Source organism: Juglans regia, chromosome 4 (assembly GCF_001411555.2).
Source record: "Juglans regia cultivar Chandler chromosome 4, Walnut 2.0, whole genome shotgun sequence".
NCBI lineage: Eukaryota > Viridiplantae > Streptophyta > Magnoliopsida > Fagales > Juglandaceae > Juglans > Juglans regia.
The window spans coordinates 23,980,943-24,053,031 of record NC_049904.1 but is presented as its reverse complement, the minus strand read 5'-3'; the positions used below and the strand labels follow the sequence as shown (position 1 = coordinate 24,053,031).

At 36.2% G+C, this 72,089-nt stretch overlaps 5 protein-coding genes and 1 pseudogene across 6 annotated transcripts; 5 read left to right on the top strand and 1 right to left on the bottom strand.

Annotated features, from left to right (window-relative positions):
- The first annotated feature begins 652 nt into the window (after window positions 1-652).
- LOC108990270 lies at window positions 653-6,373 on the top strand. Of its 2 annotated transcripts, none has more exons than XM_018964184.2 (2): window positions 653-5,724; window positions 5,839-6,373. In XM_018964184.2, the coding sequence occupies exons 1-2, from the start codon at window positions 5,397-5,399 to the stop codon at window positions 6,261-6,263; spliced, it is 753 nt and encodes a 250-aa protein (XP_018819729.1). In that variant the 5' UTR covers window positions 653-5,396; the 3' UTR covers window positions 6,264-6,373. The 2 variants fall into 2 exon arrangements, with proteins under 2 accessions (XP_018819729.1, XP_035545636.1); XM_035689743.1 differs by having other exon boundaries at window positions 656-802; window positions 5,481-6,373.
- Window positions 6,374-10,077: 3,704 nt separating this feature from the next.
- On the top strand, window positions 10,078-12,353 carry LOC108990184 (F-box/kelch-repeat protein At1g30090-like). The gene has a single exon (XM_018964065.2). The coding sequence runs from the start codon at window positions 10,949-10,951 to the stop codon at window positions 12,164-12,166; it is 1,218 nt and encodes a 405-aa protein (XP_018819610.1). The 5' UTR covers window positions 10,078-10,948; the 3' UTR covers window positions 12,167-12,353.
- Window positions 12,354-33,438: 21,085 nt separating this feature from the next.
- LOC108990185 lies at window positions 33,439-34,173 on the top strand. Its single transcript, XM_018964066.2, has one exon. It carries the CDS (start codon window positions 33,561-33,563, stop codon window positions 33,825-33,827), a length of 267 nt encoding a protein of 88 aa, XP_018819611.1. The 5' UTR covers window positions 33,439-33,560; the 3' UTR covers window positions 33,828-34,173.
- LOC108990209 lies at window positions 34,013-35,505 on the top strand (annotated as a pseudogene).
- Window positions 35,506-37,377: 1,872 nt separating this feature from the next.
- LOC108990252 (cullin-4-like) lies at window positions 37,378-59,212 on the bottom strand. The gene is made up of 17 exons (XM_018964150.2): window positions 58,810-59,212; window positions 54,734-54,849; window positions 54,278-54,624; window positions 53,766-53,946; window positions 53,456-53,578; window positions 53,009-53,296; window positions 51,013-51,138; window positions 50,802-50,903; window positions 50,639-50,692; window positions 39,260-39,366; window positions 39,101-39,161; window positions 38,872-39,003; window positions 38,601-38,738; window positions 38,404-38,484; window positions 38,120-38,200; window positions 37,928-38,008; window positions 37,378-37,711 (listed from the first exon to the last, which is right to left on the bottom strand). The coding sequence occupies exons 1-17, from the start codon at window positions 59,120-59,122 to the stop codon at window positions 37,598-37,600; spliced, it is 2,445 nt and encodes an 814-aa protein (XP_018819695.1). The 5' UTR covers window positions 59,123-59,212; the 3' UTR covers window positions 37,378-37,597.
- Window positions 59,213-67,836: 8,624 nt separating this feature from the next.
- Window positions 67,837-68,547, top strand: LOC108990236 (VQ motif-containing protein 10-like). Its single transcript, XM_018964127.2, has one exon. It carries the CDS (start codon window positions 67,973-67,975, stop codon window positions 68,318-68,320), a length of 348 nt encoding a protein of 115 aa, XP_018819672.1. The 5' UTR covers window positions 67,837-67,972; the 3' UTR covers window positions 68,321-68,547.
- The last annotated feature ends 3,542 nt before the right edge of the window (window positions 68,548-72,089 follow it).

Genomic DNA, 72,089 nt, shown 5'->3' with positions numbered 1-72,089 from the left:
TTTTATTTCATCTCATAATTATAATTTTTTTAAATTTTTATATAAAATATAATAAACAATTCAATTTTTTCAAATTTCAATTCAATTTTTTTAAATTTTAAAACAATAATAATATTAAAAAATAAATATTATAAACTTTCATTTAAAATTAAAAATTCTCATCATACTATCTAAACCTTATTTTTCGAAAATGATTTTGATTTCACTTTTTTCAGAAAAATTGATGTAATGATTTTTTTTTGGATAGGATGTAATGATTAGATACTTTTGTTTAAGACAATATGATATATATATATTATATCTATATATGATATTATAATATGTCAAGTACATAAGTATATATTTGGGTGCAAGTTTAATTTCTTTTTGTCAATACAATTATTCTCAAATATAGATATTTTGAGATATTTTATTTTTAAATATCATTAAAAAATAAAACTGTTTTTAATTTTAATTTTTTAATCTTTTATCTAATAATTACAAGTTACAATTTTTAAATAAAATATAAAAAATAAAAAAATTCAAAATTTAATATAATATTTTAATATTTTTCTAATTTTTTAAAATTTATTAAAACACCTTAATTCAAATTATTTCGATATTATTTACCGATGATATATTAAAATTTCTAGCTATCCACACATCCCTGAAACTTTGTCATAGGAAGGAAAAGGTTTCGTGGAAAACTTGTCCGTTTAGATTTTGAAATCGAGCAGAAGAGGAAACAAAGCAGGGAAAAGAAAGGGTCTAAGGACCGAAGGTTATAATCTCTAGACGTGCCCCGTTGCTTGCAGAGTTGATGGTCTCTCTCGCACGCTCAAAACCTATAATCTCTCTGACCCATTTCATATATTTGCCGAGATTGTTTGGTTTCATATTCTATGTAAATTCTTCTGGTACTCTGCCTTTTCCTTAAAGACTCTTTTTCTGAGATCATTGTATCATTTGCTGAAGATAATAGGGGGTTTTGTTCGTCTTTCATGGAATCTTAGACTTCTGTTATGGTAGTTCTATGTTTTAATTTTTCGAGGGTTATTATTTTGCTCATTCTCGTTGACAAAAACAGAAAAAATTAGCTCAATCCTATTGATTATTTCTTTGTAGTACTTGATTTGGTTTTAAAAGTAAAACAAATGCATATTTGGCTAGTTTGTAAACTCAATTGCGATACTTTGTTTTAGCTTAACCCAAGAGTTGAACTCAAAATCCAACCTTTTCCCTATACTTGCTGCTTGTCCTTTGGCAGTATGCTAGGATCCCATTGACATGCTTTTGTACGTCTACATTATACTCGATGTTGGTAGCACAGACATGCACATATATGCTAGACGGAACCCAGGCTGTGACCTCACACTTTATGGTTTGTTTATGAGGAGGGGAGATATTATTACGCCTGATGACCATTAGCAAAGTATCTGTTTCTTTTGTGATGAATCATGAAATTCTTTTCATGTATGGCTTAAGAGTCTGTCCTTGATCTCTTTTACCAGCTAAGGATGTTTTAAGCCAACTTTGGTCAATGTGGGGGTTCTTTCAAGAACTTTACAACTTTAATTAATCACTAATAGGGAACTGCATGGGCTGTTGGTTGTCTTTGTACCTGCAATTAAAGGGAATAGAATCAATTTTTTTTACTTAAAAAACTAAAGGGAATAGTATACTTTACATTGTAAAACTATAAATTGTTTTGCAATTTGTTCCCAAACTATGAAAATGATGTATTCCACTTTCAATCTATGAAAACCTTTACACTTTGCACCCTTATCTCAGCATCAGCCAGCTTATACAGGTCTGTTGAAAGAAACTTTCTTTCTTTTCCCATTTCTTGAATTACTCTTGTTTGTAATCATACTTTATGCATACCATGCAATGCACAAGAGGTAGTGGCTTCTGATCTTATATATATCTCACACTGAAATTAAGGCTTATTTGTGTTGGTAGTTGATCCTTTTTACTAGCTAAAGATGTTTAATATTGTAAGTCAAATTTGAGTATTTGAGCCTTGGTTGTTGCAGCAACAAAGGCAATTAAGATACTCTCCAATTGTTTGACCGTATTGGATGGTCCAATACAGTGAGAGATAGATATAGTATTAATTGTTTATGTGCTGTCCACACTACCTGATAATTCTATACCTATGGCATTAAATGCTATAAGGCCCCTCTCTCCAGAGGAAGCCATCCAATTTGGTCAGGCAATTGGAGAGGATCTATATTCCAAATAAGGTTGTATATATTTGTTGTATACATTTAAAATTACTGATATGGAAGGTTTATGAGACTGTAGTTTACAATCCTTAAACCACATCAGTTTATCCTAAATAGCTGTAATGCAATTGGTCCAACCTCAGATAATATAAACGGTAATTTTTCCTTCAAGGAATGGCAGAAAATATCTTGCATGACATCCGTAAAGTATATCATTAACAATTAATGTTTTGTTTGATTAGTTTTAGTATCTAGCTACAGCGGGATAGGAAAGTCAAAACCAGCAATTTAGATTCCATGTAGCATATCACCATTGCAAAACAGAAAGAGAGCTTAACATCATCTACAAGCACAGGGTTTAATTTTGTTCAGGCCGTTGGTAGGCCCTTTACGGTATAGGTTGCTATTATATGGTGTGCTAAACCATGTATAATGGGTGCAAAGTAATGAAGAAAAGAAGCTCAAACACACGGCTTAACATATAGCATATCACCATCACAAAATGTGAAGAGAGCTTAACATTATCTACAAGCACATGGCCTCTGCATGCTAATGCCTTAATTGTCATCCTCAATCAGGTAGTTGTTTGGCACTATACGTGTACTGTTTGAGTTGTATACTGTGATTTGTTAAACTTGACTATTTGAGCCTACAAAAGAAATTAAGATATTCTCCAATTGTTTGACCATATTGGATGGTCCAATACAGTGAGAGATAGATATAGTATTAAATGTTTATGTGGTGTCCACACTACCCAAGAATCCTATACCAGCAGCATTAAATGCTATAGGGCCCACTTGATGTGTTTATCTCTCTCTAGAGTTAGACCATCCAATCCGGTTAGGTAATTGGAGAGGATCTCTATTCCAAAGAAGGTTGTATATATTTATTGTATACATTTAAAATTACTGATAAGTAAGGTTTATGAGACTGTAGTTTACAATCCTTAAACCACATCAGTGTATCCTGAATAGCTGTGATGCGATTGGTCCAACCTCAGATAAAACTTCTCCCCCAGGTAATGTTGGATCTCATTCATGACCTTTTATATGCTCATTTGAGGATATTACAATCTGCCACAACCAAACTCCTGGTTGGGGACCTTAATTTTACTTGTAAAGAAAAATCCTGGTTGGAGATGAGCACCAATACCATTTGTAATGACCCAAGAGCGATTCAAGTTATATTTGGGCTTACACTCCAAAAGAACTAGTCAATTTTATATTGGAGCTCTTAAGAATCATTAAAAAAAAAAAAAATCAAATTTTACTAAGCAAGGAACCAATTTGAGACTTGACAGTTGACACTCAATAGCCCTTATCTTACTACTTTTCCCTCTGTTATATATCGCACACCCAATGTGGGACTTAGTGGTGTGTTACAATCTCCCTCCCACTCAAAGCTTTGGCTTTCTAGTCAAGGTTCACATTCCACTAAGTCCCCAGTCCCACATGGGTTGACTTCTGATGCCATTTGTAATGATCCAAGGAAATCCCAATTCACATATGGGCTTCTACTCTAAAAAGAATAGTCAAGGTTACACATGGAGCTCCTTAGAATAATTATAAACTACAGGAACTGCTCCCCCAAGCAATTTGAGATCTTATTCGACACCCTTCATATACTTAATTCAAGGTATAACAACCTTCCTCACTCAAATCCTTGGCATCCATACTAGACCATTCAGTAAGGTGGCACAGCTCAAGTCCCACACTTTTGGCTTGGAATAGGCTTTGATGCCATTTGTAGTGAGCCTAGAAAAACTGAAGTCATCTTTGTGCATATACTCCAAAAGGATGAGTCTACAATAAGAGGAGGTGAAAGCAAGCTACTTTGGGCTTCTTTGAAGAAAGAGATGTTCAATGTCCATACTTTCTATAATGTCTGCATTCCTTCGAAAAACCATTCATTTCCTTGGAAAAGAAAAGGGCAAACTGAGCTACCTCTAAGAACTGCATTTTTTACTTGGACAGCCTCTTTAGGATAGATTCTCACCATGGATAATATGAGAAATAGACACATCATTCTGATTGAATGGTGATGCATGTGCAAAACGGGTGGAGAGTCTTTAGATCACCTTTTACTACAGTACAATGTGGCTAGTGCTCTATGGAATGATTTTTTCATCTGAGTTGGTTTTGCTTAGGTCATGCCCCGAATAGAGGAACCTTTTTACCCTTAGAGTGAGGATTAGGTGGTAGGCCACAAATCTGAGCAGTGTAAAAAATGCTTCGTACATATCTCATATGGTGTATTCAGAGAAAAATGAACTGATAGAAATTTTGAGTACTGCGAACGGATGATGTAGGATCTCAGAACTTTCTTTTTCAACACTATTCTCCTTTGGATAGCTTCTATAGACTTTAATGTGCTTTTTTCCCATTATTTTATTGTATCTTTTTCTATTTCTAGCTAGATGAGTTTCTTATAGACATCTCATTGTACTTGGATTGCTTTTAAGTATTTTAGAAGGACAATAAGAGGTGCGTAGCTGTTTGACACACACACACACACACACACACACATATATGTAAGAAGGGGTTGGAATTGGATTCACATATTACACCTCACCGTTAAGTCGAATGATTGAACTACTAATATCCCTTGCCGTTCTCCTCCATCACATGGATTTTTTTTTTTTTAAGAATTAAAATGAACCAAGTATGTAGTCAGAAGGTTTCAAATTATTGAGCAATCAACTAGTTTTTATGGTATACGCAGTGGGCATCGAGAACAAAAGTCATATGGGTACACACTAAGAAGAAATCAACTTCCAGAACTACCCCTTAACGGATGTCAGAAATTAGGGAGAGGTTGTTACATGACTTTGTACTGTTTACACGTGTGAAATGTTGCATGGTGCTTTTTATGAGCATTTATGTCTATCCTTGTGTAGATTATTGCAGATACGGTTCCTTTATTACTGTTTCTGCATGCATGTTTATTCTGCCAAGTTGCCAACTTTCTTCCATTTGTGCTTCCTGTGTTTCTCCTTTCAATTGATTCTCATTAGACGTGTCGTTTACATTAATGGTTAAGACTATGACCTGTCTTTCCCTCAAACGGCTATAAAAGGGGGGGTAAGAACTGAAGCGTTCTTCATCACCTCGAGATTGTTCTTGCACTTGCTAGTTTCTGTCTTGTAGTCTTGATAGTAGCCTTGTTGAGTTCTCATTTTCAACTTAAGCAATGAATCGCCTTTTGGCCTCCAATAAAGAAAAGGCTGAGAAGGTTTCATGCTACTTTTGTAAAAAAGTGTTCAATAATTACCAGGATCTTGAGGCCCATCTTAGGGCTCATCAAGAGGAGATTAGTGGAAGGAAGAGCTCGAATTATCCTGCTCATTTCAGTAATTTCATGGACATTGTTAGCACTATCCCTAATTCCATCTCCATAGTCCTGCCTGGAAGTTCCTTTCACCGTTCTGGGACTAAGCCAAGTAAACTTTTCCTTAGGACAACCTCTCCTTTGGAATTCTCTAAGTTCTGCTTGAATGAACTCAGCAGGGTACATGCAAGTAAGTGCTCTGAAAATGATGTTCAAAATGATTCATCTCTGTCTGCCATATCTCCATATCTTTCATCCGACAGTAGCCATGCTGAAATTCATCATTCCAATCCTTTATTGTCAGCTGTTTCCATGCCTTCTGCTCCATCTTCCTTTGGAGATGCCTTGATGAACTTTCAGCATCACAGCTTCAGTAATTTTTCAGATCCTGCCTGTGTTACAAGTCTTCCTGATTCAGGGCTTGGCTCAAATCCATTGCATGGCTTGAAAGAGTATACTGCTGTTGGTTCCTTTCCTCCTGGCCATGGTCCATGCTCAGGCCAAACTGGAGTTGGTAAGTATGATAAGAGTAGTGTGAATCCTGATATGATGAATTCACCAAAAGTGCCTCAGATCAGCTCCAGCCTGCCTGCAGAAACAGAGGAGCCTCAGAAGAGCGAGCCACTTCTTCCCTTTATTGAGAAGGAAGAGATAGAAAGGTTGGGCATCCTTAAGGATGTGGAGGACTCGTTTTCTGAGTTGGGGATTTCTTTTTATGACAAAGAGTGAGGTGGAGCAGATCTGGATCTCTCTCTGCAACCTTGTACTTTTTTTCTATATGCTTAAATAAATATGTATGGATGGGTTTGCTGTACTGAATATATTATCGATTCGGTTGATGGAATCTTTCTCTCTCTCTCCACGGCACAAATGTGCATGCATACACTGACCTTTTTTGATCTGGCTCATCATCTCTTAAAACATACCTTATGAATTAAAAAAGCAAGGAATTCCTTTGCTAGATGCGGAATTTACATGGATGGTGGAGTGGAAAGATATAATCTCTCCTCCTCGACTCTCTCTCTCTCTCTCTCTCTCTCTTCAAAATATTATTAGAGTGCAATGGGGCGAAACCTGAGTAACTAGGAAGTATACAAGAGATAGAACCAGCGAAAGGTGAAACAACGTTATGTCTCTTTGGGCATGTTATTGTACTAGAGAATGGTTCTTCCATAATGAGGTGAATGAATTGTTTCTGACACGCGAATCAAATATATATGCTTTGTTGGGTACGCTATTGGTAATAGTCTCCAGTTTTTGCAGGGATGTTGTTTTTGGTATATCTTTAGCAGGGAGTTTATAAAAGAGAGAATTCCATACTTGTATACAGTTCTTGCTTTTAAATTGCATATGCCTATTATACGCTTCTTTAGGCCCTTAATCCTTTTGTTTCCCACTTTTGGGTGGGAATTGGTTATATTATTTCATTAAATGACTTCTGTATTTTTAGTTGTCTTTTTTGTTTCTTTGGTTGTTGGTCACAAGTAAGGAATAATCATTATGAGCGACCCACCCTGGTTTCCTTTACTGCCATTCCATTTTAATATTGGGATATTCCGTCTTGTGTTATGTTTTATGGTGGTTAATATAGATCCAACTGCTTGGGCAGAGTTATTACTGTATTATTAGAGAATAATAATCAGCGAATAAGTGCACTAAGATAGATAAATGCACTTTGTTAAATATGTCAGGTTCTGAGATAAACAGATCTGTTTTGGTTATAAATCCTTTTGGTTGTATATATGATTTGCTGGCATCAGATTCTTTGGTCATACTGGATTCTTACATGTTTTGGTTATACATAATGTAGTAATTCAAATAGTTTGCCCTTATATATTTTTGCCTGTAGAGACCTCTTATCATCTATCATCCTCTGTTTCTAGAATACCAACATCTGAATATGTTGATTTTTGAAATTCACAGTTTTCTCAAAAGTTAAACCTATGAAGGCATGTGATATTAAATGTATTGCAAAAACTAGTCATGGCAACGGGATAATAATATCAATTTCAGAAAGGTGACCTCCTCACTTTTAACACAGCGTCATTGTAAAATAGAGTACTTGCTCAGAATCCATGGTAAACAAAGTGCTGCAAGTCAATGTTCCACATTTGAGTTTTCTTTTAATAGCAAGTGGCAACTTTGTTATTGCTGAAACCTCCCCAAGATTTTTTTTAGTTGTTGGAAGCTTATTTTTGTGGCAAGAATTTGATCAAGCTGCTTCTGGCTGTGTTATTGCTTTGAGTATTTTTCAGGAGTTGCCTGCCAATTTGGAGGTTCTTGTTGATAAACTTGTGGCTTTTAAAGATGTGGAGCAAACCTGTTTTTCAGAATCTATTGCATTGCTTCAGCTTGGAGACACTGCAGACAGATCATAGTTCCATGGATGGTGTAAATACTGAAAGAAACATATGAAACCAGAAGATGGTCTTTCTTTGCATCTGGTAATCTGATTGGTGAACATCCAAGCAGAAGTCGAAAAGACTGGTGAGATGAGATGTCTTGGGCAGCTGGCTTCTGTGTTATATGAGAAATCAAAAAATTCTACTGGTAGAGCAGCACACCCGAATGCTACTCATCATCCAGAATATTACTAACTGCTTATCAATTTTTGCCTTTCCTTAAAAATATGTACCTTTATATAAAACAGTAAGTTTATTGAGCTAAATACCTAGCAGTTTCCTGCTCAGCTGATTTTGCTAGGCATGACAAGAACATCTCGTATTTTTCTGCATAACATATGGCACATTTGTTAACATTGTGATATTCTGGTGATATGATTGTTATTCAAAGGCAAAACCCTGATTATTTTGGATCAAACTTGGTGCCCATGTGCCAAGTAAAAATAGGTTCCTTTGTAAGGGTTGGTGGAGAATAAAAGGAGGCAAGTATAGTTATGAGATGAAAGCATGTAACAAAGTTTATAGGCATAACAGTTCAGATATGTACAAATTATAATTCAGTAATGTTAAATACAGTCTTAAAATGTGTAAGTTTCGTACACTTGGAAAGAGTGTTTTACCATTAAAAAATTAATATTTTTTTAATTTGGATCTCATATTTATTCAATTTTTTTTTAAAGAGTGAAATTTATATACCTTAAAACTGTAAATGTCATTTTTCATGATTATGATTCTTTCTATTTTTTAACATAATTTAACCTAATAAGTAATGGTTTTTAAAATGATACGTCGTATTTGGAGCCAATTAGTTATGTCTTATTATTTGACCATATAATTAAGTGAATGCATTATAAGAGACTTAATTTGAAAATAACGAATTGGGCATTTTTAACCTCCCTCTTAAAATTATCCTAAGAAGTTTAGATGATTGTATTCTCCTTAATGGATAGATAAACCAATCGCCAAGTTTATCATCTAACATTCTTGGTCTTTATTTTCTCATTTTGATCCAAATTACATAACACTCTTAATAGGTATACACACACAGAGGCTCCGTTTGAATACATAAACGATTTCATTTTATCTCATCTCATCATTACAATTTTTTTAAATTTTCACACAAAATATAATAAAAAATTTAACATTTTCAAATCTCAAAACAATAATAATATTAAAACATAATAATCTAATAATATTTTATTCAATTTTTAAATTTCATTTAAAACCGTTTTATCTCATTTCACTATCTAAGAGATAAAACATTTGTATCTCAAAAAATGAATTCAATCACACGAGTAAGGTATTAGAAAGTGACATGGCCCAAACACCTTCGTTTACTATTACTTTCCTCCTCCCTCTCAAAATGCACAAAAAAAAAAAAAAAAAAATACTGCATGCCAATTCTCAAACGAAAAAGTCTTTTTTATTTTTTTTTTATTTTTCATTTTATAATATTAAGGCACACTGGTTGGTGTCTCACAATCTAGGTGGATTTTCATTTATGTAGTTGATCTTATGAAACTGCTTAAAATTTACACACCATTAATTTAATTAGGATGCATACATGCACGTGTATTGATTAGGGTGTGTTTGGCAAGTGAGAGTACTATTCATTACTTTTCATCTACTTTTTACTATTATTTATTTTATTATTATTTTTTACTATTTTTCTACTATTCATTACTTTTCATCTACTTTTTACTAATATTTAATATTTTATTATTACTTTTTCATTACTATTTACAAACATTCTCAACACTTCTCAACACTTCTCACTAATTGGTCTTATAATAAGTGGATCAATAAATATCCTATTATGATTTCAATATAATTAGTTAATTTTAAATATTAAATTTGTCATATGTTCAATAATTTTACATTTTTTGTTTTCTTTATTTTTTTAAAAATACATTTATAATAATTTTACATTTTTTTTTTGCATAGATTTAAGATTATCTTTACATTTATCGCGTGTTGTTTTAATTGATATACATCTTAAAATTCATATCTACCATGTTAAAAATGCACTTTCACATAATATATATATATATACACGCGCGATAAGAGCTTACGTGCAAGGCACGTATTCCTTATTAGTGAAAGTGCTTTTTTAACATGGTAGATATGAATTTTAAGATGATCGGCGTGCTTTCTAGCATTTTTCTAATACAAGATATCATACAGATTTTCTCCATCACGATCTCTCTTCGAGAAAAAACTAGTCTTGGCATAGGTCATCACTCTCTAGTCCAAAACCGGAGCTGTCTAGATCTCATCATAGTCACCATCTTTGTAACGATATTCCAGCAGTGTCTCCCTTGTAAGTTGTTATATTAGCTTTCTCATGTATTCTCGTTGCTTCTGCTATGTCGATTGTTAGTTTCCAAGTTATGTTGCAATATGTATTCTGGGTTTGGTTGGTTTCCTGAATGATCAGTCTGTGAAGACCGTAAAAATGGGCATTTCTTTCTGATCTGAAAACTGAATTGTTGTGAGTCTTCGGTTCTATATCGCTAAAGAAGAAATAACCGAGAATTTTGCTGTTCTGGATCACTGTTTTCTGGTTTTGGTTGCCTTTGTAGTTCCTTGCAAATAGAACACTCGGTCGGTATATTGATAAGCGATAGTGATCCTAAGAGCAGTGGGTGAACATAATCCCATGGAAACTTGACTCTTTTGTGCATATGGATTTGAATTCGGGTATAGAATGGGTTTTCTGTGAATTTTATATTCTGCACTAATTGTCATGAAGATATTTTGGACAATCCATTGGTGCTTCAATTTAGCGTACTTCTTGATTTGGGAATACCTATTTTGTACTGAAGTTGTTGAAGAGCGAGTAATGACTAATTTGGAATGGTAGCATTAGTCTGGATTGAGATGTGGATCTTTTAGATGTGGTTTGTAAATAACAATCATCTGGTGGGATGACATAGACAAGGAGCTGTGTATTGGAACAAGAGCCGCTTCATTTTTTTTCAAGGGTGTAGATATTTTGCATGAGAGACGAAGATGCAACATGTCCGATTGTCTTCCCAGCAGGCACCTGTACACAAACTAGGGGATTCCCAAATAACATTATCACCAAAATTTAGGTTAGCAGTAATCCATTCTTCCTTGTTAAGTCCTTCAACAGATATAGAGTTAATGCTCAAGGGAGAACCCCTCATTCCAGGCCTCCCTGATGATCTTGCCTTCAACTGTCTTCTCCGTCTTCCAGTCCAGAGCCATGCAGCCTGCAAAGTTGTCTGCAAGCGATGGCATCTATTGCTTGGTAGTAAAGAACGGTTTTTCACCCGAAGAAATGAACTAGGCTTCAAAGACCCTTGGCTCTTTGTCTTTGCTTTCCACAGGTGCACTGGGAAGATTCAGTGGCAAGTTCTTGATCTTACTCATTTCTCTTGGCACTCTATCCCAGCAATGCCCTGCAAGGACAAGGTTTATCCCCATGGATTTAGGTGTGTTTCCATCCCCCATGAGGGTGTCTTCTTTGTGTGTGGGGGTATGGTTTCTGATGTTGATTGCCCCCTTGACTTGGTTCTGAAATATGAGATGCAGAAGAACCGTTGGACTGTGATGAATCAGATGATGACTGCTAGATCATTTTTTGCAAGCGGACTGATTGATGGAATGATTTATGTGGCTGGAGGAAACAGCACAGATCTTTCTGAGCTTGACTCAGCTGAGGTTATGGATCCCGTTAAGGGAATTTGGCATCCCATTGCAAGCATGGGAACCAATATGGCCTCTTATGATGCAGCAGTTCTAAACGGGAAACTTCTTGTGACAGAAGGCTGGTTATGGCCTTTCTATGTCTCTCCCAGGGGTCAGGTTTATGACCCTAGAACAAATAACTGGGAGAGTATGGCTGTTGGGCTGAGAGAAGGCTGGACTGGTTCAAGTGTGGTTGTTTTTGGGCACTTGTTTGTGGTTTCAGATCTTGAAAGGATGAAACTGAAGGTTTATGATGCGGATACTGATTCATGGGAAACAATAGAAGGGCCTCCTTTACCAGAGCAAATATGCAAACCTTTTGCTGTGAATGTGAATGATTGCAGAATCTATGTTGTGGGTCGGAACCTTTATGTTGCTGTGGGTAGTATCTCAAGGCTCAACCAAAAAGGCACTCACAATAAAAAGTGGAGGTTTTTTGTTCAATGGAAGGTTGTGGAGGCACCTGAAAGTTTCTCTGACTTGACACCTTCAAGCTCTCAGGTTCTGTTTGCCTAGCTTTCAATTTTCTGTGATATTGTGTTTTATATGTTGCTCAGTAAATTGTAATTTATATGCGAGTATAAAAGATGTAGAATGGAAATGGCTGTTCTCTAAAGTCTCCCAAATTGTTTCTGTCATGAATGTATCAACTATGTGATTTGATTGTGTTTATCTATTTAACTAGTGTTTGCTTTGATTTAAATGGCTTGAAATCATTGTATTTATTAATTTAAGATTGGATGAGAGTGGTGATATTACTATTTTGATCGAGCCAGTACTGGACCAGTATTGGGTCTGCTTAATAATACAAATGAAGTGGAACTCAGAGCTGTATTTTCTGGTGCGTTCAAATGCAAAGGACAGCATTTCATACCTTTTCTTCACCATTCCAATTGATTGAACGAGTTGAACAATAATCAGTGCTGTCAGTGCTCTTAAGTCAAGAGGGTTGATAGCACTCTCTGTTCGGAGAGAAGTGGGTTTGCCCCGGGTGGGGGGAGAGACAAAAATAATTGCATGAAAGAGTAGAAATGGTTAACGATTTAAATAAGGTGTTGATAATCCTATTAATCCAAAGCATACGCAATCAGGTGTTTTCTATCAACTACCTGAGGTCTACAAATCTCTTTTTCTTCAGCTTCCAATGTACTTGAATTGTGCTGCTCATCTTAAATATTAGTACTGGAGTGCAAGTCCTTAGTGTTTTACTTGTAAAGTCCAACGTTCTTTTGATTTCGGTGTAAACAGCTATCCCCTCGAGTACTCGCATCCTGCAGATCAAGATTTGGTGTTATATGGTGATGTAGAATCATACGTTTTTGCCATGGGGACATAAGGCTCCCCTAATTGAGTTAGTCCTGAAGTCGGTGAATATTAAGTGCACGTTTGGGTTTGATCTAGAGATTTAAAAGGTGCTTTTAATTGAAAAGATGAGCCCATCATGGAAAAACGCCGTCTGGAGTAACCAATCCACAGGAGCTTCCCGGACGGCAAAAAACCTAAATAGAGTACCCGGCCTAAAAGCTCTTTTAAAGAAAAAAATAATATGTTTAGTAAATTTATAAAAAGTGCTTTAAGCACCTAAAAAAAAAGCTAAAAACTCACTTTTAACAAAAAACCAAATTGAAGCTTTTATTGAAAAGTTCTTATAGATAATGCTACATTTATAAAAACCCACCATAAGTAACTTTAAAAGTGCTTTAAATGCATGTTATTATGAACGTGTTTTGCATCTTTGCCAACGACTTTCAGTAACTTGCAATTAGAAGGTAGTTGGGGCTCAGTGTGTTGGGGGACACCTTCGATGCCTAAGTCAGTATAAGGTTTTAGAGTGTTTCGAGTTTTAGGACATTCAAAAGTTACCTCAGGCATGCTCTTTGACCTCTATTTATATGAGTTAGGCATGTGAGGAGAGGGCTTGCCTTGTGGCTTAGTCTTCTCTAATTCTCGTTGGACTGCGGATTGTTATGGCTCTGAATTAGCTATTATACAGGGAAAATTAATATCTTGGGCAGATATCGCGATGGGCATTATCTATCCGTTATGTAATTAATTCGTGTTTAATGATATTGATGCATTGTGGTAGTCTTGCCCTTTGACTTGTGCTTCGCGGGCCTTTGTGGTCATTGATTTGGTCAACTCTTTGCAAGGGACTATTTGGCCCTGTAGTTGACTTGCAAATTCCTACTGTAAAAGTGTGATGAAAATTTTTAATTTTTGGCCTTTATTAATTACCCTTTACAGTTTGGGTGTGGCGCTTTAGTTTTTGGGCGCGTTCTGTACTTGTTTCATAAGTGGTCATTTTGATGATACGCCTTCCCACATATGGGGTGGTGTGTGTCGGTCCATTCCTCACGTCTTTTTGAGTAGTGCAAATCACGGGATTTGTCCATTCCGTATTCATTTTAGTGACACTTGTCAATCTTGTTAGGGTTTCTTAACTGTCACTTCCCTTATTTAAACATCCTTTCATACTTTTTCATTTTTCTGCCGTTGCACCTTCTTTTCGAAAAACCCTAATTGCTTCCTATTGTAGTATTCTTTTCGAAACCCTACTCCATCGTTTCTTAACACTTCTTTCTCAACATTCGCCATTGCCAATGGATCATCGTAACACTTCTTGCCTTGGTCCTTGCAGTTTGAAATCTTCACGCCCTCAAGCGTCTCTGAACAAGGCTAGGGGGTGCTAGTTCATGTCGTACGGATGATTTCAAAGGTCATCATTGGTAAGTCAACACTTCATAGGTGGACCTAGATTTTGTAAGGAACTTGTATGGAGTTCCTCACTCCGTTGTGCTGGAGGTGCCTGGGCCTCATTGTGGGGCTATCGACTTAGAAGGGTTCACCGTTCACTGGGTAGGTGGCCCTTTTCATGAGTGTTTCTGATGGGGTTACGTCTCCCTTTTTGCCGTCCTATTCGGGATGTTTTGGATTGTTTGGGTTTAGCCACATCCTAGCTTCATGCCAATGCATTGAGAGTGTATTGTCATGCTGTGTTGTATGGCATTGAGTCTTGGAACCTGTCGGCGAGGAATAGCCCGACCTTACCGCTCGAGAGCTCCTCTATACCCATGGTGTCTAAAGTCTTGACGGGAATTTGTACAGTTTCCATTCGTGGACCAAGTGCAGGATGACACGCCTAGAGAATCGCTATTTTGATGTCAAAGATTGGCACAAGAAATTTTTCTTTGTGTTAGGCATAGGCTGGGAGTACCCTACGAGAGATTCTTGTCACCAAGAGTTTCCCATTCGGGCATGGTGGGGTTTAGTTCCCGAAGATTGCAAGTTTGATGTGGTGCTTTTCGTTCGAGAGGAGGCTCACCTTCAATAAGTTTACTCTTGGATTGGACAGAATCCCGAGACAGTTTGCACATATGCTCTTCTTACCTGGGACATTGATCACTTCCTGGTTATTCCCAACCATTCCCACGTCATGGGACGCAACTTTTTGAGGGGTCTAACCAATCCTCATGGGCCAAAAAAGGCCCCTTCAATTCCATTGGAACAGAAGGGGAAGAAGCCTCGCTTGGATAGTGATTTAATCCAGGGCGAGGGTGAAACATCCAGTGAATCGAGCTCTGAGGGTGCTCCCATAACTTTGGGAGTTGCTAGCTAGGGGGAGGCTTCGTCACTCCCTAGGGGTAGTGATTCATTACTGCTAGTTGATCCACGACATCACGTTTCATCACTCTTAGGAGATGGTGGATCAGTTTGCCCAGTTTGACTCATGATGCTCACTAGGAGGAGTTTTGAGGCAGGCAGAAGCTGACTGGGCCCTAATTTTGGAGGCTAAGTTTTCTAAGTCAAGCAGCAGGTTGGTCAGGTCCTATCTACCCATAATTGCTCTGCTGAAATCCTTGATCATGGGGAGGAGGACGATATCGATGTGGAGTTGCACTTTATGTTTCGAGAGCCTGTGCCAGAGGGCTCTGCAGGTCCCCTTCCTAAGGCACCCTTTGAGACTATGGAAGGCACATCTTTGGCCCCTAGGAATTCGGCTGAGATACAAGATGTTGGCGATGAGATTATCCCTTAACGTGATTGAGATGTTTCCATGCCATTTATTCCTTTGACAACCTCTAGTGGGGAAACTCCTAACCTTTCATCTGCTCCTTGAGGGTTATCCTGTGATGATCCCTCGAGTGTGGAACTCAATGGTGGTTCGGTTTCGATTCCTTCCCGGCCTTTTAGCATTTTTCCTCCTAGCGGGGTGTCCTTTTGTCTTCCAGTCCTACCTTGCCTGTTAATGTTTTACCTCTTGGCAGAGTTCCTTCACCTGCAATCTAGTAGGCGCTTCGAACCAGGTTCTCCCTCTAGGAGGGGATGAACCTTTTGGGGCAGGTGAGTCAACAATCCTAGCCAGCTCTACCTTCGTATCTTGATCACCCATGGCCTTACCACCTTGCTACTCTAATCAGGCAGGTGGTTCCAAGCCTTCATTTGCTGGTGGGGAGCTCAATGTTTTAGGGCTACTTGGTCCCTCTAGGTCTTAATCTTCGAGGCCTACCCCGTTGGCCAACAACAGTGTGGAGGAGTCGGTTCAGGACACAACACGTCAACTAAGAGGCTTTTTGTCTTCAGTAAGCTTATTCGACTTAGTTGTTGTGTACTCTGTTTTTCCATTTTCCTAACATAGACTTGTTTAGTGCCCTAGGGGGTCGACTGACTCATTGGTTGGATTGTCGATCGCCAGTTCTACCTAGAAAATGAGGTTTGCACTATTTGCTCCTATGCTGAAAAGGCTCAATAGGTTAACTCCAAGGCAAGGGCAGAAAGGGATAATTTAGCGGATGCATGCTCTTATTGGGAGTCTTACTCCTATATGTTAAAAGAGGACGAACTGGTCTTCAGGATGAGGTGGTTGATCTCCAAAAGGACTTGCAGAAGTCCAAAGAAAAGGTGTCGAGTTGCTATTTCTAGGCCAAAGTTTTGAAGGATGAACATTGCGAGGGATAGGCTTGTACGCCTGAAGAAAGAGTTGGAGGAATCCAAACAACGCTCGTTAGATTATACTGGTAAGGCTGCCGAGTCACAGATCGCTCGGTTGGAACTCAATGTGACCCTTCACTCTATTCGTGGCAAGATAGTTTAGCCAAAAACTCGGTTTGTAGCGGCCAACAAGGACCTTAAGGAGTGTAACGACAAATTCCTTAAGCTTAGCCAGTTGCGCCGTCTTCCATGCAAAATTGAGATCTATGAATTTGGACTTTATTCAACCCAGTTGCGCCGTCTTCCATTTTATCAACTTTGTGGGTCGAGATGTGATGCTTGACACCTTCCTCCTTCTGTTTAGAATCCTTGAATTGGATTCATTTTCCTTATATTCTGATTGTTATTTGAACTGCTACATGGCCATTTTTCAATTGTGATTCAGACCGTTTGGTCTTTGGATTGGACTTTTATTGTGCATGTTTGGACTTTGATGCTTGTTCATGCTTTTAGTTTGATACCTTTCATAGAACTAGCGTGTTTGTGTGAATGTCAGGATACTTTCTATTGCGACACGTGCTTGGGATTTCCTTGTGCTAATGGTTGAGGGATGATGTACTCAAGGGAGTGTCATCATCCCTTAGTCGCCAGGTGCGAGTGCAAGGAACTCGGCTTAAGGGGCGGTTGATGCACTCAAGGGAGTGTCATCACTCATTAGCCACTAGGGGCGAATGCAAGGGCATTCGGTTTGAGAGGCAAGGGTCGAAGCACTCAAGGGAGTGCTATCGCCCTTTAATCGACGGGTGCGAATGCAAGGGCATTCAACTTCAAGGGCCATGGTCGAAGCACTCAAGGGAGGGTCATCACCCTTTAGTCACTGGATGTGAATGCAAGGACATTTAGCTTGAGGGGCAAGGATCGAAGCACTCAAGGGAGTGTCATCGCCCTTTAATCGCTGGGTACGAATGCAAGGGAATTCAGTTTTTGCGAATTGGGAGAGGAGCATCTTGAAACAATAGAAATGCCATTTGGGAAGGAGACAATTTTTTTGATAATTTTTTATTTACATGAATACACTTAAGCAAAGTATTTCCTTAGGTGCTTAGCGTTCTATGGATGGGGTAGCTCATTTCCTTCCGCATTTTTTAGGCGATATGATCTCGATCGGTGGATGGCGATAGCTACAAATGGGCCTTCCCATCAGAGGCCAAGCTTATCTTCTCCTTGTGTCGTCATTCCTACTTGCTTTAGGACTAAGTCGCTAACCTTGAATGATCTGGACTTAACCCTCATGTTGAAGTAGTGTTCCACTTTCCTTTTATTAGCTGTCGTTTGCTCTTCAGCTTCTTCCATTCTTTCCCCTAGTAGGTCAAGATGCTTGGAGTTTTTGTTAAAGTGTTGGACTCTATAGCTTAGCATCCCGATTTCCACTTGTACAATCGCCTCGCTCCCATAGGTCAGGGCAAAGGGTTTTCTCACATGGGAGTCCTAGTGGTGGTTAGATATGCCCACAAGACTTCTAGAAGCTGTTCAGCCCAATTTCCTTTCTTGTTTGCCAAGCTCTTTTTCAGCATCCTGAGCAGGGTCTTGTTGGTTGCTTCTACTTGCCCGTTGACTTGTTGGTGACTTGGGGAGGAATACTTGAACTTGATTCCTAATTTAGCGCACCGATCACAGTAACGATCAAAGTCAAATTGCCACTTGTTATCTGAAATTATACTCTTGGGCATGGCAAATCAACATACGATGGCTTTCCGCAGGAACTTAGTGATACTGTTTGTCGTGATTGTGGCCAAAGCTTCCGCCTCCACCCACTTGGTAAAGTAATCCACAACAACAACTACAAACCTTACTCCTTTGCTAGGGCGTAGGGCCGACTATGTCGACTCCCCATTGTGCAAATGACCAAGGCGACATGATCGATGTTAATTCCTCTCATGAGAAATGAGGTATGAGTGCAAACAGTTGACATTGTGCATTTTCTAATAAATTCTCTAGCGTCTATGAGGGAGCGCAACCAGTAATAGTTTGCCATAAAGAGGGCTCTCCTGCCATAGTGATTCTAGCACACTCCTTCATGTATTTCAGCCAGTAAGTATTGTGCCTCTTTGAATGAGACGCATCTTAAGAGGGGGCTGAGAAGCCTAGTTTGTACAATATTCCGTCTATCAAGGTGAAACACGTTGCTTTGTTCTTTACCTTTCTCCCCTTCTATTTTTCATCGGGGAGCTCTTCTGCATCTAGATACTTGATCATGCCCAGTGCCCATTCCAGTGCTTCCGGTCTTACTTCTGATACATCAATCCCAATGGTAGGCATTTCTAGCGTCTTGGCTGCCGCTTCTCACGGTAGAAGACTCTTCCTTGCTTGAGGTTGTTCACGCTAACTTTTTACCTTTCAGTTTTCCTCCCATGGTATTTGCTTAATGTTGAAGTACTGGAAATGGTCGTGCTTCTCTCATACCAGCTGCAAATATTTTTTTAGTTTATTGCCTTTTGCCATGTATTCTCCTATTACTTGGTTGACGAATACTTGGAAGTCAGCTTTTATGTCAACCTCGTTTGCTCCTAATGCTTCAACCATGGCCAGTCTTGCCAGCAAAACTTCATACTTTGCTTTGTTATTGGTGGCTTTGAACGTGAGCTTTATTGCATAGTAGAATTCTTCCCCCGAATTAGTTGTGATATGCACTTCTACTCCACTGGTAGTGTAACAGGACGAGCCATCGACAAGAATTTGCCAAGGTCTTCCTATCAATGTAGCTTGATTTTTTCAAGGAAGTTGGTAAATTCGGCTATGAAGTTCAGCTGCATCTGTCCTTTCATGGTGTTACGGGGAAGATACTCGATGTCGAATTCACTCAGCTTGACTGACCAATTCATGAGGCATTTGGTTTTTGCAGCACTTTCTTCACGGAAGCTTCTAAGATTTTGATCGGGTGAGCTTGGAAGTAAGCTCTTAACAGTGGGAGGCTGTCACTAATGCAAAAGCTAACATATCCATCCCAGGGTAACGAGCCTAAACTCCCCTGAAGGCTCAACTTGTATAGTACACCGATTTTTGGTTGCCATTATATTCTTTCACCGAAGTCGTGAGACTGCATTTGGGGAGACCAATATATATGTACAGGGTCTCTCCCTGCTCGGCTTGACTTATGAGTAGCGGGTTGTACATGTATTCTATGGCGCCCCCAACCCCCACATATGGAAACTCAGAAATCGAAATGCTCGGATGATGACAACACGGTCACGCATCCCGACAATAAGTGCTAAGTGTGTGTACATGCAATAGTGTACAACAAAAACAAAGCAGCGAATAATTTAAATAAGTCGAGTAAGTACCAGAATTTTTTAATACAAATTCACTTAAAACAAAACGTTTTAAAGAGTAATACAGTTATCCCATAAAACATAATAATTCCAAAAAAAATAATAACTCAACAAACGGGAAACAAATCCCAAATACGAGCGAGGGATCCCAAATCACTCATTTGGCAGAGCCAAATCCTCATGCTCAACATCAGCATCATTTGTATCAAAATCTGCGATACCATAAAACGGTACCGCATGTAAGTAATAATCCAAACAACTCACGAGATAAAAAAAATGCATTAATACAACCAACAATTATGCATGCATATGATGAAATATGCATTAGATCTAAAACATCATTTTCCTTAAAAATGAATATTTTTCAATGTAAGCCAAAATCCAATTTTGCCCCTAAACATATCCATAAAAACATTTCTTGCCATTTTCCCTAAAAATGCCCCAAATTAATAATCCATCATTTTCCTAGAAAATGATTTCACATAAAATCTTTTAATCCAATACACGCCATTTTTCCAGAAAATAGTCCATTAATCCATTTTTACGGTATGCATCATGATCTCCCCTAGGGACCATTTGCACACCCTGGCTCCATTCGTCACATCACGGGTAACGATCGTGCGAGTGACTTCGTAATAAGCGATGCCCAGTTTCGCGCTCAGCGCGTTCGTGGCAAGCATCCTCTAACCCCCGCCAGCAGAGGGGCCACGAAGTCGGCACAAGAGCGTTAACATCTCGTCCGATCCCGTTGTCATCCAGCGACAACCCAGGGGACGTCACTCAGTATATTCCGCTCCCGAATGACTAGAGGAGCTCCACCGAGATAATGCCTCATCTCGACTTGGGGTCGTGATACACACGCACCCAAAGACCATTTCTCACATGAAAACTCAATTTTTAAATATGCACATGAACATGTATGCAATTATGCGAAAACCTAGTTTTCATTTACAAACATGAACATGCGTGCAAATATGCAATGTATGTGACACGATACAAATATCCAACAACCAACAAATCTCTGCATAACCCAATCACACAACAACTCCATCCTCCAATCTAACCGACCCTCTTACTCCTCGGACTCAGTCCAGCATAACCAACCAGTTCATAGTAAATATGAGTTAGTGCAAAAATACATTTAAATCTCAAAAGTTATTTAGGAAAATACTTATAGTGCTATAATATACTTTTCGAAGGATCACGGAGATGCTAGAATTAGCAGCACAACAATGAAACAGTGTATTTTGGATTATGGCCGTGGGTCTAAAAAACTCAACTTTTGAACGGGAACAAACGAAGATTTAGGATGGCTAGGGAAGAGCTTAAGGGTGTTGTTGAAGCTATTGGTAGTGGTGGTTGGCCGTGGGTGGCGGCAGTTGGAGGACAAAAAACTCAAATCGAAAATGGAGATGGATGGACTTCACCGGTGGCAGATCGGGGCTGAGGTTGGGTGGGTTAGGAAGCTGGGGGGTCACCGGTGATGTGGTGAAGAGATAGTGGCCAATGGTGGCGTGACGGCGGAGCATGAGCTCAATGGGTGCCGCAGATTGAAGCCGTGCATGGAGGCTCACGGCGGCGCGAAAGGGGCTTAAAATGGAGGGGTGAGGTCGCCGGTCAGTGGGGAGAAGAATGGGAGGGGCAGTGATAGTAATAGGCAGCGCACGTCGGCGCTGTGGAGGACGATGCACGGACGGGGAGAGAGGGAGGGTGTCGCGGGCAGGAAGAGAGATGCAGGGGAAATGAGAAAAAGAAAATGAAGGAAAAAGAAAAAGAAGAGAAGAAGAAAAAAGGAAATAAGAAAAGTGAGGAAAAGAAATGAGGTCCAATCCTCACAACTTGAGTCACAAATTTGATCCAACGAAATGATTTCAAAACAGTAAGTTAAATAAAATAATTTAAACACGGTGACGATTTAAAATAAAATAATAATAATAAACAAACAACAATAATTTTAAAGCCCAGAAACAAACTAATTTAAATTAAAGAGCTGTTTAGATGCGAAACAATAATTAATATTAAGAAAGCATATCAAAATAATTTTCACAAATTAAAAATCATAAAAATAAACCAACGAGAAATCTGATAAATTTAAAATAAGAGAACCATTATTTAAATTAATTAAAATACTCCTTCAATTAAAATACACTAAATTGCGTGATGTCACGTATTCCTTCAACTTCTCAAATGTTTGGTCGCATTCGTCGTTCCAGGACTAGAATTTCCACAATACCTTAAACAAAGGTAAACATTTTTCCATAAACATGGAAACAAACATGCTGAGAGTTGCTACCTAACTAGTCAACCTCTGCACCTAGTTTATGTTTTGGGACAACTTATGTCTATTATGACTCTAATTTTTAATGGATTGGTCACTATACCCCTTTCTAAGACCATGAAGCCTAGGAATTTTTTTGGATTTACTCCGAAGGCACATTTTGCCGGGTTAAGCTTGATCTTGTATTGTCATAGGACGGCGAAAGCTTTTCTTAGGTAAGCTAAGTGATGCTCGGCTTCCTTGCTTTTGAAAATCAGGTCGTCTACGTAAACCTCCATCTTGCGACCTATCTATTTTTTGAATATGACGTTTACCAATCTTTGGTATGTAGCTCCAGCGTTCTTTAGCCCAAAGGGCATCAGTAGGTAACAATACAACCCCCGATTCGTTATGAATGACGTCTTCTCCTAATCGTCTAGGCTCAGACTGATTTGGTTGTATCCATGAAACTTAGAATGCGGTGTCCCGCCATGGAGTCTACTATCAAATCAATGCAAGGTAGAGAGAAGCTATCCTTTGGGAATGCCTCATTTAGGTCGGTGAAGTCTACACACATTCTCCATTTTCCATTCGACTTATTCATCAATACCACATTAGATAGCCATTCGGGGTAATGAGCTTCTCTGATAAACGTCGCAGCTAGGAGCTGTTCCACTTCTTTAGCTATTGCAACGTATTTCTCCATATTGAAACCCTTCCGCCTCTGCTCGATCTTTATAGTTTATGGCCTTTGGGTTTATGTAGAGACGATGCTCGATGATCTCATTGTCCATCTCGGGCATGTCTTCATGGCTTTAGGCGATCACGTCTTTGTTTCAATCAGGTGTTGTTTTAACTGCCGACTTATCTCTGACTCCATTTTAGTTCCAATCCTCATTGTGGCTTCAGGATGGCTTGGGTCCAGGACTACAAGTTTTAGAGATTCATTTGCTTCTGCTTTTTTTTTTTTTTAGATTATGCTAATCCCTTGTTTCGACTCTTGGTCAATAAGTTTGGGTGGTGGCGATGGTGGTGCTTCACTATATTCTGAATCTTCTGCCGTCTATATGTCTTTTCCTCTAATTTTGAGTTCTTGTACATAGCATTCTTGTAATAGTACTTGCTTGCCATGCACATTTTTCATGCCTACTTTTGTCGAGAACTTCATCTTCAGGTAGTAGGTGGAGGTTACAATCTTTAAGCTATTTAGGGTTGGGCTCCCAAGAATAGCGTTGTACTATGAAGGGGCTTTAACCACCAGGAAATCAGACATGATAGTGTCAGTGTAAGGTCTTTTGCTAGCAGACACAGGTGGTGTTATAGCACCCATAGGTTGAACTGCATTTTTTGAGAACCCTTTCAGCGATGTAGGTGAAGGGCGTAATCGGCCTGGGTTGATCTCCATTTTTGTAGAAACATCCCATAAAAGGATATCCCCTGAGTTGCCATTATCAACTAGAATTCTTCGCATAGTATAGTTGGCTACCAACAATGTTACTACCAAGGCATCGTCATATGGATACTAGACTCTCTCGCAATCCTCCTCGCCAAAAGATATGGTGACCGCCTTTTGGTTCTTTGCTTGCTTTTGAGACATTTCTATCAAATATACTTCTTCGTATCTAGCCCTCCGTGCATACTCTTTTCTACTGGAGGATGTGGGGCCACTCTTAGTGAATCCTCCCATTATCCTCTCGATTTTGCTCAAGTGTGTCTTGTTCCTAGATGGGCTTTGGCGAGGAGCATCTTCAGGATTTCCCTACATTGTCCTTCGTCATTACAAGCTTTCACTTCTATGTGGCCTTCGAGTTTGCTTCATCCTCTAGCTTGAAGCTTGCCCTCTAGGCGTTGAGTGTTGGGCGGCCATCCGTTCCAACTTTCTGTTTTCCCTTATCTTTTCTATCTTCTTTTTTTGGGAATAACAATCTTCTGTCCTATGCCCTCCCACTTGGAGGTAATTGAGGAAACTGTTGTTTCTCCTACTTCGGTTATCATCGCCTCATGCATGTCCCTTGCTTTCTGCTTGCACGTTCAGATTCGTGTGTGCAAGCTTGGAGTTTGAGTTTCTGGAAGACATGCCTCTGTCCTGTCTCCTGTCATACTGATCTCTCTTGGCTTTTTCCTGTGCTTTCCCGCCACTTAGTTTCTTGGAGCTTTTTTCTGCCTGCTCCAACTCGGACCTCTTTGGCGCAGCTTGGGCTTTGAGGGTGTCTTCAACGTTCACAAAGTCATCCATCATATCCATGAACTTATCCAGTGTTGGGGGATTTCTTCTTGCCAACTCCGTTATGAACAAGTTCTTGGGCCATACACCTCCAAAGAGCACTACTAACGTGATCTTCTCGTCTTGGTCGTCAACAGTCATGCATTCCTTATTGAACCTTACGAGGTAAGCCTTTAAATTCTCGTCCTCCCATTGTTTAACAATCAAAAGGAATGCCGGAGGTTGTCTCCTCCTTTTGCTAGCCATAAATTGTGTCAAGAACTGCCCGGTGAGTTACTTGAAGCTTTCAATGGAGCTTGGCTGCAAGGCTCCAAACCATCCTCTTGCCACCCGTTTTAAAGTAAAGGGGAAAGCTTGAAAATTGATCTCTCTAGGAAAGCTGTGGAGAGTCATGTGAGCTTTGAATATCTCTAGATGCTTGACTGGATCTTTAGATCAATCATACAATTGCATTTGTGAAACTTTGAACTTTGGTGGCGACACTCTTATTATTTCGGTGTTGTAAGGCAAGTCGATGTTGTTGAGAAGATTGTTGACGGAGGAGGATGTGCTTATCTTCCTAGCCATCTCCTCATATTTTTCCATGAGGTGATGCAAATCTTGGTGCATCTTCCTCTTCTCTTCTTCGTCGACATTCATTCTACCTGTGTTTTGTGATTTTGCCTCTTTCCTTTTAATATGGCTTGGTGTAGCATTCTCTGCACTTTTCTGCCTAAAAGCCTCATTCTCTTGTTGCAAGCTCTCCATCTCCAAAGTCATCTTCTTCAATCTATCTTCTATCTCCGCAAATCTTCCCTCCTTTCTGTTGTTTGCGTGATCACTTCTTATTGTTATATCTTTATCGTGGATGAGTTAAGAGCGCATTGTTGGAGGCATATGAAAGGCACATTGAGATGTAGGAAAAGGATCCCACATATGGCACCTACTGTTACGAATGTGTTTCATATCTCTGCCAAGGACTTTCGGTAACTTGCAATCAGAAGGTAGGTGAGGCTCGGTGTGTTGAGGGACACCTTCGATGCCTAAGCCAATATAAGGTTTTAGAGTGTTGTGAGTTTCAAGACGTTCAGAAGTTACCTCAGGTGTGCTCTTTGACCTCTATTTATTTGAGTCGAGGGTGTGAGGAGAGCTTGCCTTGTGGCTTAGTCTTGTCTAATCCTCGCGATATTGTGGATTGTTAGGGCTCTGAATCAACCGTTTTATAGGGGAGATTAATACCTTGGGAGAGTATCCCAGGCGGATGCCGCGCTGGGCTCTATCCGTTACCTCATTAATTCATATTTAATGATAGTTGGATTCGAGTTTCATACTGATGCATTGTGGTAGTCTAGCCTTTTGACTTGTGCTTTGCGGACCTTTGACCTTTGGTTTGTGAGCCTCTATGGTCACTAGTTCATAGTTCAGTCCACTCTTTGTGAGGGGCTATCTGGTCCTCCACATGTTTACCAAACAATAAACAACTTTTTACTGGTATAACTTTTTAGTGAAGTTCTACAATTAAAAGCGCTAGTGTAAAACGCTCTATTTCTTATCGTAATTTCAAAGAGGCACTCAATGACAACTGGAAATCTCAAATAAGGCTAGAAGATAAACTACAGGAAAAAAAAATTATTTGCAAGTCTGCTTATTAACAAACTTGATACACCCTTAGTATGTAAGACTTTCACATCAATTAATATAAAAAACATTGTGATTTAATTTTTATTATATCCAACTTGTGTCCTATGACTACAACAAGGGGTGTGTTTACAAATTTAGCAAGGAATAATTTTTCATGAAATTGAGTTTACAATTAATATGCTTACGATTATATATTATAGCAATGCTATTAGAGTCTCCATAGAAACTCTTGTCGGTAGTTTTTGGGCCCTCTAGCGGTGTCCAGTCATCTAACTTTGATCCTATAGGCGTAGATACTATATTGTCATTACAGGCTTACAACCGAGTGATGTCGGTGATGGTGCTTTGTTTCTTGAGATATTTTCATCCCATTCCTCACATCGGAAGGAAGTCCTGAGTAGGGAAAGTGCTGGAAAATGAAAACAGAGGTGGAAGTGGATGTGTTGGCTGTCTTGTCTTCTGAAAAGGAAGGTGGTGAGCTAGTATAGGCTATGGTGATTCCTTCTTGTCTACAAGGAGTGGTGGAATAGGGGGGACTAGTGGAGGTACAATGCTTGGAGATGGAGATTGTACATAATTTTAGGAACAACAACAAAGTGAGATATTGATATAGTGCCTTTAAGCACCTTACCCCCGAATTTCGATATGGGGTTTACATCTTCTAAATGGTTGTTAAATAAGGTAAAGGAAATACAAGATTGTGTGAGTATTTCATATGAGGGTTTTGAAGAACAATTTCAAGCTTTCCTTAATGTTGTTGAGTCGAGTCACTCTTCGACTACAAAATCATCTTTTAAACGTCACTGGGAGTTAAAGTGATTAATTTATTCCGTTAATTATGATGTGAAGGAAGGAAGTGTTAATCGTGGTAAATCCAAGGGTAGGGGGACAAATTTGTGTTTACAAAGCCTAAAATCCTATCTTTAAATGTTCGGGGCTGAACGATCTTAGCAAATATCTTTGTATTAAGAATTTATTAAGGTTGTGCAAGGTTGATATTATATGTTTGCAAGAAACCAATTTGTGTTGGGTTGATAGTGGTCTTATTAAAAGCTTTTGGGGTTGTTCGTACGTGGGATGGGCTTTTCTCACCTATAATGGGGCATCGGGAAGTGTGTTGGTAATGTGGGATAGAAGGATAGTAGAGAATTTGGAAGAATGTATGGGGGAGTTTTCTGTGGCCTATCATTTTAGAATCGTAGTTGATGATTTTGAATGGACTTTTGCTGGAATTTAGGGTCCAAATGTTGATAGTAGCAGAAGATTGTTATAGGAAAAGCTCTTTAGTTTAATTAGTTGGTGGGACATGCCATGGTATGTTAGAGGGGATTTCAATGTTACTCACTTTTCTAGCGAGAAATCAACTGACTCTAGTTTTACTTTAGGGATGAGAGAGTTTTTTTAGTATATTTTCAAGGTTGATTTTGTTGATTTGCCTCTTGTGGGGGGTGCTTTTAAGTGGTCCAATACTAGGACTTTGTCATGTTTGGATAGGTTCTTGGTATCTCCTTCATGAGAGGCTCACTTTCCTGAGGTGTACTAGAAGCGATTATCTTGAATTTGTTCAAATCATTTTTCCATTCTCTTGGATTGTGGTGGTACTCATGGGAGCCGAAAATATTTCAAGTTTGGAAATATATGGTTTAAGACTAATGATTTCAAAGATATGGTGCAACAATGGTGGTCTTCTAATCAATTGATGGGGTACCCCTAGTTTTGTATTGGTTGGAAAGTTAAAGGCTTTAAAAAAGGATTTGAAGGATTGGAATGAGCAAGTCTTTGGGAACGTGGATAGACATAAGGAATTTATCCTTGAGGAAATGCAAGGTTTAGAGAGTATAGCGATGGATAGTATTCTTTTGGAAGAAGAGATAACGAGGAAAATGACTATTGGGTTTGAACTTGAGAAGGTGATTTTGATGCAGAGATTTCGTAGTGGCAAAAGTCAAAGGCGCTTTGGTTAAAAGAAGGAGATGAATGTACAAAACTTTTCACAGGGTCTCCAACTCTCATCGAAGAAACAATGCTATTGAGTTGATTGTGGTTGATGGTGCTGTTTTTTCTTATCAGTCTGACATTAGGGAGCACATTTGTCATTTCTATGAGAATCTCCTTACGGAGCAGCATGATTGGAGGCCAAAACTGGATGGTTTATGTGCTCAATGGCTTCAACGACCTTTTGAGGAGAATGAGGTTCTTCCTATTGTAAAAGGGATGTCAAAGATAAGGCTCCTGGCCCAGATCATTTTACCATGACTTCAGGATTGTTGGACATTGTGAGGGAGGATGTTATAAAGGTGTATCATGAACTGCACTCTTTTGGTGAGTTTGAAAAGAGTTTTAAATGAAACTTTCATTGCACTTATCCTAAAGAGGGTGGGAGCTTTTTATGTGAAGGGTTTTCTCCCCATTAGTCTAGTTAATGGGGTTTATAAAATCATCTTTAAAGCTCTGGCCAACCATTTGAGCAATGTTATGAAGAAGACTGTTTCGAAATCTCAAAATGCGTACATTAAAAGGAGAAAAATTTTGGATTCCGTTTTAATTGCAAAGGAATGTTTGGATAGTGGAATTAAATTAGGTGAGCCGGGTATTTTGTGTAAGCTTGATATGGACAAGGGTTATGTCATGTCAATTGGAATTTTCTGTTTTATCTTCTAAGGAGATGCGATTTTGGGGGGGAGGTGGTGTAATTGGATTAAACATTGTATCGACTGCCCGTTTCTCATTAATAGTGAACGGTTCTCCTGAAGCTTTTTGTTTAATAGTTCTCGTGGTTTGAGAAGAGGGGATCTATTGTCTCTCTTTCTTTTTTTCATCATGATGAATGCTCTTAGCCATATGTTGGAGGCTGCAGTTGCTGGTGGTTGTCAAGTTTCTCAATGGGAGAGCCTCATGATGGTTTGATTATTGTTTCTCATCTTTTGTTCGCAGATAATACATTGTTGTTTTGTGACGTGTGTTCTGGCCATGTGCAAACTCTGTGAGCGCTTCTGCTTTGTTTTGAGGTTGTGTCTGGCCTTAAGGTAAATCTTGGTAAGCCCTCAATGGTACCGATGGATCATGTGAGAAATATGAGAAGTTTGGCAAGTATTCTTGGATTGTCAGGTTTCCTCTTTCTCGATAAGATATCTTGGACTTCATTTGGGGGCTACGTTCAAGTCTAGCAAGGTTGGGGATGGAGTGTTGGAAAAGGTAGAGAGAAGGTTGGCCGGATAGAAGATGTTGTATTTGTCAAAAGGAAGAAAAATCAACCTTATCAAAAGTACTTTGTCTAACATTCCTATCTATTTTCTATCTTTGTTTCCCATTCCAACTGGCGCAGCAAATTGATTGGAGAAGTTATTTTGAGACTTCTTGTGGGGACATATTGGGGAGGAAGCCAAGTTGCACTTGGTTTGTTGGGATAAGATTTGTACTCATTTGTCGTGTGGTGGGTTGGGAGTTCGAAAGTTGAGTATTTTTAACAAAGCTCTTCTTGGGAAGTGGTTATAAAGGTATCACCAAGATTGTGAATCCATGTAGATGGTTGTGATTAATTCTAAATGTGGGAGTGCCTGGGGATGGAGTTCTATTGAGGTAAGAGGTACTTGCAGTGTGGGGGTATAGAAAAATATTAGGAGTGGTTGGGATGCTTTTGCAAAACATGTTAATTTTGTGGTTGGTGATGGCTACAGCATTCGTTCTTGGCATGATCCAATCCATGGTGTGGTGATAGGGTTTTCAGTGCTATTTTTCCAAACCTCTTTTGTATTTCTCAAAATCTAGAAGCTTCTATGGTTGAGATTTTGGATTGTTCTAGTGATTCACCCCCATTGGAATGTTCAATTTATTAGAGCTATGAATGATTGAGAAATGGATGTAGTTTCTTATTTGTTTGGCTTATTGTGAGCTACACGACTTAGGCAAGATGAAAGGGATAAGATGGTCTGGATTCATACCGGAAATAAGAAGTTTTCAATTCATTCTTTGTACATTATGCTGTCTAGACTGAATGTGGTACACTATTTTCCTTAGAAGAGCAATGTGCCTTCTAAGGTTGCATTCTTTGGCTAGTCCACTTCTTTAGGAAATTCTGACACTGGCCAATCTTATAAAGTGTTGATTAATTGTTATGGACTGATGTTTCTTATGTAAAAAAATTGGTGAATTGGTGGATCATTTGTTACTACATTGTAAGGTGGCTAGGGTATTATGGTTTGAAGTGTTTAATATGAGTGGAATGGATTGGGTGATGTCTAGGAGGGTGGTGGGTCTTTTTACTTGTTAGAGAGGTTTAAGGGGTGATTTGCAAATTGTCGTTGTTTGGAATATGATCACTTTATGCCTTGTGTAGTGTATTTAGGTTGAGAGGAATGGTCAATGCTTTGAAGATAAAGAATGCTCAATGGACAAACTTAGACATTTTTTCTTTAATACCTTATTTCAGTGGGCTTCAGCTACTGTATTTAATGGAACTAGTGTCCATGATTTTCTTGTTTCGTTTTCTAGTTCTTGACTTGTAACTAGGTTCAGTATTTGTATACTTCTTGTGTACTTGGATTTGCCTTGTTACTTGTCTCAATAAAAATTTTCTTATTCGTAAAAGAAAAATGTTATTCACCATCATTTTTACCATCATCCTCCTCCTACCATTTTATAACGTGTCATTAAATTATTGGAGATTATTTATTATGTTCCACTTGTAAACGAATCATTTGATACTAAATTTAAGAATATTGAGATAATAATGATAATAAGGATGAGAAATAGATTTTTCCCTATATATTATTGGTACAATTATATTGTTGATGGATATACATCTAGTTTTACTAATAAATGAGATAGTATAATTTCATATATGATATTTGCAGTTATAGAATGTGCAAGCTCCACGTACTATCTTTTTAAAAAGTAGGTAAATATAAAACCCACAAAAAAATTATTTTTTATTGGTGGACTTTTTTTTTTTTTTTTTTTCATAAGGAGTGTGGTGTAGGGCTTGCACACTATATGATTATATCTAGCATTACTCTTTGTTTAATCTAAATTTCAAATTTTAAACAACTGTCATGCATTTGTAACAAGATTATAAAAAGATGAAAAGTGGTACGGCAACAAATAACCATAAAAGTAAACTAAAAAATTGATATGACTTTATATGATACGTTAAGGTGCCGTTTGGATAGTGAGTGAAGATGATATTAGTTGAGATGAAAGTTGAATAGAATATTATTATTATTTTAAAATTTTGAAAAAGTTGAATTGTTTATTGTATTTTGTGTGAAGATTTATGAAAGTTATAATAATGAGATGAGAAGGGATTGAGAGCCCCTCTCAATCCAAACCAAGCTCATCTACTTTATAATAAAAATAACTTTATAATCTAACGACACATCAAACCGTGTTAGTTTGTGGCTAAAACATTTATCTAAAAAGATTTTATTCCCAAATTTCAAAACTCTTTTTATTAAAATATATATATATTTACAAGTTTACGAGAATAATAAATCTAGCAAAACATTTAAAAAAATAAAATTTGAACTATATAAATCACAAATTCAAATTTCAAATAGGTAAGTCTTGCATAAACACTTTATAAAAAAAATCACTAAAATAAATAATCTTTTCATATTTTTTCAATGATACACATTTGTACAAAATCTTGAGCGAACCTTTATCAAATTATTTCTCATCAATCAAATTAAATTTTAAAAGGATGGTGCTACTCCCAGAAGGAGTCCACCTAAACAACCACTGAATAGGTAAAAAAAAAAAATTTAAATATTTTTTTAAACTCATTAAATATATTTTTGAAAAAAATAAAAAATAAAATTCATTTTAAAATAATTACTTAACAACTAAATAAAAAATAAAAAAAAATGCAATTGGTGACCACCTCTGTGGGAGAAGCATTTCCAATTTTAGAATTTTAAGTAGTGTTAGGCTGCCGCCCAGCATTGACCGCTTAGTGTGCCGCCTAACACAAATTCATCTTTTTATTTTTTTTCTAATTTTTTTTATTATTTTTAAACATTTTTAAAAAATATAAAAATATATCAATAAATTAATAATTACTTTTTTAATTATTAAGTAAAAAAAATTTTAAAAAATAAAATATCCATGATGTCAAAGTAACATTTTATTAAAATTTTATATTCTAATAGAGTTGCTGGCTTTGTCGGTCCTCTGTCAGGTACTCGGGACTTGGGAGAGATATGTTGAGTCCTTGTACTAAAATATTTTATTTTGATTAAAAAAAGAATCTTTTATTTAAAATAAGGAAAAAGCTTCAGGCCGGATGGGTGCCAAACGTGTCTTCCCACCGGCCAATAAGAATATGCCATGTAGGCATTTCATGGAAGAGTGATATGAAGTGAAATGCACTAGATCTTATCTTATAGTCAGAAGAATTTCCTCTCTCTCCTCTCTCCCTCCCGAATCTGAGTTCATTTCGAGTTCTATGTCAAATACAAAATCACCTCTCATTCTCTCTCCCTCTCCCTCTTCCTCCCGAATTTGGGACACCAAACACAAAATCACCTCTCTCATTGGAACCCATCTGCGCGACGGAGCAAACCCATTTTCCTGATGCCATTGAACATCCCACCCCTCTTTCAAAATCCTCTAGATCTTTCATAATACTTCTATAGATGATAATCTTCCGTAAAATGATAGAAAAACACACTCACACGCATACCAATAAAACCAAGTTCGTATGATTAGAATAACATGAGATTTTAAAAGTAAAGAATTTTACTTTTCTGCCCAGAAATGAAGATCTTGAATCTTAACATCTTGCAATAAAATCTTCATAAACTACAAAGATTTTACGAACTATAGCACATCCAGCTGAATTGCTCAAGAACCATATTGGGGCCACCAGCTTTCAGGTTCTCCACCAATCAAGAACCATATTATTGCCTCTTTTTATGCAATTAGTAGATAATCGCTCTTTGAGTCCATGAGAGAGGAGAATCAGGAAGGGTTGGGAGGGGAGAGACAGAGTAGATAATTGAGAGGAGAGGGATAGAGGATGAGAGGAGTAATTCTTCTGACAATAAGATAAGATCCAATTCATTTTACATCAATTTATTTTATTTTACTCTTTCATAGAATGCCTATATGGCATATTCTTATTGGCAGGTGGGAAACACGTTTGGCACCCATTTGGCCTGGCACCCATCTGGCCCGAGGTGGATTGAGGTTATCAGAAAATTAAGAGTTATTTTGGGCATCAGCCCATAGCCACAGCACACCCGTGCTGTAGTTTTTTTTTTTCACCCAATACTCTTAGTGTGCAGCGACTGTTATGCACAGTAAAGTACTATTTATATTTTCTCGAAAATTAATATGTTTTTTCTGGACGTGGGTCCTACTTGAAAAAATAAATAAATAAAAAATGGGTAAAGCCCATTTCCTGGATAGCAACAAATTTTCCCGAGAAAATCGAAATACATGGTTTTTATCCATCCAGAGCTCGTTCTCGAAGAGAAAAGAAGACCCAGTGACGCAGCAAGAATTCCAATTCCCACCTAGAGATTGAGAGAGAGAGAGAGGAGAGAGTGAGTGATGGGAGCGATAACAAGCGCAGTGATAGCAATAGCGGGGGTGGTGCTGGGGTGGATCGCCATAGAGATCGCCTGCAAGCCATGCCTGGAACAGGGCCGTGACGCCATTGACCGCTCCCTCAATCCCGACTACGACCCTGACGATGCCGACAACATTCGTGCCCCTCTCAACCCTAACCCCACCTCAGATCTCGAAGAACCATCTCGCGATCCACGGCCCGCTATTGTTGCTCCTTCTTCTTGCTCCGATCCTATCAAGGCTGTCTGATAACATGCACCTCCGATTCATCACATCTTTCATTCCCCCCCTGCTTTTCTCTGGTATTTCCCAAAACCGCGATCGTACAAGTTTATATCGACTTTTCGGGCTTCTCTCTGTCGCTGTCTCTCTCTCTCTTTTTTTTTTTTCTCCCCAATTTTTCGGTGGAAAAAAGGAAATGGAAAAGGAATGAAATGACCGAGGTTTTCTTGGATTCTTCTGTGTATCTGTGTCTTTCTAAAGGTTTTTTTGGGGTGAGATTGGAATGTTGGTTTGACTGACACGGATCTGTGTGTTTGATTATTGTAATTTGAATCGCGGATTATTAATATACAGATTTGCATTGTTCTGGAAACTGTTTGATAAATGGTAGAAAAAAAAACATTTGAAAGAGGTTTTCACAAGCCAGTTCTGTGTGCGTGTTCATATTCGTGGAGATTAATTAATCCACATTAGCAGGAATTTGATCCAGGATACCGGTGCCAATAAAATAAAAAAGAATCAGCCAAGCAAAACTTATGGAAGGGCACTGAGCCACTGAGGTAGGGTTACGGGTAAGCTCACCTGCAACAGCAGCTGCTGCTGCAGCTATAGAAAGCTGTAATCCAAGTAAGCGTGCTGTCGTCTTTGTTTAAGCTCAACTCTGGCACCCAACTTCCTACTCTGAAAACTCCTACCACAGGTCGGAATGTGATATTTTATTTGGGAAAATGCTAGTCCTCCCGTTGGAATTTATTTTTTAATTTTTTTATTTAATTAATAAGAAAGTATTTTTTTAATAATATTATGAATTTATTTAAAAATATTAAAAAATACATATAAAAATATATATATATATATATATATAGATAAAATGTAATAGAGGGAGCTAACTGTGGCTGTAGAGCCACCTTTTATTTGGGATAAAATCAAGATATTTGGAATAAGAGAACCGCTGCGAAACGATCGGTCTAGTTTTCAAGGAAAAACAGCCCTCTACTTAGAACTTGTCGCCTTAGAAATCATACTATACTCACGCTACACTCATGCGCATGGGATAGGAATTGCAAAAGACCATCACTGAGAGGAGAATTGTGTTTGCACTAAGCAACTTAGCCCGATCACATTCACTCTGGAATGAACATTGAATCGAAAGGGTGGGTTTTCGGAGGTGGTTGTGTCTCTCTCCCCATCTATCATCTATCAACGCCAACTCGTTATCGTCTCGCTCCTCATCTCTGAATGGAAAGGCCCAGGTCGCGAAGATGGAGCAGATTTTCAAGAAGCTCGACGTCAATGATGACGGCAAGATCTTGTCCTCCGAGCTCGAATCCATGATGAATAGTCTGGGACAAACGACTATCGAGGAGGAGCTCCAGAAAATGATCTGAGAGGTAGACGGCTACAACAACGGCTTCATCAACTTCAAGGAGTTCATCGAGCTGAACACCGAGGGCATTGATTCGGAGGAGGTGTTGGATAATCTGAAGGACGCGTTCTCGATCTATGATATCGACAAGAACGGGTTGATATTGGTGGAAGAGCTCTATAAGGTCATGAAATGAAGAGCCTGAATGACAAGTGCTCGCTTGCCGAGTGCAGGAAGATGATCAGCGGGGTCGATCGTAACGGCGATGGAATGATCAGTTTTGATGAGTTTAAGGCCATAATAATGAACGGCTCGTGCAGGGATTTGATGGACAGATGATTTTCATCCTCAACATTCGTTTCAGAATTCAAATTTAAATAAACAAAAGTTTTTCTCTGAACTAGATTTAAGAAATTTCTTCAAAAATTTCTCATTTTCCTTTCTTTATAACATCTAGAATTTCTTATTTCTTAAAAACATGCACCTCTCAAATGCCCAAAGATAATGTAAGATCAATTCAAATAAAAATTGTTTGGATCGGGAAGGGGAACATGGTATGATGAGAAAGTCTAAGGGTTGGTTTTTGGAGGGGGCTGTGCCTCTCACGATGGGGAAGAGGCTACGTAGGGATTGTCTCTTTTGCAGTAGTTTCTAATTTCATGTAGTGCTGGTTCACACTAAACTGTGGTGAAAGTCTAGGTGTCAGTATACTATTGTCAAGCTGTTATATGAGGAATGTTGGACGGACCGGCTCTTAGGAATTGTCTTGGGGAGAGATAAAACGAATAAAAATTATATTTAGCCTTCGCCTCATTGACACGGTAATACATATTAATTAGAGAAATCTAAAATTAAAATCTCTTGTAAATTTAAAATCAATAACTCTTTCTAGATTAGACTTTTGTGCAATTTTTTTGTTAGGATTAAATTTTTTTCCTTACTTAAAAAATTCAAATAAAGATAAAAATTATAATTATACAAATGTTAAATTAAAAAATACAGAAATTATTAAAAAAGCTACACTGCATAGGGGAGGGACTCCCTCGCCAGCCACTAAGTGACACGTTTCTTCCATTAAGCAAGATGGATTGAATTTGTGATGCAAAGAGTTAATTTTGAACTTAGAGTGTTACGTTAGATTGTAAAGCTATTTTGCTAGACTGAGACAAAATAAACTGCTGTATGGCTTTATAGCATCCCTCTCAACTATTTCAGATGGCTAATGTCTCTTTGGAAGAGTTTCGGTTAACTATTTCAATCTTCACTTCTAAACACAATGCAAGAGCAAGTTACTGTCCAGGTTTGGCAGCCTCCATTTTCAGATTTTATAAAAGCAAAACTGTGATATTGCTATGAATTATGAAAGAGTAAGATGATGGGTATTGAAATTATTCTAAGGGATGAAAAGGGGAGTGTTATTGCTACAAAGCAGTAAATTTGGAAATCCAACACCTCAAGTTGCAGAGACTTTTGGAGCTTTCTTAACTGTTACTTTTTGTAAGGAGCTGGGATTTGACAAAGTGAGATGCCAAGAATGTTGTGAATACAACATGTTCTTGCTTTGCTCTCTACCTTCTCGAGTTGGGACTTCTGTTATATATTCCAAGAGATGTTAACAATATGGCTTATCTCTTAGCTAAATCTGCTATTTATTTACCTAGTGAATCTGTAATTCTGGATAAGGTTCCAGATTGTATCAAACATCTTGTAATGTCCTATGCAAATTTATAAAAGCATAATATGAAATTTTCTCTAAAAATAAAAATAAATAAAATTGTAAAGTTATTTTTATTATAAAATAAATCTTATACATCATATAAAACCATGACGGATTGTAGATTAATCTCTTTATGACTATAGCACTTATCTTAAAAAAAATAATCGGGGTTGGATTGGGGATGGCAAGCCACAAAACATATAAACAATTATACCGTTTAGGCTCTTCCTCCTGTCGAAAATTCTCAATAGATAAAATGCTACCATAGCCACGCCTAGGTAAGTAATCGATCACTTCCGGTTGTCCTCTCCCAACCCTTTCGTCTACAAAAATATACACAAAAGAGTAGCTTTACCGTCAGTATATACCATACGGGTTTCTTCTTTTTTCTTCCGATCGAGAACAAACCATGCCCTCTGAAGAAGTTTTCTTTTTCTTTTGAAGAACACATTTTGCCACAAAATACCGGTTATTATCAAGCATACCAGACCCTCTGAAGGAGAAGTTTCGAAACAGCGACCATATATGCTTAACAATTTAAAGGTGTTGACTGGATCAAAAATGAAAACTACGGGTTACTGTACATTAATCTGACCAGAAAAGGGGATTCAACATCTGCCCTTATGCTGATCGCAGAAGTTTCCCCTGCCATTTTCAAAGATAAAATCATAAAATCTATCTATATATATATATATATATATATATATATATGGATTACGCCAAGTAATTGTATATCTGCGGGTTGCTCTTGTCACGCTCCAGGTACTCCCTGTCAATGAGGCTTTCAATTCTTTTCTTTAAATCAGCCGGCTTTATCGGAAACTTGAGCTGTTCACAGGGGAAGAAGGAAAAGTGCAAAACTAATGTAAGCTAAAAAAGACCACCAATACATTCCAAAATAGCAGTCAGGCTGTCCAGCTAGTGTAATTGTGACTTGAATTTGACTTGGCCTCTTACAGTGTAAAGACCTCAAGATTTTAAGCAAAAGAGGATAAGAAAATTTCAGTAATAAAATCTAGAAATGAATCAACTGAAAAGATTAACCTGTTGGAAGAGTTCAGTTATCAGAAGTGTGTGACTCAGCACTTTCCTTGTCTTCATTATTCGAACAATAGCGGCATCAACCTACATTGTTCCGTGCAAGTAATGCAAAAATTACATATGGAGGGTTCATCGTTTCAATCTGGAACCTGGTTAGCATGTGTATGTATTTAAAAATATATAACTCAGTTTAACCTGATATTGACGGTCCTGAAATACTCTTTCAGTGGTGCTTGTGTTCTCCTCTACCGTTTCCTTCATCTGGATTGCATTTACCTGCTCCAAACAATCCAATGTTAAGCTTCAAATTCCATCGTGTGGCAACCAAAGCTCAATGTGCATTAGTTCTTTCACCCAAAGTCAAAAGTGAAAGTCTTTGATTTCACAGCCTCGCTTATGCACTTGTGACTTGTCAGGCTTATGCAAGGTTGAGATCATCTAATTGCCACTTGTATTAGTTAAAATACAAATGAATGTACCTTTATTCGGTAAAGAGGCGCCGTGAATCCATCATTGAACACAAATGAATCATCATCCTCCACATCTCTACCCTTAGGCAACTGCAGCGCATTTGTAAATCAGAAAACAGATTCAGTTAAAAAAAATAAATTAACTTTAAGACAATTTTAAAAGTACTATATTTTAAAACAAAGTCATTCAATGTTTGACGACCAACCTTTTGCAAGACTCGAACTTTTCCGCATGCAAGGGACTGCATAGTCCTCCTCAGTTCCTTATCCTCAATCCCAGTGGAGTCCTTAATATCTTGAAAAGTTAGCTTCTCCACATCATTAAAGAGCATCAAAACAACAGTCTGGTGCGCAAGACACAGAGCATGACCAGAATACAGTAAGTTACTTGGGTAGGCAAAATCAACAAGGATAAAGAATAGTAAATAAAAAATACTGAGACATAAAAAAATGTGTAATGGCTAAAAGGAGACCAACCTGAAATAGTGACACGGCCAGTTCCTTTTTACCTTTAGGAAATTCAGCCTTTAACACACTGTGACCTAATGAGTTTTGCCACATCAAGCGCCTCCCACTGTACTTGCTCAGGTAGAACTCCTTGAAAATGTCCTATTGCACAAACAAAAGAAAATACCAAGACATCAGTTTAGAAGTACAATGATACTGCCTACAACTGAAAGCAGGTATTCAGTGATTTCCCCCCAACCTGGTAGACATTCAATTCGTGAGGAAGTCTTACATCCATGGGTGGATACGTTGGCCAGTACCTGCATTAGCCAACCCAAAACGAATTAAGCCCCTTGGGAACACTAGGTGAATGAAAACTCTGATTATGTTTGAACATACTAAAGAAACGAAGACCTACCCTGTTGTTAAAACATGCACACTCATCTCAATTCCAGATGGGAGTTTTGTCCTGGCCTGGGATGATTGTTTGAAGGATTCATTTATCTCTTTTGATAATTCAATGTCCTGACAGTGTCTCACAAAATACAGAAGAAAATCATTAACCCAAACAAATTCATAACACGACTTTTTCTTAACAGATGAAAAAAAAAGTGTTGATAAAGATTTTTTACAAACAAAAGCTGATAAAGTAACAGGTAAAACCATGCTAATATAATAAAAACAATATAGAGGCTATCAAACTGCCTACAGGAGCTCATATGAAGAACTTGTTATTGTAGATAGTCAACCCAATGCTTCAACTCCCTCTAGCTCAACATCATTAATGCAAAAATCAGGAGGTGAGCAAAAGGTGAAACCTAAGTATACATTACACATCAAGACAAACCTATAGTTAGTACAGCACATCAATAAAAGTTAACAAGACTTGATCATTATAAGATTAACAATTTGAAGTCTATTGAAATGGTCACAGGAGAATTAAATATGTCAATATACGCTAATATAAATCATTGCTTCTAGTGGAAAGATGCATTTCCTGTCTAAATGATTCTGCATAGCTTTAGATTCTGCATAGCCCAAACGGGTTGCAAGCTAAGGTGCTTACCCTTAGTATGATATGATGTAATTTTATTTGGCACCCCCGAACTACCATCCTTTTTGCAATGTGTATCCTAAATTACAAGAAATTGTAATGTGCACCACAAAATACCAATTGTTTCAATGTGCATTATCATCAACTAAAATCTGGCCTATTTTTTCATTCATCTCAATGGTCAAGTCTTAACCGAGGGTGCACACTCAAACTCATTGGTAGTTTATAGTGTCTTTCTATTGGCACTGGGTGTCAGGGAATAGAGTGACGACTAATCCTGGGGGAGCAAATGCCCTCAGTAAGGAGTTTCCCACAAGAGCACATTGGGTAATTCAAGGGAAAAATCCCCCAGTCCGATGGCCCATAGAGATTGTTTGCACGCAATGGGATTCGGTTTATAGTGTACATTGCATTTCATAGTCTACAGTGCCCATTGCAAAAAATGTGGTAGTTTGCTATGCAAAATATACTTTACCATATAAAATTCTAACCACATAGTTTAAACCTAGAATGCACTGAAACCATCAAACAGGGAAAAGAACTGTTAGATTCCCTTGTCTTAACTTCACATGTTTTAGGGATTGGCTAATTGGGCCTTGGGCCCAGGTTTCAACACCACAACCTCACATATGGTGTACGAGGTCAATCCATAATTTTTTTTCTATAAGTAGGTCAATCCATAAAAATTGTCATTCCAAACCACAATGTGAGAGTGTAGGCTGGATGATAGAACAAAAATTGTCATCCCATTCATGGTATCAACATTTCTTGGAGATAACATATGATATTTTTTTTATCGGTAAATACGAATTTTATTAAAAAAAAGGCAAAGCCAATGACACGGGACGTACACAAGAGCATCACCTATGCATTGGTGTCTAAAGACAAGGAAATCATGTGCATTCATGCCGCTAAAGTCTATTACAATCGAAATCAAGATTTCAGAAGAGCAGGGAGTTAAAGCGTCTTACTTGGGTAATCAACTATGACGCTAAGAGAGGTAGTTCAAGTCAAGCGAGGACTAGAGGGAGGGCAGAGTGTAGGTAGGGGTGTAGTATTAGTTTCGGGTGTACGGTGTAGTATTAGTTTCGGGTGTACAATGTAGAATGTAGCTTCTAAGGGAGTTTCAGGTGGTCTTAGTTTTGTGGAAACAAGGGGTTGAGGTAGTTACAGTGATTTGCTTTCATGTGGGGAGGAGCGTTTTGCCCCAATCGGGCTTGGTGTATATTGGATGGACTTACTGGTCATTAGAGGTTCTCTATTATGGGCTAGGTGTTTTCTCTTGTATACACCCAGTGTACAAGGTTACTTATAAAAAAAAAAAAAAAGTCTATTACAATCAACCAATGGAATAAAGTTTGAAGAAAAAAAGTTCTAAGCTCATCCATTGTCCGTTCACGATCCTCAAAGCTACGATCATTCCTCTCCATCCATATGCACCACCATAGACAGATTGGAATCATCTTCCACATAGCTGCAATTTGAGAATTACCCCGAAGTCCTTGCCAGCTGGCCAAAAATTCAACAACCCTTATTGGCATCACCCAAAGGAGCCCCGCTCTAGCAAAGATATCATTCCACAAACTCATAGCCACGTCACAATGCAATAATAGGTGATCCACAGAATCCCCACTTTTTTCGCACATATAACACCAATCAACACAATGAGTCGGCATTTCCTTGGATTATCTAAGGTGAGAATCTTCTTTAGTGACGCTGTCCATACAAAAAAAAGAAGTTTTTAGAGAGACCTTAGTCTTCCAAATGTTCTTCCATGGGAACACTCTTGTAGAATGTTTCATTAGGGACTCATAGTACGACCATACAATAAATCTTCCCTTCTTGGACGGTGACCACATCATCGTATCAGCTCCTCCATTCACTCTATAACTATACACGAGATGAAAGAAATCTGTAAATGTGTTAATTTCTCAGTCTTGCGCAACTCTAATGAAAATGATATTCCATTGAGGAGAGCCATTAGATAGATCCATGAGTTCTACGATTGCAACCTCCTATCGTCGTGCAATGCCGTATAAAGTTGGGTAGGCTTCCTTAAGAGTTCCTCCGCACCAAAGGTCATTCTAGAATTTAATTATGGAACCATCCCCAACTGCAAAGTGTGTATATCGATGAAAGTTGGTCCAACCCCTTCTTATGTTTTTCCAAAGCCTCACCCCCATGTGGTCCGCTCAGCTCATTTGAGCACCATCCTCCCCACAATCCACCATATTTTAAATCTATGATAACTCTCCACAACGCTCCCCTTTCGTTGTGAAATCTCCACAACCATTTACCCAATAAAACTTTATTGAAAACCAGCAAGTTCCGAATTCCTAGCCCGCCTTCACGTATTGGGGTACAAAACGTATCCCAATTCACCAAGTGAAACTTGAATTCTTTATCTATTCCCCCCATAGGAGATCTCATTGCAACTTTTGTAACCGGTAAGCCACCTTGCATGGTATTGGAAATAGAGATAAAAAGTAAATAGGCAAGTTGGATAGAGTATTTTTTTATCAACGTAACTCTACCACCTTTGTACAAATATACCCTCTTCCAACTCGCTAGTCTCCGTTCCATTTTTTCCAACACCCCGTCCTAAATAGACTCCGACTTAAAGGAAGCACCCAAGGGAAGATCAAGATACTTCATTGGCAACGTGGAGACTTTGCAACCCCAGAATATTGGCATAGCTCAAAACACCGGGAACATTTCCAACTAGAACTAATTCTAACTTGGCAAGGTTCACTTTCAATCCCGATACCGCTTCAAAGTGAAGTAGTAGAGCCCGCAAAGCTTGAATATGATTGTGATTAGCACCACAAAATATAAGAGTATCATCTGCAAATAAGAGGTGGGCCATCTCCAGTGTGCCGATTCTTGCATTCCCTACTACAAAGCCAAATAAATATCCACCTCTCACAAGACCTGCGATTATTTTACTAAAAGCTTTCATAATGAAAACAAACAGTAATGGAGATAGGGAATCACCTTGCCTCGGTCCCCTCGAGCTTCCGAAAAAGCCCATTGGAGTACCATTCACCAAAATGGAGAAACTTACAGTGGATATGCATAATTTGATCCAAGAGCACCATCTCGCTCCAAGTCCACACCTCTCAAGCATATGTAACAAAAAGTTCCAGCTAACTTGATCATAAGCCTTCTCCATGTCAAGTTTGCATAATAACTCTGGAGCGCCCGACTTGAGGCGACTATCCAAACATTCATTGGCAATGAGAATAGAGTCAAGAATTTTTCGTCCTGCTATGAAGGCATTCTAGGGCTTGGAGATGATCTTCTCCAATACCGTACTCAATCTATTAGCCAATACCTTCAAAAGGATTTTGTACATTCCGCTCACCAAGCTTATTAGACGAAAATCCTTAATCTTTACCACCCCTGGCTTCTTTGGAATAAGAGCACTGAAAGTAGCATTAAGACTTTTTTCAAAACTACCTTGTTCATGAACTCGTGGAAGAAGCTCATGAGGTCATCTTTTAACTACTTCCCAACATGCCTTAAAGAAAGCCATAGTGAACCCATCCGGACCTGGAGCTTTATCACTTGCCATACTTCACACTACCTTGCAAATCTCCACCTCCTCAATGGCCTCTCTACCAACTTACTTCTTGATGATCAATCAACTCAAAAATAAGGCCACCAGACATGGTCTCCAAGAAAATTGTTCCAAAAGTAATTGTTCATAGAAGTTGGTAATATGGTCCGTAATCTTAGATAGCTTCGAAGTAATCCTCCCATCTACTAATAGTGACTCAATGACATTGTGTCTTCTATGCAAATTAGCCATGCGATGGAAGAACTTGGTGCATTTATCCCCTTCTTTTAGCCATAAAGGCTCTCGATTTTTTACTCCAGGAAATCTCTTCCATTAATGCCATCCTTTCAATATCCGAGGTCACTTGCTTTTTGTGAGTCTTTTCTTCTTCTGAGAGACCTCTCTCCTCCTCCACTTCCTCCAAACCCTATAGTTCGTCGAAAAGGATCTTCTTTCCATGTTCCACATTCCCAAAAATCTGCTCATTCCACTTCTTCAGGTCTTCCTTGAGAACCTTTAGCTTATAGGCCAGCATGTAACTAGGATTGCCCTATATAAGATAGTATGACCACCATTGTCTAACTCTCTCAACAAATCCTTCTGATTTCAGCCATATGTTCTCAAACTTAAAATATCTTTTACCTCCCCTGGATGCCTCCACAATCAATGAGAATGGGAAAGTGATCTGAACATAACCTTGGAAGCCATTTTTGGATTAGATCCAAAAAATGTGCTTCCCAATCGGGCAAAATGAGGATAGATATCAAGTCTTGACCAAGCTGGATGTTCTCTATTACTAGACCATGTGAAAGTGCCACCAACTAGAGGGATGTCCAGAAGATCTTGTTCGTAAATAAAGTCAGAAAAATCAATTATTGTTGAACTACAGCTAAGACCTCCTACTTGTTCGCTTGGGAAGTGTGTGACGTTAAAATCTCCCCCTATGCACCAAGGAAGACTCCATAAGCTACAAAGAGAAGCCAATTCATCCCACAAGCCTCTTCTTGCAGTATTAGAGTTAGCACCATAAACACCAGCATAAGACCATTGATACTTTTTTTTTTTATAAGTAAAACTTTTATTCATCAAATGCAATAGGCGAAGCCCATGTACACAGGATGTATACAAAAGAAACGCCTAAATACATTCTAATACTAGAAAAACTCTAGAATGAGAGAGTAATGTGTAGGAATTATTCTCATTAAATTCGTAATAAAGGTACAAGGCAGTATATATAGATTACAGTTGAAGAAAAAAAAGGAAAGAATAAAGTAGGAAAGAACAAGTTAAATGCTAACTTCTAAGGAAACTAAGGCCTGGTTTGTTTTCAAGACTAAAATCCAAAACTTTGAAAACCTTCCATCTCATCATTACAACTTTCCCAAATTTCCACACAAAATAAAATAAACAATTCAATTTTTTCAAATCCCAAAACAAAAATAACATTAAAAAATATATTCTAATAATATTTTATTCAACCTTTTAACTTTAATCTCATCTCATCTCTGAAAACAAACGAGGCCTAAAATCTCCTAGAATATTCACACATTCATAGCCAATATCTCCTAGAATACAACAGAGTTGACTAGGTAGATTTTTGGAAACTTTCCAACACTCCCCCTCAAGCTGGTTTGAAGATGTCTTCCATAGCCAACTTGTTGATTAAGTCTTCAAACTGTTTCTTAGGCAATCCCTTTGCAAGTATGTCTGCTACTTGCTCACTGTAGAAATATAGGGCAAACAAATTACCCCACTATCTATTTTTTCCTTGATAAAATGTTTGTCCACCTCCACATGTTTTGTTTTGTCATGAAGAACTAGATTGTGAGCAATAGCTATTGCAGCTTTATTATCACAATACAGTTTCATTGGTAATGAATTAGTACCTTTCAACTCTTCAAGCAATCTTTTAATCCACACTGCTTCACAAATTCCATGAGCAACAACCCTAAACTCAGCCTCTGCACTACTCCTTGCCACCACATTCTATTTCTTGATGTGCCATGTTACTAAATTTCCTCCAACAAATGTGCAATAGCCAGAAGTTGATCTTCTATCAGTGACACTTCCAGCCCAATCTGCATCAGTGTATATTCAACTTGTAAACTCACATGACCTCCAAACAATAAGCCTTTACCTGGAGTCCCCCTTTAGGTACCTTAGGATATTGTATACATCACCAAAATGTTTAGATCATGGTGAGTGCATAAACTGGCTTACCACACTTGTTGCAAAGGCTATGTCAAGCCGTGTGTGAGAGAGATACAGGAGTTTCCCTACCAATCTTTGGTATTGTTCTCTATTGATTACTTCTTTGGGTTTAGCTGGTTGGAGTCTTAGATTCGGCTCTATAGGTGTTTCTGCAGTTTTACACCTTAATAAACATGTTTCTCCAAGTAAATCAAGAACATATTTTCGTTGGGAAACAAATATACCTTTCTTTGACCTTGCAAACTCCATGCCAAGAAAATATTTCAAGTTACTCAAGTCTTTGATTTCAAACTCCTTGGCAAGAATCTTCTTTAATCTGCAAATTTCATTGTTGTCATCCCTTATCAGAATAATATCATCAACATAGACAATAAGTATAACTACTTTGCCTCCACCAGTGTATCTATAGAACATAGTGTGGTCAGCTTGACCTTAGCAGTAGCCGTGACTCTTTATCACCTTCCCAAAGCGTTCAAACCAAGCTCTAGGAGATTGCTTGAGTCCATACAAAGACTTCCTCAATCTGAACACCTTCCCCTTGCCTTCTTTGCCTTCAAATCCTAGTGGTAGATCCATAAAAACTTCCTCCACTATGTCTCCATTTAACAAGGCATTTTTCACATCTAATTGATACAAGGGCCAGTTGGAATGGACTGCTAGGGATAGTAACACACGGATTGAGTTCATCTTGGCTACAGGAGCAAAAGTTTCTTGATAGTCAATTCCAAATGTTTGAGTGAACCTCTTTGTTACAAGTCTTGCTTTGTACCTCTCTACACTACCATCAGCCTTAAATTTGACTATAAATACCCATTTACAGCCCACAATCTTCTTCCCCTTTGGTAGATCACCAATTTCCCAAGTGTCATTAGCAATTAGTGCATTCATCTCTTTTTGAACAGCCAATCTCCATTCCGAGTGATCCAAGGCTTCCTGAATGGTTCTTGGAATCAACAAGTGAGAAATATTGGATGTAAAGGCCTTATGAGTATCAAAGAGTCTATGATAGGATAGATGTTTGGCAATAGGATGTGTGGTGCAGGTTCTAACTCCTTTCCTAAGGGCTATAGGTAAGTCTAGATCAGCAAAATTGTCTTTAAAAGGAGAAAGAGTGGAAGAGTTACCTGGTGTATTGGAAGGACCAACTTGTAGAGGTGATGATGATTGGCCTTGCTCCGGATTGGAAGAAGGATTTCTATTATTCTGACGATCTCTTCTTCTAGTATAAACATGAAGTTCAGATGAGGTAATATCTAGTAGTATTTCTCCCCCTGCTTGTGAATCACTTATGCCTTGTACAAGTAGACTCGGAATTCCATTATTTTCGCTAGATATATTTTTTGTTTCCTGACCTTTTAAAGAAGGAGTATGGATGTTCATGTCAATGTCAATGAAAACATTAGGAAAAAGATTAGAAGTTTGCCAAAACTCATCTTCACTTTTCTCTTTCTCCCCCTGAAGATAGTTATGGCTAAAGTAAGGCTGTTTTTCAAGGAAAAAGACATCCATACTGATGTGAATTTTCTTTGTAATAGGGTTAAAACATTTGTACCCTCTCTTATCAGGAGCATATCCGAGGAAAACACTTTTTTTTGCCCTAGGGTCAAGTTTGGACCGAAGATGGGTTGGTATTGAACAAAAATAGTGCACCCAAAAACTTTTAGTTGTAAATCTAATGTTACTCGACAAGTAGGGAAAAGCTCCTTTAGGCAGGCTAAAGGAGTGATGTATTTTAAAACACGAGTAGGCATCCTATTAATGAGATAATAGGCAATCAAAATAGCATCACCCCATAAATATTTAGAAACATGCATATAAAACATTAGGGCACGTGCAACCTCTAATAAATTACAATTTTTCCTCTCCGCAATACCATTTTGTTGTGAGGTGTCACGACAAGTAGATTGATGTTGAACACCTTTTGCTAACAAAAATGTTCCTAAACATTTGTTAAGTATTCAATACCATTATCAGTTCTAAGAATACTGATTTGTGTTTGGAACTGATTTTCAACCGTATGATAAAAATCCTTGAATAATTTTTCAACTTCAGATTTATCACTCATCAAATACACCCAACACAACTGTGTATGATCGTCAATAAACGTCACAAACCATTTTTTTCCAGATGCAATAGTGATTTTTTAGGGACCCCCAGCATCACTATGAATTAAATAAAAAGGTTTCGAAGCACGATAACCTTTTGATTGATAAGTGTTCCGATGACTCTTGAATAAATGACAAGTATCACAATGAAGAGAGTTGCAATCAACAATTTTAAATAAGCTGGGAAACAAATGTTTTAGATAGAGAACACCAGGATGTCCAAGTCTAGATGCCAAAGCATAATTTGTTCTTGTACAGGCATTAAACTAGTACTACTACAACTCAAACCCTGAGCTTGTTTAATGTTGAATAGGGTCTCATCAAAATAATAGAGTCCATCAATCATCCTAGCACTGCCAATCTTCCTCCCCGAGAGTTGGTCCTGAAATTCACAATGGGAGTCAAAGAATATGACATAGCAGTTAGAATACCGTGAGAGTTTACTAACAGACAGCAAATTACAAGCAAGTTTAGGAACATGAAGGACAGATTTTAGTTCAATTTTGTCAGAGATTTGGATAGAACCTGTTCCTGCAATGGATGAGAAACTTCCATTTGCAATTCTGACTTTTTTTATTACCAGGACAAGGGTAATAAGATTGAAAAAATTGTGAAGTACTAGTCATGTGGTCGGATGCACTAGAATCAATAATCCATGGTGCAAGAGTTAAGCCACAAGAGTAGGTACTAGGGGTATCACCTGTTTGGGCCAAGGAACCAGTAGGAGGACCGGATGTAGGAGTGCATTTCAGCAATTGAAGAAGACCATCCACCTGCTTAGCACTTAGGAAATTAGCCTTTGCTTCATTGGCTCTAGGGGCTATATAGTTGCTGCCAGAGGTTCCAGATTTGCTGCTCTTCCAGTTTGTAAGCTTTCCATGGAGTTTCTAGCAAGTCTCTCTAGTGTGGCATGGTTTATTGCAATAATCACACCATACCCGAGACTTATCTTCAAACCTCCTTTGGTTAGAATAAGACCACTGTGCAGAAATATTGGCAGTGGACAGATCTGTGCTAGTAGCACAATAAGGAGCAGGGTTGGCAGCAACTAATGCAGAGTTTTCCACAGTTTCATCCTCCTGTTTTTTCATCATGACATTCTGATGACAATCTTCTCTTCACACCTCAAAAAATACCTCTCCAAGTGGAGGTAATGGCTGTCTCCCTAGAATCCTTCCCAACTTCATCAAATTCATCATTAAGTCCAGCCAAGAATTTAAAAATTCTGGCATTCTCCACCATCTTCTTATTATGATTGCAATCATCAGAATTTTTCCATTCATAATCATTGAATAAATCTAAATCCTGCCAAAGTCCCTTTAGAACATTGAAATACCTGGTCACACTGCCTTCTCCTTGGTGAGTATTGCTGATTTTCTGCTGCAATTCATATATATCTGAGAGTAATTTCCAAGGTTAGAATACATCTGACTAACATTGTCCCAGAGTTCCTTTATAGTCGAATAGCACATGTAGTTGGCACTAATTTCTTCATCCATAGCATTCACAAGCCACGCCATCACCATGGAATTTTCTGCATCCCATACAACATAAGATGGGTCTGTTTTCTCAGGCGCCTTGGTTTCACCAGTCAAGTACCCTATCTTCCCTCTCCCTCGAATATACATCCTGACTGATTGTGACCATCGTAGGAAGTTAGCCTCATTCAGTCGTATGTTTGTGATTTGGACAGAGTAGGGTTCAGAATGAGTAGGTTTTGGTTTTGGTTTGTTTTTGGATTTGGATTTGGCCTCGTTTGAAGTATCAGCCAAGGTAAAAGGCTTGGCAGCAACAGAAGAGAAAGGCAAAGATGAAGAAGAAAGAAAAACCCAAGATATTAGGGGCTGATTTGAGCTGCCAGAGGGAATAGGATTTTTAGATGAATCAGAAAATGAGCCTTGCTCTTGATACCATCTAGAATGAGAGAGTAATTTGTAGGAATTATTCTCATTAAATTCGTAATATAGGTACAAGGCAGTATATATAGATTACAGCTGAAGAAAAAAAAGGAAAGAATAAATTAAATGCTAACTTCTAAGGAAACTAAATCTCCTAGAATATTCACACATTTACAGCCAATATCTCCTAGAATACAGCATAGTTGACCAGGCAGATTTTTGGAAACTTTCCAACAAAAACTCATGGACAGCCCCTAAGTACAATAGCTGAAAACCAACTAAACAAGGAACACATAATAAATTTTTGATAGCTATCTTCCACATTCTTGAAAGAAATAGCCACCGTATATTCCCCCATACACTCGTCCGTCTTTTCCACCACCCGTTTATCCCACATCACCAATATGCCTCCCGAAGCCCCCTTAGACGGCAAATACGACCATCCAACATGACAACAATTCCACAAGCTCAGTATTATGGTAAGGGAGATGAGTTCCAGTTTTGTCTCTTGTAAGCATACAACATCCACTTTCCAGCCACGAAGCTGATTTTTATTTTGGTATGCTTCTCTAGTTTGTTCAGCCCCCAAACATTCCACGAGACTATTTTGAGCTTCTTAAAACCACCAACTTTGCCCTACCCTTCGTCCTGCTACGACTCGCACTTCCTTCATAGTTTACCTTCCAACTTCTCTCTATTAAGATAATCCATTGTCTAACTTCCTCCGACAATTCGAATACCTTAGATTCTATAAGAATTTGTCTTGAGAAAACCATGATGATCACGCTATTACACACCGAGACTCTAACATATGAAATCTATAAATGTTTCCGTAACAAAAGAAAAAAACCAATTTCTAAAGTGGAGACTATTAACACAATCCACAGAGGGGGAAAAGAAAAGAGCCACCATTTGAGACAATAGAAAAAACTCAAACAAAAAATGTAGTTAGATCGGAAAATATGCATACTTTGAACATCCCTTCAAGTTTGTTCGTAAATTGGCTCCCACACTCGGTCTTCAGCTGCATTAATTACAGATTAAAGTAAATTAAAAAAAATTGTCAACATCATGAATACATGAAAAAGAAAGAATCAGCAAGCATTTATAAGTCTAAAATATCTATCACTAACCTTAGAGATCATGGACTTCTCTGCATCGATAGAAGCACTCTTTCCCAAAAGCAGCCTTTTCGCAAGATCCTTCTTGTAGAATGCTTCAAACACATCCTTGCCCTTCATTGATAAGCAAAAATACGAGACAAGTTGTTCAATATTATTTTCAAGAAAAACATGAAAAAGACAAATAGAACTTCTAGTTAATCCATCCAAGAGTCGAACAAACCTGGATAAATCTGAATAGAACCAAAACTTTATCAAGAGTACCCTCTAATTCCTCTTCCGAAGTACCCTTGTTCCCAGCACGAAGCTTCTCGTCTAGAAACTTTGCAATCAGCTCAGCGGGTCGGTTCTATTCAAAGAACAAATATTGTGGACTTGGTTAAATAAGTGAAATACATAAGAAATAATGACCAACTGAAATAAAAATGATTCAAGATCGATACAAATTTTAATAAGTTTCTGAATCATTATTCTTTTCCAAAATTCCGATCATAGAAGGCAGAAACAGTCACCTAAGGTAGTTTATTCAAACATTGTTATGTTTTTCAAATCAAACAGTAGTGATTGGATTGCTCAGATTAGAGGTCTGGCAGGTTCACACAATGGATCCACACAAAAACGTTGTTAGATAACAATTATATTAATATAATGTTTTTAGGACAGGCTGTATTTCTAGTAAAGTATAATATAATATATAAATTGATATTGGGAACACTGATCGCAAATACTCATCATTTGTGATCCAGGAAAAAAGCTACTTATCTAGTCTAGAATTGCTAATCAACCAAACTCTGGCTAATCAGGTTCCTATGTTTATAACTAAATGGCTCTCTCTTGCTCTCACTCCACCAAATATATATATATTTTTTTTATAAGTCTCTCACTCCACCAAATAGGAAGTTAAAGTTCATTGATTAATACTTCATTTCCCTTTTTTCTACATATATGCAGGATAAAGTCAGGTGCACGATTTTTTTTTTTTTTTTTTTAAATTTAAGGAAATATCAAAAGTATTCATCTTGAAAATGAGGCTTCACACACAGAATAAGTTGAAGTCTGAAGAGCTTGAAAACCATGGAAACCACTCCTAGAGGTTGAATCTAAGCATTTTCTTCTTTACAAGAACATAAAGTCTCGCAAGTTGTTTCTTAGAAATGGAAAAACCGCATTCCTTTTACTAATGACAAACCCAAGATCCAAAGATATGGGTTTTTTAAGTCCTTAATCCCAATTCCGCAAACTCATCAGGTTGGCTGCCTCCATCCATCTTTCTTCTGTAAGGAACATGTATAAAGAGCAGTATATAATAACTTCTTAAAGAACTTTGACTTTTATAAGGGTGAAAATTTTGAACTTTGAATGAAGCAATCAAACTTCTATATAAAGGTTAATTGAGAAGTTGGAAGGCTACTCATGAGTAGCATGGAAACACAACTATTCATGCACATGGTCAGACTACCTCTTCAAATACGCACCATACCAAAACCAGGTCAGCATCAAACAATATAAATTTGTTTTGAATGAAATTTAGGCCAAGGAATATGGTATCCATCATATATAGTCCACAGGCTTACCAACACACTAGTTACAAACATACACACACACACAGACAGCGAAACCATGCTACCTTATCCAGAAATCTAATTAGCCAGGTTGGAAGTAATATGGAGTAACGGCTACTAGTAGGTGCTGATCCCAGAAAAGCAGGGCCTATAGAAAGGTAGATCTGAACACCGTCCTACCCTCCAGCATTTTTGCATTGAGCAGACTCTCTTAAAAACTGAACCCACACACGGCCACGCCAACAGCCCAGGAATCTATCATAGCGCTGAACTAATCCCTTCATTCTATTTTTGTACCAGAAAATTCAAAATCTGAATGCATTGATTTATAGAATTTATGTTCTAGATTATAGCCCAAGCTCTTACAAGGCATAACCTACAGCATTTTGAAACCTAATTTTCTAGTTATGTTGCGAGGAGAGGAAGGATTAGTTGCCATTTCATCAATTTGAAACTTACCCAAATCTGGTAATATTAAAATCAATGTTAACTCTTTCGATGGGACTTAAGACTCAGTAATACTAAATTCAAACTTTCGTGTATGTATTTTGTTCTTCCATTAATCGTACTTCTCTACCTCGTAACGATGAAACCAAGTTATCAATTATCATTTGTTCAAATTTATAAATGACATCGGAAAAAATGGGAACAAGGTACCTGACGAAGATTGACAAGATGCTCAAATGCATCCTTAATGGTGTTGCAAAATGCCTCATTCTTGGAAAAGCTTTCATCCCATATTTTGTCAAGCAAGGCCTTAAATTCTAAGAGGGAGGAAACCATATCTTTTTCTTTCTCTTCATCCATGACAACACCCTGCCCAGATCCACGTATGTAAGAGCTAAGGGCTAGCCTTAGTGATTCAAGGGCATTGACCCTTGAAAACAGTGAATACATCCTCCGGAGGTCCTCGATACGGTCCCCATTCATTAGCATCGTGAACCCCTAAAAATCACAGCCCAATTGTTTAAAGTGAGGAAAAACTTTTCCTTTTGCTTAGAGAAGGCAATAATTAAAGAGAAATCAAGAATTTTCTTTTGATAGGTAAAGAGAAAACAAGAATTAACTGAGGGAAGAATGAGAAATTTGTCTTGTCACTCCTACCTTATCAAGAATGGCAGATATATGGCGTTCAAGGAGCTGCTTCTCTGCAGTTGCAATTAATGGCTTTCTTGTACTTGCATCCAGGTATATTAAACATCTTTCATGTTCCTCGTGCAACCTTGACTGCAACAACGTGTTACCAAAAATCCCCAAAAAGGGAAATAGAAATCATGTACTGTAAAATCAGATAGCAAGCTATATCAATCTTCAGTCGCTAAACCATTTTTATATGATCTAAAGAAGTAACAACATGCAGAAGAGTAATACTTGCAGTTGGAAAAGAGTGAAGAAAAGAAGGAACAAAATGCACCTCCACATGCTTCAAATAATCTGGCACATCTGATTGCTGCATGTATTTCATGCCTTCAGCAGCATAAAACTCAGATGTACAATCAAGAAATGGCTTCTCAAAGCTTTCCATGTAAATTCCTAGAGCAGAAAACATCTTCAAAAGATGATTAAGAAGAGTCCTATCCACTGCTTCACCTAATCTGAAATACCAAATAGAACAAAGCAAATTACAAGTTGAAATACCAGGTTTCTCAATATGGTAGTAGATCATTCAACAATCAAGAAAATATACAGACAAAATGAGGAGTCCTTTATCATATTGATAATTATTACTGGCAGAGGTGCCTACATTGTATCATGTGGAGGATATTATGACTACTTGCATCCTGTGTACTTGGGTTATGCCTATTTCAATATCAATAAAATATCTTCTTACTTATAAAACAAAAATGTATGACTACTTGCATATCTGAATAAATTAGTAACCCTAAAATACTATTATTAGCTACAATTAGAAGAATGCATATTTACCTTTCCCGCTCAATCATTCTTAAAAGGCCAGTGACAGTTTTGTGCTTGACTTCTGGAGACCATGAAAGATGTTTGCAAAAAAGCTGCAATCCCATGTCCCACAGTGATCGTACATTAGGTGTTTGCTTCACATATGTTCTATCCAGATACAAGGCTATACCGCGAATTAACAACATTTGATCACAAAGATCCTGCCAGCATCTCTCGACAAGTGATAAGAAAACCACCAAATCTGGGCTTTGGCCTACCAACGATTTCAACGCAGAAGATATGTGCAATTCACACTCCTTTTCAATTCGTTGATAAAGATTTCCCCCCAATTTGTGCAGACAAAGATCATTAACAGCCTAGGACAACATAATGCGCTCACTGAGAAATCATAATGCCTGAAAAATTTTAAATTGGAAAAAGCCACAGAATTCCAAACAAAGGGTTAGAAAATGTAGCAGTCTCTACCTGATAAAGTATCTCTGAGTCAATAGGATTTGGTTGCTTTAAAAATATAGCAGATATAGCCGACTTCAGCTTTGCCCATGTATCCTCTTCAAAATTTGCAGGAAGTGTTGGTTTAGCTTCAAAGAAACAATAGGGAAAATGAAAAGTGAAATACATCAGACCCTTTTATCCACATGACAGCAGAGATTAAGAATATTTTTGGATTCCAAGATACACTGATGAAAGTTTTTTTTTTCTCTACTTCAACAAAAGTTTTACTGTCCTCTAACATTATATTAGCATTTGTAGCATAATCAGTAAGTAAATGCTACACTTATGAAGTAGACATTCTGGCTAGAAGCCATGCGAATGTGTACAAAATATGATCTCCACCAATCCACCACATGAGAGTAATCTAACAGACTGAATATTCAAAGAAGCATGCAGTAAAAATGTATGAATTTCTTATTTGATAAACTAAAAGTGGTAAGTAAAGATATTATTTTATAAGTACATGCAGTAAGTTAAGATAATAAGATACTTACAAAAAAAAGTCAAGATAATAACAAGGGACAGGGCATACCACAGAAAATTATAGAGCACTCATAAATTTGGAATGACCAAACAAATTGATACATAACAACATTCACGTTACAAGCATTGAAATCATTGTCATATCTAAGCTGAGTTGAAATAGACGAATGGATAAAGAGGCTACACATTCACAGGTAATCAGGACCAATACTTGATAACAAGCTTACAGATTAATTATACCTATGCAAAACAATGCTTAAGGGCCATCAAAAAGTTAATTGTAGGCACGGGTGAAACAGTCATGCAAAAGCAGCATACTGTCAGACTTTATTAGTTCTTTTTTACAAGTAATATGATTATATTAAAACCAAGTACCCAACTAGAAACTCCATTGGTTTCTTGTAGAACCCTAAATATGGTTTTATCCTTTGATCATTTAGGTTGTGTTTGGTTGCTGAACTAAACTCAACTCATCTCATCTCATCTCAAAACAATCATTAATGGGACCCACTACTTTTTCAACTTCCCATAAAAAAGTTAAACTCATCTCAACCTACTTCATACATTAATGCACAAATTTTATTAAAAGTGTAGAGGGCAGCAATCCAAGAACACAGGAAGTACTCAAAGGGACCATTTTTCAAACCTCTAAATTACAATGACCACAAGGAATCTGCCAACACGCCAGCAACTCCACCACACGCTGCAGCATTAGCCATTCAAACCAAAAGGGCAAAATATATCCGTCCATAAGCTTCTAGTCAACTCACAATGCAACATAAGATGATCTAAGTTTTCCCCATTTTGCTTGCACATGCAACACCATTCCATCACCAAATATGTCTTTTTCCCAAGTCATTCATTCTTAAAATATTTTCCTAATGCGCCTATTCAAACAAAAAACCTACCTCAAAGGTGCTTTGTTTCTCCAAATACACTTCCATGGAAATAAGAAGTTATCTAGAGGGGTGAGCACTTTGAAATAGGGTTTAACCACAAAGATCTGTCTCTTGGATGGGGTTCAACACATCTGATCTGCTCTACCACTTCTCCATATAAAAGAGTATAACCGGTTAAGAAAACGATGAGAGCAAATCCATCTCCCAGTCATAGGAAGATTTGATAAAAGTAACATTCCATCAGGGTGTATTATCTAAGAACTGCAAGTTTTCTGCAATGGAAGCCTCTTTTGCAAAGAGATTGATGAAACAACTCTGGGAAGATTGTCTTCCAAGCTGTTGTATCAAACCATATGGATTTTAAATAACATCCAAGTTGCATCAAATCCTTAAGTTTCTTTTTTTCTGAATTTGTATACAGAGTGCAACAAGAACTCATTCTGCACTCTGTGGAAGTCTTTCCAAACAATGGTTTTGAATTTTGAACGCAATATATATATATATATTATACACACATATATATATATTCACCCCCTCCAAATTCACTGCTAAGATATTTTTATAATAATAATAATTTAATCAAATGGTAAGTTTTACTAAAAAAAATCTAACAGTCTCCCGATTTTATGCTCATTAGGAACTTACAGCTTAAGTCAGATCATGTAATTGATGACTTGTGTATATTGAAGTTTCTAGTTAAGTAATTAAAGTCTATACCTGGAACTGCTATAGTGGTTGCTTTGCAGTACGTCGTCATTGTCATCTTCTTCTTCTTCTTCTTCTTCTACTGCTACTGCTATTACATAATTTAAATACCGAATAACGTATCAAGATAAGTTCTATGTGTAAGGGAAGACCATCGTTAGGGGTGGCAACTTGTGTTTGTGTTGTGTCAAGTCATAAGTATTAGACTATATGTGTCAACCCGAATAAGACCAATTAAATTGAATAGGTAAGACCCTAAAACCCTAGCATGGCCAATATAAATAACAGGTGACATGACACGACCGCATAACCTATTTAATAATTAACTTGTACTGGATTGACCTCAATACGACCCGTTTAACCTGTTTCATCCCATTTAACCCGTTTCATATGAATGGGTTGAGCTGACTCATATATTTATTTTGACCCAATTAATATAATTTCATATATAATACATGGATAATATATTAATCATTCACAATTATAACGGGATTCATAATAAAAAAATTTATGATCAATATCCAAACCAAAAATATATATGAAAATTAATATTTCCATAAAATAATTAAGTAGTCAAATACTAATATCAATATTAGATCCCAACAACAATAAAGGCACTATGAAGGTGGCATTGAGTCTTTGCCCAAACTTCCCAAAATTATGAAACTTCTGGAACACCTTCATAATACCTTCATAATATCTTCCTTTACCACATCCCAACAGGATCAGAAAAAGGTCATAGTGAAGCCGGCCTGGTTCTTAGTGCAAGTAACTATTACTCAATCTGGCCAGAACAAATTTCTTTAATTTTCCCAGTGTCACTCATCAAAATTTCAGATAACAATCTCATCGAGAGGGGGGGGGGGGGGCTTTATTAAGATTATTTCAATATAATACCAAGACAGGCAAGAATATTTAGTCCATTTATCTGGAGCAATCGGAGGGTTGTTAGCAAGGAAGCAAATTGTTGAGTGATGGGAAGGGAGAAGAGGACAGACTGCCCATATCCCCTGTCGGTAGGGAGTATAAAAGGAGGGAGAGGAAGAGGTGTGGAAAATGCATTCCTTCGGCTACATCATTCCCAGACCACCTAAAGGTGGGCAAATTGGTGAAGGGAGGGCATGGTGAGCTTCTTTTATTGTTTAGTAAGAATAGGGAAGTTGATGTGGCAACAATATTTATAATTTCCCCTCTTCAAACTCACAACAGGAGGTAGAAATATACACCTCTCCACCCCTTGCGCCCCTCCCCTATCTATTCCCTCTAGCAAATAGTGTAAATCAAACCTAATACACAATGTGCACAGAAAATAAATGAACTCAATACACTGTGGTCTACAGAATCCTTAAATTTGTTCAATCACCAACCATTAAGGAAAATGTGTCCCTAAAACTGATAGCACCCTTTGCATTACTTCTTTTTTAGTATTATAAATAATGCAAAATTTTTATTAAAAGAGCAGAGGGGCGCAACCCAAGTACACAGGATACTTTTCTCATTGTTTAATAACCAAGCAGATAGCATTCAGAATGCAATGACCAGCAAAATGAGTCACCCAAGCATGCCAATCCTAAATAATAGTACAAGCGGAAGCCCTTACTCTAGAGGAAAATGAGTAAATGCACCCAAACAAAATCAGTAAGAAAAATAACCATGATAAAATAAGTTCTATAGCTGAAATTGCATAGGTTTCACACGGGATTCAAGCATCAATATATTAGCTGAATTCCATTCGAATCAGGTTCTTTGAGCAGTACCCAAGTCCTAAAATCAAAGCAATTGTAAATCCCAATCTGTAAACTGCATAAATCTCTTATTAAGCTCAGGTATGCTAGCTCAATTCACCTTAAAATCAAAGCCAAAACCCTGAATTCCAGCTAAATGAAAGATCTTTACAGAAACGAACCCTATAGTTACCAGAAAATCTAAGATTTATAGATGAAAACAAGCATTAAAAACCTTTGACGAGCTTGATGACGAGCTTCTTGGTGGGCTGGGGCGGCTGGGCCTTTTTCCTGGACAAATTGGCGGCAACAGAGCGAGAGGGGGCGGAGGAATCATCGGACTTGAGATCTTCGTCGAGGGCCACGGAGGAGGGATCGAAAAGGATGACGTTGTTGTTGGTGGTGCTGGTGAAGTCTTGGTGGTGGAGGCCGTTTTTGGAGTCGAGGGGGAGAGCTTGGGACTTGGCCTTCTTCATAGGGGGGAACTGAGGGGGGGAAAAGGTGGCGTCACTACTGGTTGTGGATGAGCGTTTGGTGGGGAGAGACATGAAAAGGAAGTGTGATCAGGAGGACATTGTGAGCGACAAAGAGTAGCAATGGAAAAACGAAGATTTGAGAAGGAAACCAGATATGCCTATTGAGACACCACAGCCTTTCTGTGAAAATAAAATAACGTTAGATATAATATTATTTTTTTAAAATATGAATTTTATTATTAAAAAATTAATTTAATCAAGTGAATCTTAAATTTATTATTTTTTTTAAAAAAAGTTAATTTATATATTTTAAAATTCTAAATATTATTTTTAAAAAATTCTAAAATAAAATAATTAATAACCAAAATGCTCACAGTTTTTCAAGAAAAAGTATAAAAAAAATCTACAGCGCCATTTCCCATTTAAAAATCTTATTCAGACTTTCCAACTCAATTCTTCTTCTTTGGAGAGATGAAAAGAGCGGTTTGAATTTAAAAATAAGTTGAGATGGATTGAGATTATTTATGAATAGTAAAATAAAAGTTGAATTATTTATTATATTTTGTGTAGAAATTTAAAAAAATTATTTTGAAATTTAAAAAAATTGAAATTTTTATTATATTTTATATAAAAATTTAAAAAAATTATAATAATAAATTAAATTAAATTAAAATAAATTACGAATAAAACGATGCCAGTTTTTACTTCCATCCAACTTTCATTACCTAAATGGTCAAAATTTGACTGAAAAGGTCGGAAGTCGCGAGGTAGCCAAATCTAATACAAGATTGAGGCCAAAGTGAGATAAAGATACAGGCAAAACAAAGATCCAACCAAGATGAAGGCTATTACATAAAATAAAAAATAAAAATAAAATCAAGATGAAGGTCTCGTTTATTTCATAATAAGATGAGATAAAAGTTAAAAGTTGAATAAAATTTAAAAATTAAATAAAATATTGTTAAAATATAATTTTTTAATATAATTTTTATTTTAAGATTTAAATTGTTTAAATTGTTTATTGTATTTATGTAGGAGTTTGAAAAAATTATAATATTTAATTGAGATGAGATTATTTGTGTAACCAAATAATTTATTAAGATTTTTTAATTCAATTACCAACCCTATGTTGTAAAATAGCAAAAGAAAACTCAAACTAATGTAACCAAATAAATAAATAGAATTTTTGTTAAAGAAGATCCACAAACCAAAACAACACAGCTGCAATAATTGCATGAGGTACAAAGATTTAATCTTGTTTGGTTACACATGTGAGATGAGAAATTTATGATTAATATTTTGAGTTAATATGTTTTATGAGATTTTGAAAAAATAAATAAATAAATAAAAATATTATAAAATTAAAATATTGTTAGAATATAATTCTTTAATATAATTTTTATTTTGATATTTGAAAAAGTTTTAATTGCTTTTTATGTTTGGTTTGAAAAATTGAAAAAGTTATAATAATTAAATGAAAAAATTGAAAATTTAAATTGAAAAATATTTTTGTTTGAATAGTATTTAGATGTTGAGAAAAGATTGGATGAAAGGAGTTGAGATCATCTGTAAAACCAAACGGGCCTTAAATATTTAAATAGTTGGACTTTTAAGGTGTGTTTAGAAAATGAACTCAACTCAACTCATCTCAAATCAATCATTAATAGGATTTATTGTTTTTTTTATTTTTCATAAAAAAATTAAACTCATCTTAATGGAAATTATTATTCACAATTCAACTCAATCCATCTCAACTTCTTAATTAAAAAAAAAAAAAAAAAACTCATTTCAACTTCCAAATAGAGCTAATCACTTTTTATTCAATGGAAAAGAAGATTTCTTTTTCTTAAAAAAAAAAAAAATTGTTTAGCACCCATAAATGATTGAAACATGAGCCCTTGATAGAATCTAAAAAAAAACTAAAACAAAATAAAAATATAATAAGTAAAAAATGAATTTTTAGCAATTCATTAGATTTGGGACTGAAAAAAAGTTGAAAAATCAAAAAATTGAAAAAATCATGCTGGATTGGTGTTTTCGGTTCGGTGTAAAATTGGTTCGGTCCATTACCGATTCCAATTTTACAAAATCGGCTCCAAACTTGTCCGATTCAGATTTTGCTTTTTTCAACACCGGATCAAACCAATTCATATATATAGATATATAATTTTTTATATTATATAGACTTTGTTATATTATATTATATTATATTTTATATGCTAAACTACTAATTAATATAATATGAAATTTTAAAATCTTATTATTCATGTATAATAATCTAATAATATAAAATTAATATAACATTTAATATACATATAAATTTTAATTTTAGAACATCAAATATTAATCTTAAACATGAATATTAATATTAAATTATTAATATAAGTGCATTTTATGGCATAATGAATTATAATATATATTATTTTTAATAAATACATTTTACACATTTGATCATATGTACTTATATAAAAAGTGTATAGTCTAACTTATATAGACTAGTTAAAATTAATAATATATTAGTATATTTCTCTATTCTAGAAAATTTTGTGAGGTTTTCATCATTAAAATTATATTGAAAAAATCGGTTGTTTTGATTTTGGTGATGAATTGATTTGATATCAATTCTTTAATTCTCAAAATTAGTGTAGTACAGTTTAGTTTTAAAATATGTCCAAAATAGATCGAATTAGACTGATTACATCTCTAATTAAATTAAAAATATAAAGATTGAAAATTATTTTCAATTATTGTTTAGAAAATAATAATTTTTTTTAATAATTTTTATATTGTTCACTGTACAAGGTCTGTGATCCTAAATTTAATAAAATGGTTTTTATATTTTCTCTTAAAAAATTGAAATAAAAATTATTTCACTTTTATATTTTCAGAGTCTTACGTAGTTGGGCCTTAGGCCAGGCAATGGCCTAAGTGGCCTTATCAACGAGGAACCTGTTTTTGATGGACAAAAGGAATTTTACGGACAGGTTTGTGGGTTTGATGATAATTTTATATTTTATTTTAATATTTAAAATATTATATTTTAATATTATTATTATATTAAAATTTAAAAAAATTGAATTGAGATTTAAAAAAAAAATAAATTGTTTATTATAAAGATTTAAAAAATATATAATAATAATATAAAAATTTTATATCTCATCCTATCCCAAATCTGTCCGAATTAAAAAAGAAAAAGAAATTCACGTGTAACAAAACCCCACTTCCCAACACTTGGCAGTACTCCCAATTAAAATGTGTACTTTTTATGGAACGCCTGAGTTATGCATTCCCTGCTGAACTTAAACGAGAGAACGTGTACGTACATAATGCATGCGTTCCGTTAGGATAGTATGATGGGATAATTTTAAATAAAAATTAAATAAATACTATTAAAATATTAGATTTTATTATTATTATTTTAAAATTTTAAAAATTAAATTATTTATTATATTTTATATAAAAATTAATAAAAATTATAATAATAAAAAAATTAAGTTAAAATTAAATAAAATATTTTCACTAAACAAAGCTAATCAATTTGTGGAACAATATTATCCGTCAACATTGATTGTATCCTCGAATCATGTACATTCTATGTCGAACTCTGAGTACGGGTTTTTTTGGCCCGCGTTTCTTCAAGCATTTTGCAGTTATTTAATTTATATATATATATATATATATATATTTATATATATATATATATATATATATATATATATATATACTCTTTTCCTCAAGTGAAATAGGTAAATAAAAATAAAAATAATTCCTTAATTTCATATAGAGTTTCAGATGGACAAGAAATAAAAATATAAATTGCGTCCTATATTGTTTATTACTATAAATTTCTCGTATAACCTTGCGTTTAGTGTTTATTACTATAAATTGCGTTTAATAAACACTAAAACATATAACATTATCAATAACTCTTTACAACCTCCTTACATTCTATACTCCATATTTTTTTAATTTTTTTTCTTTTATCAAATATTTATTATATAAATAATGAATAGAAAATTTGAAATAATTTAAAAAGAATAAACTCAACAAAAAATTTAAAAATATATTAAAAAATTTTAAAAAGTTTAGAGTGTAGAGTGTGGTGGAAATTGTGTAACAAGACTCTAACATTATATGGTTATACTACAATATATAACCATATAAGAAATGTATTCATAAAGATTTTATAATTTTATAGTTCAATATAAGGTTTATATATTAATGTAAAAGTTTTATTAGATTTAATATTTTGTTTTTTAATTTGATATTTTTAAATATTCAATTCATTCAAAAATATATATATATCTCATCAAAAAAATAAATATATATATACAAGAATATAAACAAAACTCGAATAATAACTTGACTGACTCAATTTAGACTCAATAAAAAGTATAAATAAAGATCAATAAATAACTTGACTCGACTCGAGCTTGTAATTGATTAGCTCGAACTCGACTTGGCTCGGCGAGTTTTTATCTCAAGCTTGAGCCTGAACTCGAGTTATTTGAGTTCAATTCGACTCGGTTGATTACAATCCTACTTTTATGTCCTTTTTAAAAAATAATAATAATAAAAAAAAGAAATACCAAAAATACCTGCCCAATGTCGTGGCCCAAACATAGCCGTTAATTGGTTAAAGTCGTTGGAAAGTTCAACTTTGACGACTATAGAATCCAAGTGACCAAAAATAATGTTTGTTAATCAATTGGACCAACCAAACTTTGAGTTCTTCAAGTCTTCTGATCGTGGACTTACAACCCTAATCCCACAAGTGGGTAACAAAAGCCACAAGTCGGTATATTTTAGTACCCTTTTTAATTTATTATAATATAAGAGAAATGATAGTTACAATTGTGAATATATAAATACCGCGTAATCACTTTAAAAAAAATAAATATATACGAGACTCATATAAAAAAAATTAATTTTTTAATAATAGATTCTATTTTTTTCAAAACGACTGTACAGTATTTACGCACTTTACGATTGTATGTAGTATTACTTGTAATATAATCTCTAATTTGAAACATAAGTCATGATTTTTGTTTTTGTATACTTTGTTAAGACTGTAAAACCTTGTCTTCTATTTTTATTAAATAATTTTAATTTTAGGATTAACATTAAGAAAGAAAAATGCTAAGTAATTTCTTGATTTTGTGCCCTCAATTTCATCGTTCTTGTGTTTTAATTTATTTTAATAGTTAAAAAAGTTATTATTGATGAATATATGTATTGTTTAAATATTTAAATATCTTTTATAATTGTTTAAATAAAATACACTAGAGTTTAGGTCCCGCCAACGGTAGATGCTAGCATTGTCCCTAAAACCATATATCCTATGAGTCTATGACTGATTCTTATCTTATACAGGCCAGGGCCATTAAAGGATGAATGACTTTTCGAATTTGCATATGAAGACTAGGCTATCATACTTGCCTTCGGAAAGATCACATCAAACCTACCAAAATTTATTGCCTCCTTAATTTAGGTGAGAAATAAAAATTAAAAATTAAAAATTAAAAATTAAAAAATATATTTTTTTAATAATATTATTATTTTAAAATTTTAAAAATTATATTATTTATTATATTTTATATAAAAATGTAAAAAAATTATAATAATGAGATGAGATAGAATGAAATATTTTTACTATTTAAATAATTCCTTAATTATAAAGATGTGTTGAGATAAAAATTAAAAATTAAAAAAATATATTATTAAAATATAATTTTTAATAATTTAAATAGAATGAAGTGAAATGTGTTGAAATAATTTGCGTAAATTATGTGTAATGTAACGATTTTTAAATAAAATTAATCCTATTATTATGATTATTACATTCTGGTAAAAAGTCGCATCCAATTGCCACACTTAACGGGGTGTAAAAAAAAAAATAAAATAAAATAAAAAAGAAAGAAACGAACCCGGCCGGTTCTATGGAAGGTTCGGTTGGTTTTTATTTGTACGTTGGGTTTTTTTGCTAATTCAGTTCGATTTCAGTTTTAAGTTTATTTTTTAACCGAATCGAACCAAACCGAATTTACATACTACATATTATTTTATATAGTATATGTTATACATATTCTAAAGATACTAATTATAGTATGAAATTCTAACCTTATTATTCATGTTTAACTTGATATATATAAACTTATCCTTATGAACGAATATTAATATTAAATTACTAACATACTATTATTTATGCTTACATATGAACTTGCATATATAATATAGTGTAACGTGTATGCGTAGTAACGTATTACATAGTATTTATCAAACTTATCACCTACCAAATAGCTTTTGTACTTGCACATGATTAAAATATGTAGTAACCAGTACATTATTAATTATACGATACATTCATATAAAATTAGTAACATTATAGTATATATAAAGGTATAGCTCAGCTTCCACTATATACTCCTTAACACATTAATAGCTTAATATCTTAGAGAGTATCTTGACATTAACATTATTACATGCACATTGTTAGATTAATAGGGAATCTAATTTATATAATCACTACAAGAAAAATGACATTTTGTGACCAATTATTTTTAACAAAATAATTATTTACAATTAAAATGAGTTTATTTTTATTGTAAATAATATTTTTCATCGCAAAACAATGGTCACGAATATCTATTTTTTTTTGTAATGAATGTTAATAAACTGGGAATTAAAAAATCAACAAAAATAGGGAAGGTTTGTTCTCTGTAGGGTGCTTAAAACCAAACAGAACCGAACTGAAAATAAACTGAAAAATAGATACATTTAATACTAGGAAAATGATAGTGGGATTGAGAATGGTGTCCCCCAAATTGATCGATACTGATTTTTTTTTCTTTTTACTTAATGGTTAAATAAGTAAATTTTAGTGAATTTGTTAATTTTTTTAAAAATATTTAAAGATGTTTAAAAATATTTTAAAATAAAAAGTGCAATTACATTTATGGGTAAAATGCGAGGCACTATCTCGGTCTCTCTAGCATTGTCCTTAATAAAAGTGTGAGGGGTAAAATATATCAGGCCCAAAATGATTCTCTAAGCCTATCCATCGAGGAATTATCACTAGAAGACAAAAGAAGAGAGAGGAAAATGAGACAAAGAAGGGACAAGGGGGTGAGGGTGTCAACAGGAAAGATGGTGTTAGGAGAAAGTGAGAAATTGAGATACGGTCAGACACGCAAAACAGACATCTCTCACTACTATTAAGGCGCACGGATAAAGAGAAATTAGATAAAAGGGGACGTTCAGATAACTTCAGGGGTCCGCTTCTTCGAACTCTTGATCTTCATCCTCTAGACAAAGAACTCCAGAGAGAACTTCTTTTTCAACAAGTATATCTCTAACTTTCATTGTACAGTGAAAAATGAGAGGCTATGAGAGATTGTAAACAAGCATATTATAGTAGAATCTCCCATCCCCAAACTCCCGTGGATGTAGGCCTAGTGCCGAACCAAATAAATCCATGTGTTCATGATCTCTCCTTATTTTTTTTGCATTTAAATATTGTTTAATTACCACTATAAATGTACGTACGGACACTGTACAGTCGCACTGGATCACCGTCGGGGGCTTCACACCAGGGGTGGCTCAATACAAATTAAAACCTAAGGCAAAATTTAAATGAGTCATTCGTAATTATAATACAATAAAATATAAATTATTATATGGAAGATTCTCAAAATTTTCAATAAAATGAATTTTTTAAAAAAAAAATCTTTAAATACAGTTTTGTTAATTTATATTTACAACAACAACTTAAAATAAAGCCTCAATGTAGATTTTATTCTTCAATTTAGCAAGATCTTAAAAAAATTATTTAAAATGTACATAATTCATTCATGTATTACTTATAAAAAAAAATTCAATGTATTAAATATTAAATTTAGTATTATGAAGCTTTGCACATATTGAAGACTATAAGAATTATTTAAAATTTTATTTAATGAAATGGTTTTTATTTTAAAAAAAAATACCTCACCTTTATTTGAGTCATGCTAGGCTGCTGCCCAACAATAACCGATGGGCATGCCGCCTAGCAAAAACTTTTCTTTTTCATATTTTTTTAACATATGTAAATATTTTTAAAAAATAAAAAAATATATCAATACACTAAAAATTAATTTATTAATCATTAAGTAAATAAATTAAAAGAAATTAAAATATACAAGTAGTCAAAATGAGTGGACAAAGTGAGAGGACAAATTAATATTTTTATTTTTAATTTTGGGGACCTTACGGCTTACATAGAGTGGGGGTCTTAGCCAATGGCCTTACCATTGAGCCGGCCCTGCTCTGCACATTGCTGATCAAGGCCTAGCCTATCTCAGCGCATTTGGGAATAGATCTTTCTTGCCTTCTAGGCTACATCGTTGTTGGGCCTTAACAACTAGTATTGTTGATGAACTGATTGTTCCGGTTTTGACAATTAATAGTTCAATTTTGTTCATCAATATGCTTAAAATCAAATTGAATTGATCCAATTAGACCCTGCATGGATTGATTATAGAGATGTTTGATTAATAATATTAATTGATCTTGCGCTGCAGTACTACGCGGTGAGCGGAATCAGAGATCACAGGATGATCGATCTGGCCGAGTACTGGTGGACCTGATGATCCCCAAGTTGCAAGATGCCAAGATTGATTCAGAAATCGCATGCATGCAGGCTTTGACTCAAGACTTTCTGGTCGTTCAAGACTGCTATATACATGAAACTTAGCGGTCAATTGGTTCATCCTGTACGTGCAACAACTAACAAGGTCCCCACAGCTAGCTCGCTTTTCTTCTCCTCAGCTACCAAACCCTTCAAGCTCCTTCACTCGTATAAAAGCCACACACGACCTCCCTCGACCGCCCAGACAAAAAGACACACAGAAAATTAGCTCGAATCAACATCCGAGATATATTTCAATGGCGTGCAGCGTTAGTGGAAAAGCCGTGAAAGTGGTGCATATCGATACCCAGTACGTGGAAACGGACCCCTTAAACTTCAAGTCTGTTGTTCAGAGCCTTACTGGTAAGGATTCTTGCGTTGCATGGATAAAGAAGAGCTCCTTCGGCGCCAACAAGAGAAAAAGACCCGTCACTGTGAATAATGGTGGCGGCTTCGAGATCAGGCCATCATGCCGCGGCCATGATAATGGTAGTACTGTTGGCAGTGGAAATCGCCATGTTTCGGTGTTATCGAAGGGCCTGTCGTTTAAAGACTTGGATCTGATGATCTTGGAGGCTCCTCCAATGGAGGAATTAATGCAATGACTCATGTGGACCGAGTAGAATTTTACACAATTTTGCTGCAGATATATTTATATCTATAGTACTGTCTATATATATATATATATATATATATATTTATTTATATATGCATAACAGTTCTGCTCGATCGGTATATTTTGTTTAATCTTCTCATTTGTGGGAAGAATGTTTAGGTTAATTTGGATATATTCAGAGAGAAATCAATTTCGTTGTGATATTAATTTGGACAAATATCGGCTATGGAACTCTCAAATTCTTGGTTTTTATTGTATAATTCGTTGCTGGAGTTGTAGGTGGACTATGTGGCTGTCCATGCGCCAACGCATGAGTGTGCACAAATAGCAGTGGCGTTTGAACAAATACGTCACTCGATTTATTCATTTCGGCAAAATAATTCGAGTAGTTGTGGATATTATGCAAACTCCGGACATTTTTTGCTTTTTTCACAAATATGAGATTTATATGAATTTTTTTTTAATGTTAGGTCATTCTTTAAAGAAAATGCTTGAAACTTACATGCCTTAAAACTATACGTAGTATTACTCAATAACTTTATTCTTCTTTTTTTTTTTTTTCAAACAAGCTTCATTCATAATAAAGAAAATCTCAGCCTATAACAACAGTACAATTAAATATTACAGACAATATGTGGATCTTTACCGCTATGAACGTTTAACAACCAATGGAGAATTGAAATAAGGGGCCGGTATGCCTCTATAGAGGCTATTGGAAGCTGCCTATTACGCAATACAATGCGCGCATCGATTAAGGTCTCAATGAATTTTCTTGGTTTGCGAGCTTTGGAAGGATTGCAATGCATTCCTGATATCATGGATTGCAATGCATTCCTGGATAGTCCAGTCTAGAGTGTTATCCGATTCATTCACTACTAGCATTGTTCCCAATGAATCACCTGCAATCATAATCTTCTCAATTTGTTTTTCCTTAGCTTCCATTATTCCTATGAGCATTGCTGTAGCTTTTCCCTGATTTGGGTTTAGGTTTTGGATGAATTTGGTGTGGACAAATATTGGAGAGCCATCCTCTGATCTGTATATGGCTTCTACTGTGCTGCCTGAGCTTCTTACCGCCACATGATCAAATGTTAAAATGTAGTGATCTCTTGGTGTCGTACTCCAAGTATGGCTTATATTAATTTGTTTATTGCTCCAAGTATCATGGTGTTCTTTGTAAATTTTTAGAGTTGTAGAGACAAAATTATCAAGGTTGGGTGTGAAGGCCTCATGAACAATCTTATTTCTAAGGAACCAAATACTGTCCATAGCAATAATGACAAATATTTGAAAGTGATGCTCATCTCTACTCGAAATATTGAGGCTCCTTGAAGGACTGATTATGCATTCAATCCATTGGCTAATATTATTATTAGCACAACAAGAAATGTTCAGAGGCCAAGGGGAGTGCCTCCATATAATTCTTGTGAAAGTGCAGGTTAGGAAGAGATGATTTTGAGTTTCTTCCTTAGTATTAAAAATCGGGCATTGGATTTCCTAATTGTTTAGAGGAAGAAATCTTTTTAAAAAAGTTCTTGTGGGAATGATATTATTGAGGATTTTCCAGCAAAGAAATTTCTGTTTATCTTGAATGTTGATTTTCCAGAGTTTTCTCCAATACTAGACTGATCAGGGGTGTTGTGATTATGATTGATTGAGATAGCAACATTAGTCGAGTTGACAGTGAATTTCCCATAAGTGTGATGAGTCCAAATGAGTTTATCAGCCAAGTTGTGATAATTTGTCTGAGCAAGAGGGATTTTCATGATTTCATTCACTGAGTCTTGATGGAAAAGTGCTTGTAACAAGATTGTATTTCATCTTTTGGGTTCTTCCATAGTTAATTCAGAAACTTTTAGTAAAAGGTCCTTCTGGATTGAGACAATTTTTGGAGTGGGTTGGAAAGAATGAAGAGTAGGTGTCCAAGGATCTGATCATACCCTTGTGCCAACCCCATTGTTGATCTGAAAACACACACACACACACACACTATTTTTTAGGAACTCCTTTTATTTTAAAATACCTTTCCATATCCATGAATCAGTGGACTTTGGGCTTGTTGCAAAGAAGGAGGTGTTTCTCAAATATTTTTTAGTAAGCATTTTTTTCCAAATAACAGTGTTACCATTGATCATCTGCCAGCCAATTTTACAAAGTAAAGCTTTGTTAAAATCAGAGGTTAATCTAATCTTAGGCCAAGGCTACCAACAGATTTGGGTTTGCAAATAGATTTCCAAGATTTAAGAGTGAAATTATAAGTTTTTTTAAAAAGGGAACCCCGGCCATAATACTCAATGACTTTCTCATTTATTCATTTGATATGCCTATAACACGCACGCACACACACATACATATGTATGGTGGGTACCTTTCTCTCATAAATAAAAGGGATAAATGTATAAAATCTTCTCTCATTACGATCCATTGCAATTGAATAACTTTCTTCTAAGATCTCTACACCACATACTGTCCACATAGTATAATTTGATTTGGAACATAGATTTTAAAATTTGAATCTTACAAATCAAATTATGTAATGTGGATGATGTGTAGTGTAGTTCAGGTCTTAGAATAACATTGCAGTTATATATTGTTAAGATATAAAGTTATTCTACTTAACAATCTTACACCACACAGCTTCTAAGTAGAAGAACTCTTTTATGTTTTTCCCCTCATGAGCAGGTGTATGGTGTAGGACTGCTGAGTATAATTTTTCTAAGATATAACTTCAAGAATAAGATTTACATATTTTTATCAGATTAAACTTTTAAATTAAATGGTGATTTGTCGTACACTACCAAATTATTCAATTTTGACAATCACTCCAACAAATTGCGATGAACCCCCCACAAAAATATTTTGCAATAAATACCTTTGATAAAAAGAACCAAGAATGATGAGAAAATTAAGAAAAAGTAACAAAATAAGAAATAAAAATTGAAAATAAGTTTTTTCAATTTAAAAAATCTAAAGAAAGAATGATTTCAAAAAAGTTAAGATTTTGAGAAACTTAAAAAATGTGAAAATATTTTTTTAAAAAATACATTTAAAATTTTAAAAACAAGTATTTTATTTCAAAATATATTTTTTTGGAAAAATTACTTATCTAGAAATTAATTCTTAAATGTGATTAACTTTTGGCCAAAACCATCCCACATTTGGTCACATAAAATAGAGAATAAATTTAAGTTTGTAACACTAGGTTCTTAATTAATTCACTCCTTCATATAGCCATCCAAACATATTTATATGGGATTTTTTTTAATAAGAACCATTTTATTAACCCTTAACAAAACCATTTTATTAACCCTCAATAAATTTATATGGATACAAGTACTATACGTAATACAATCTACAAGCAATATAGATTTTAGAGAAAATGAGAGGAGAAAGGTGAGGGAGTAACTTAATTATAAGAAAGAAGATGGAGAGAGGGGCAAGGAGGGAAAAGAAAATTGTGAGGACCTCGCCTCCTCAAAGGAAGGAACTCTCCGCAAGTGAGCAAACACAACCAGGAAGAAGATAGAAGGGCGAAACCTAAGCAAGAAGTGAGCAGAGTGCCAAGCAAGCTAATGAGAAATGCGAACCAGGCAAGCTAGAATTTTGGATGAGCAAAGGCAGAGGATGAGAAGTGCAAGTGAGCAAGTCAAGCGTCACCTTAGCAAGCAATGAACAAGGTGACCAAAGAGATACGCATTCTACATTGGGTGAGTAAGGGACGTACAAGTGATTTATCAAGCGAGCTATGTGTAGACAAT

Coding starts and splice junctions, on each gene's coding strand:
- LOC108990184 (XM_018964065.2), top strand. CDS start 10,949: ATGCAACATGTCCGATTGTCTTCCCAGCAGGCACCTGTACACAAACTA.
- LOC108990185 (XM_018964066.2), top strand. CDS start 33,561: ATGGGAGCGATAACAAGCGCAGTGATAGCAATAGCGGGGGTGGTGCTG.
- LOC108990252 (XM_018964150.2), bottom strand. CDS start 59,122: ATGTCTCTCCCCACCAAACGCTCATCCACAACCAGTAGTGACGCCACC. Junction 50,693..50,801: donor AGAAGTCCATGATCTCTAAG/GTTAGTGATAGA, acceptor TAATTAATGCAG/CTGAAGACCGAGTGTGGGAG. Junction 39,004..39,100: donor ACGAATTGAATGTCTACCAG/GTTGGGGGGAAA, acceptor TTTGTGCAATAG/GACATTTTCAAGGAGTTCTA.
- LOC108990236 (XM_018964127.2), top strand. CDS start 67,973: ATGGCGTGCAGCGTTAGTGGAAAAGCCGTGAAAGTGGTGCATATCGAT.